The 72089-nt window shown below is 39.1% G+C and overlaps 3 protein-coding genes across 4 annotated transcripts in view; 2 read left to right on the top strand and 1 right to left on the bottom strand.

Moving 5' to 3' along the window:
* Positions 1-12960, top strand: part of LOC135205306 (uncharacterized) — a 16377-nt gene extending 3417 nt beyond the window's left edge. For both annotated transcript variants that reach the window (XM_064235728.1, XM_064235727.1), the window contains exon 2: positions 1107-12960. In XM_064235728.1, coding sequence (XP_064091798.1) covers positions 1812-8570 — 6759 coding nt within the window. In that variant the 5' untranslated portion in view covers positions 1107-1811 and the 3' untranslated portion in view covers positions 8571-12960. The remainder of the gene's footprint in view (positions 1-1106) is intronic.
* Positions 12961-21947: 8987 nt separating this feature from the next.
* Positions 21948-60574, bottom strand: LOC135205305 (uncharacterized). The gene is made up of 10 exons (XM_064235726.1): positions 60026-60574; positions 46514-46546; positions 45462-45527; positions 36167-36477; positions 34862-35022; positions 33924-34036; positions 32453-32699; positions 31575-31736; positions 26818-26921; positions 21948-22954 (listed from the first exon to the last, which is right to left on the bottom strand). Exons 1-10 carry the CDS (start codon positions 60077-60079, stop codon positions 22190-22192), a joined length of 2016 nt encoding a protein of 671 aa, XP_064091796.1. The 5' UTR covers positions 60080-60574; the 3' UTR covers positions 21948-22189.
* Positions 60575-69127: 8553 nt separating this feature from the next.
* Positions 69128-72089, top strand: part of LOC135205304 (nuclear pore complex protein Nup50-like) — an 8161-nt gene continuing 5199 nt past the window's right edge. The window contains 2 exon segments of the mRNA XM_064235725.1: positions 69128-69263; positions 71303-71454. The gene's annotated coding sequence lies outside the window, so the exon portion shown is untranslated.

Here is a 72089-nt window from a genome sequence, read left to right as displayed (position 1 = left end):
GAACAAGCTGGTTTTAGAAAAGGTGGGATTTACACAGATCAAATATTCCTGTTCTGTTAAGATATATTGTGCTGCCGAAATGAATGGCATTTAAAAATAATGAAGCATATGAAAAGTTTACATTAATTTTGTCATGTGATTTTTAGTAAATAGTAGGGTGCTACAGAGGATTGCTATTTCATCTTAGCTCTTTCCCCTTTGCATGGACTTAATAATGAAAAAAAAAAATGGTTGGAGATGGAAGAGGTTTAGACTGTTGAGTAGTGCTTGTGCAATAGAACGCATCATATATTTAGAGAAATGGGGCTTATGCTAAATATAAGGAAAAAAAATAATGCAGACAGAGGAAATAGCTTTAACTTGAGAAAGGAATAACAAACTTAGGTCTTTCAATTATGCAGTATCAGGGACATCTAATGATGGTTCTCTGGAGTTGCCAAAATTTAGTGGAAATATAAAATAGTTAAATGAAACAATAGTATTTGGCAATCAACTAGACTGATGGTGGTTACTGAAATATAATAAATCAGTCTAAGGGAAAAGTAGCCTATTACAGAGAAGGAAATTGAGAAGCTAAGAATATATTAGGAAAGCAATAGAAAAGAAACAGAAGGAAAAGAAAATATGTATGTGAATCATTATATAATGATGAAGCCATATCTAAAAGTTCTTGTCAGCTTGAGAATAAAACTCGTAACTTGATGCTTACATCCAGTTTCAATTCTCTCCACTTCCATTGTATATTAACAACTATTGACTTGTTTTACATATAATATTTTAGATATAGCTCTCAAGAGCTTGATCAAAGCACTCGTGCCCTCTTGGCCTTGTTGTATCAATCAGGTCTCAAAATTCCTTGCATTAAATGTGTATAGTATTGTATCTCATGAATCATCAAGCCTACCTCACTGTAAGCACAATCTATCATTTAGAGAAACCAGATGGTATGGGATCTGTTACCGCAAGATTTTCCTGTACTGAGTTATGATACTGGTTACTCAGAAGTTTCATTACATTAATTTCTGCTGGGTTTTTTATAATATATAATAATAATTGAATTATAATTGTTATATTACCTTTTTAAGTGATTTTATTTGTTTTCACAGGCATTCTGGGTTGCTAGAGTTGGAGACTACAAAGTGTGTAATTGTGGACAGTGGACCTGATACATTTCTTCAGATGCCAGCACATTATAAAGGATTGCTGTCTTTGTGTAATGCTTAATGTTACCAACTGTCAAGGTTATAATACCAAGAAATGTATTGTTTTGAAAGGTAGCAGTAGATGACTTGGTTGATGGAATTTTGGTTTGGAAAATTATGGAGCGAGAAAGAGAGGTAGTATTTAAATATTGTAATGAGGATGCATTCGGAAAGTATTTCTTGATCTGCTTAACACCAGGAAAACTATCAAAATATCAGGTAACTGCTGCTTCAGTTATACCTTCAGCTCCAATGACGCACAGCATATCAACAATATTTCGGCAAATACTTCCATACATGAATTCAATTTTAGTTTAAGTTATGCATTTTATTACACTGTCAATGAATTAATAGAATGAATTATGCAAAGACGACAATATTTCCTTTCACAGTAAAAAAGAGCATAAGGAGAAACATTATTTTCAGGAAATCCTGTTGCGAATCAATGTCTGATACATGTATGCAGTATTACAAGTAATAAATTACCCACGAGACTTGAGCTGTTGAGAGGAAGCCTGTGTCATGTGTAGAAAGTTTGAAGTTCTGTTATATTTTGAAGAAAGCACAAATCATCCAGCATAATACTTATAAGAACACAGATAATCAAAGATGTGTGAGAACTTTTTCGATATTGAGAAGCAAAGCCAAAAGATGTCGCCTACCATAGCAGAGAACCAGGTGAAGCCTCCCAGAAAATATTTTATGTGCAAAATTCCACTATATCCAAACATTACAGAGAGACTCTTTGGCCCTTTAATGAATAAATCAGTAAACATTAAAACAGACATGTGTGAGATTATACTGAATCCAGAGTGTCAAGATGATACTAATTTGCAAGCAGGCCAGGTGAAAGCATCAAGAAAAGAAGAACCTGTGACCTGCTTAGATTGTGGGTCCCATTTTTTGAAGCAAAAGTATCTCAATCAACACGTCAAACTAAACAGATGTAAGAAAATTAAAATGATTGAAAAAGTTGAAACTGAATATAGATTCAAAGGACCAAGTAGAAAGAGTGTATTTTGTGTTGATTGTGGAGCAGCTTTTCTTAAGAAAAAATACCTTGTCCAGCACCAGAAGAAGAACAGGTGCAACTCAAGGGGAGACCATAAGATGAAAAAGCAAAAGAAACAGAACAGGTATAAAACAGTGGTAAAGAATGAGACAAAAACAAAATCTCCTCCAAGAGAGAAAAAAAGGTATCATTGCTCAGTTTGTGGAAAAGGCTTCACTTATCAGAAAATTTTTGAGAGACACCAAAGTGTGCCTGGTAGTATCTGCTACAAGACTTCCATAGTTCTGGAAACCTCAGAAATAGTTAGTAAAGTGTCTAAAAACAAGGTATCGAGTGCAGATTGTGAACGTGTGTCTCCTCACCGTGGAATAGAAGAAAGAGATGTTGGGGATTCAGCAGAGAACCAGGTATTAAATATAGATTGTGAAAGTGCTTTACTTTGTAGAAGTGCAGAAAGGGAAAATGATTCTGAAACCAAAAAGAGGAGCTATCGTTGCTCTGTATGTGAAAGAGACTTCTCTTATTGTAAAAATCTCGAGAGGCACCAGAGTGTGCAGGGTAGTGCTTGTTATAAACCTTCCAAAGATGAGGAGCCCCCAGAAAAAGAGAGTAAATTTGTTATGAACAAGAACGTAAATGTAGAGAAAATTGGTGGTAAAAAAACATTACATTGTGAACTTAATTCAACTGATCTCAAGTCTCAGCTTAGCTTGATCAGACATGTAGATCTCCAGCTGTTCAAAAGTAGGTTACGTCAAGAATCCCCACTGGAAGGAAAACCTTACAGATGCCTAATATGTAAGACAGGATATATATACAAAAAGAATCTTGTGAGACACATAAGGCGAAGCAAATGTTACAGCGTCTATTGGAATAACATTGCACAAGATATGTCAGATGACGTGTTGAGAAATAAATCACCTGAAAGGAGAAGAAGTTATCTTCTGCATCAGTGTTTGTTCGAGAGTAAGTCAAGGAAAACTCCAGATCAGCTTGGGGTCAGGAAACTTCATAAATGTCACTTTTGCAATAGAGGGTTTTCTTCAATATCAAATCTTAATAAGCACTGTAGGTTAAAAAGGTGTAAGTTCGAACTGAATTGGGAAGCTCTTGATCAGCCTCAAAAAGTAAGAGTTAGCTGCATGGACTGTGGAGCTCTGTTCCGTAAGCGAAAGTACCTTCTACGACACAAAAGCTTGAAAAGATGTAAAAAGGCAAAACTTCTTGCACGAAATACACTGCATGTTCAGGGGGTCAGTCAAAAGGTTCAAGAAGAATCTGTCTCACTGAACAAGGTAAAAGAGGAAACTAATGATGCAAGTGAATTTTGCATCTTTGAGCCAAATGTTGAGTTAGAATATGAGACACCAAATCAGTTGGAAGATGTAATAAAGAAAGAGACTGAAGAACTGCTGATGTCCACGTCACACGAACAATTGGAATTCATAGTAAAAGAAGAAGTTGATGAATTCCAAGAGCCCAATTTGGAGATTCAGGAGGAAGAACGCTGTAAGATCCTGTCTGATGAACCATATATCCAAGGAGATATGATCAAAGAAGAAACTGACAAGGTGCTTGCATCTCCTTCGCTAGATCAAGCCTACGAAACGAATTCGGGATCTCTTGGTAGGACAGTGGAAAAAGAATATGATGTTACATGTAAGTGTGACCCATCAAATCAAACTCAGAATGTACAAGATGAAGTCTCCAGGGTGCACAAGCGTAAAAGGAGAAAGGTTAATAAAACTTCATGCTGTACTACATTCCTGCAAACTTGTAAAGGGGTTACAGCAAATGAGAGGAATTCTGCAGCAGATAGAGTACAAGAATGTAATTTGTCAGTTGAGGGATTGCAAGCTGATAATTCAGGGGTGCCCCAGTTGGTAATGAGTGGTAGGCTGAGAGGAATAAATAACACAAAGCTTAGTTTGAAGAAGCCAGGGAGAAAAGTGAAGAAACGAAAACCACGATCATGTCATCAGTGTGGACAGAGCTTTGTGTCTACATCCAATCTAAATAAACATTTCAGGCTGAATAGATGCAAACCTAAAATTGTTGGATCTGAGCATCATTTAGTGAAAGGCACAATGCAGGACGAACGGGTTGTTTGTGGTGATTGTGGGGCGCAGTATCTAAAACTGAAATATTTCGTTCAGCACAAGAAACTAAATAGATGTAATGTATTACGTCGACAGAACTGTTTCACTTCAGAAGGAGCAGAGTTGAAAGATTCCTTAAGTGATTCTGTTGATTGCCTTTCATCAGAAGTAGCTCCTGAGAGAGAAAGTCGTCAATTTTCTTGTAAAAGTAGCAGCAGCAGCACTGGTGATCAACTTGAGTCTGATTCATTAAATACAGACCTGGAGGGTAAATGTGGTATGCTGAATACACCAGTAGTTATTGAAAAGCAAGAAACCACTAAAGTCATTAACATTTTACCAGATGAGGTTTTGGATGAAAGTTGTGCTAAGTGTGATGATGTTGCTAAAGATAAAGCAGTTGAAGTGAATGCCAGTAATCCATCAAATATGAGCAACAAACTGGATCACTCACTAGTAGGCAGAGAAGCTGAAATCATCCACAAAGGAAATAATCCTTCTCGTCCCTCCCAATCAAAAACTTTGAAGATTACAAAGAAAGGAGTTATGAGTCGAGCATATAAGCCAAAAGGTTGCATGAGCCAAGCATTAGAACTCGGAAGCGGTGTGGATCAGAATCAAGAGCCAAAAGATGACAGAAACCAAGCACGTGAACCAAATGTTAATATGAGTTGGACAAAGGTTGATACCAGTCAAGGACATGAGCCCAAAGGTTATAGGAGTCAAACACTCATGGCAGAAAGTGATCCATGTCAGTCGTATGAGCCAAAAGGTGTTATAAAACAAGAGTGTGAGCTCAAAGATGGCACAAATCAATTGTGTGGGAGTAAGGTTAACAAGAATCAAACACATGAATCTGGTCAGGGTGATCAGGTTATGGCTGACTGCACAGGAGCAGACACTTCCAAAGAGTCCAAAAAAACTGGGAATATTGGTAAATTAAATGCATATGATCTCGGTAAACACAAAAATATTCATTCTAAAAAATCCTCCAATGAAAAGATAGGCAGCAGAGCATCACGAAACTGTGAACTTTGTGGGAACGACTTCTATTGTAAATCAGAACTCACCAGACACTACAAACTTAATAGGTGTAAGATATTGAAAAACAATGTATGTAAAGAAGGTTGTGCTTCATTTGAGATTCGAGAAAATGGTGAAAAGTATCAGCATGGCTCATCAGGTCAAACTCAGAATGTACAAGATGGTGTCTCCAGGAGGGATGGAAGTGAAACGATAAAGGTTGATAAACAGGCTGAAGATAGATTACAAGAATGTTTGGAATCAAATCTAAAAGTGCTGACTGACAATTCAGGGAAGCCCCAGTCAGCAGTAAGTGTAATAAATAGTGCAGAGCTTACGTTGGCCAAGTTAGGGAAAAAAGTGAAAAAACAAATACCACAATCTTGTCGTCACTGTGGAAAGAGCTTTGTGTCTACATCCAATTTAAATAAACATTACAGGCTGAATAGGTGTAAACCAAATGTTATTAGAGCTAAACAGTTATTTGGAGGTATAATACAGGAAAAACCTATTGTCTGTGGTGATTGTGGTGGGCAGTACCTGAAAAAAAAGTATTACTTGCAGCACAAGAAACTAAAGAGATGTAACGTGACTCATCAGCTGAAGAGTTTGGCCCTGCCAGGAGAAGCAGTAGAGTTGCAAGATGCCTTGGGTAGGACACGTGATTCTGTTTCGTTAGGAGAAAGTCATGAGACAAAAAGTAATGTGCTATTTTGCAAAAGTAGGAGCAGAACTGATGAACAGCATGAATCTGATTCAGTATATAAACATCTTCAAAATAGAAATGGTTTACTGAAGAGACCATTTGATACTGAAGAGCGAGAAAGCACTGAAGTCAATAACACTTTATTAGATGAGGTTATGGATAGAAGTCATGAGAAGTGTGATGATGTGAATAAAAATAAAGCAGTTGAAATGAATGCCGTCAATCCATTGGATGAAAGCAACAAGTTGAAGCACTCACTAGTGGAGAGAGGTGCTGAACTCCTTCACAAAGAAGATACAAATTCCACTCATCCCTCTTGTCCCTCCCATGAAGTGACCTACAGTTTATCAGCAACTTGTAAGATTACAAGGAAAGGATTTGTGAGTCAATCATGTGAAATGGAAGGTCAAATGAATAAAGAAAATAACCTAGAAGGCATTAGCAGTCAAACATATGAGCCGGAATGTGATATAGGTCAAGCATATGAGTCTGACATTAAAATGAGCTTGGCAAAAGGTGGTAAGAATCATGCACATAAGCCAAAATGTGATGATAGTCAGGTAAAAAAGCCAAAATGTTTTAGGAATCAAACATGCATCCTAGAGGCAAAAGGTAATGAGGGTCAAGTCTGTGAGTTTAAAGATTCTACAAGTTGTGACTGCAAGCCAAAAACTTGTATGTGTCTTACACATGAACCTGTTCATTTTGATCAAGTTGAGGTAAACCATGCTAGAGCACAGACATTTAGAGATTCTGTAATGCAAGAAACCCAGAATGCTTGCGATGCCTCTGCAACTGATGTAGGTAAATTAAAACAACTTCGCTTGAAAAAAACTGTTGATGAAAATGAAGAGAGTGAAGCATCACTACATTGTGAACTCTGTGGGAAACGCTTCTTTTGTAAATCAAATCTCAGCAAACACTACAAGCTCAATAGGTGTAAGATGACGTTATTACGCCCTCAGTTACTACGCCACGTACGTAAAAAAGGTTGGACATCGTTTGAGAGTCTAGAAAACACGCATCCAGATGAAAGTGTGATTTGTGCAGACTGTGGGGTTCGCTTTCTTAGGAAGAAATATCTAATTCAACACAAGAAACTAAATAGATGTAAAATGTTTTATAATCCTGAATCTATGAAGGAGAATTCATTTACAACCAGCCATAATTCTAGTACTAAGAAAAACAAGGAAGCTTCAGATAAGGAGAACAAAAGTAGCAGTGACTGTAATACATGTTTGCATGAAGAAAGATATCTTGTGGGATGCAGCAGTCACAATGAATATTGTTCTGTACTGAAGAACCTAGACCACCAAGGAGATCATGTTCTCCTGAAGAATGACCACAGGGGAATTCACTGCAAGGCAGAGGACAACAGTATAAGTCCAAAACACCAGGAATGTGAAATGAATTCTGGTGACAAATGTAGTCTACAAAACCAACAAAAAGGCCCGGATTCTTCATACCTGTTTAAAAAAAGACACCTCAATGAAAATGTGACATGTGCAGATTGTGGCACACGCTTCCTGAAAAAGAAGTATCTTATTCAACACAAAAAGTTAAATAGATGTAAATTTTTACTAAGCCATATAGATGAGCAGAATTCATTGTCAGTTGAGCTAGATTGCATGATGAAAAATGCCTCTAATTCAGGCAATGTTGATAAATCATTCCAAACCTTTCTTGAAAAAGAAAAAAACTGCATAGAAGACACATCTTTCTCCATTTGGACACATGAAAATAAGTTAGGAATCTTTGGGGAAAAACCTTATAAATGTCAGTCGTGTGGGAGAGGTTTCTTTTATAAGAAAAATCTGTATCGACACTTAAGGCTTAGAAGATGTAAATTAGCTTGTAAATGTCCATTTTGTGGTGTGCATTTCTTCCACAAAAAGGTGATGCCCGATCACTTGAATTATGAGCTAACTCAAAATGTCCAAAGCTCACAGTATTCTCAAAATGACAGCAGAAGTGAGACATTAGAAGACTTATGTTGTCATAAGTGCAGACAGACTTCTTGTAATAAGGAAGAAGATTCCTTGCCTCTAAATCTAATCACTGATTATAAAAAGGAAATGACCATTGTTGACATCGAGACACAAAACAAAAACACATGTGTAGATGAACTGAGAATATCAGTTGAAAATGAGAATCCTACACTTCTTCCCGAATGTAAGAAGAATTTTCCATCCATATCTGAGCAAAATCTTCAAGTGAAAGAACATTCAACTAAGAGAATATTGAAGTGTTCAGTGTGTGATGTGGAGTTTTCCAGTACTTTTGTACATGACTGCCACATGAAGATCTGCCATTCTGATAGAGACTGCTCTTGCATTACTTGTAATAAGGATTTGAAAGGTTACGACGACTTCGATTTATTCTTGCCCGAGCATAAAAATGGTAAATCATATGAATGCCCTTTGTGTGACAAGAAATTCCTCAGATACCGTAATATGCTAAGGCACGTAAAAGTACACCTGCAGAGATGCACCAAGAATGATTTTCATGACAAGGGGTCAGAAATCTAATGCTAACCACATCAGAGGCAGAGATCCTTCTTTGTCCTCATGCTCTGTAGGTGGCAAGAATCTTATAGTATGTCAAGTGAAAAGTGAGTACTACGTATCATAGAGTTAGTAGGTCACTTTCAGTTGTAAGCAGCGGAAGCAAAAATGGTTGTTCATGTTGAAGAGCATGGCAAGCAGTTTCATTAGATTGTCTTCTGTATATGTGCCTGCAAGAATAAGCATAAAAAACAGACAGTGAAATTGTCAGTTTCTACTGATGCAAGCGTTTCAGAATTGAAAGCCTTTTTTTGGTGATTCATCTTCTTTCAGTTTAATCATTGAACAAGATAAACTTTTTAGAGCTTTCCTAATACTGGATTATATGAAAAGGATCTTCCTTACACTTGAGTTAAGCCGTACAGCAGTAATATGCAGAGAACCAAAATAGCCTTGGTAATTCAACAGAATTGATTTAAATACTGTGGGAAATCACCAACCATCATCCAGTTAGTGCTCACAGTGCTCAAGAAAAAAGAAAAAAATATTTCACTGATGCAAAAGGAAGATATTGTACAATAATTTTACCAAGAAGTAATGTGGAAAAGATAGAATCTACTTGAAAGTACATACAAGATGACTTCCATTTTGCTTTTGCAACTCAGCCAAAGATGGAAATTACACGCTAAGGTATTGACAATTAGCATAATATTGTAGGATAACTTTGTATTCCCTTGATTTTTATATGAAAAGAAGTTTTACAGCTAAGTGGGAAGAAACCACAGGGATGCTATAAAGAACTCATTATTGGTAATAGTATACCACTGCGTAAGTCACCCCATAAATGGTAACCCTTGTAGAAAGAGTACTTGTGGTACTCCCTTTCATCAAAGTCTGGTACACACAACTTTTTTTCATATAAAAATCATTCTAGTCAGTCATATGAAAGCCTAGAATGTGATGCAGTTCTGTTAAAAACCTCTTTGTAATAAAATCAGAACTATGTAATGCATTCTTGTGTTATCTTTGTTTAAGTGAATTTTCACTCAGTCTTTCATTTAATTCACTCTGTAAGTTTGTTATGTAGTTTTTAATTTTAAAATTGCATTATTATAACTTGATCATGTGATATTTTTGTTGTGTTAGCCTTGTGTTGGGTTAACAGTTATAAATGCTGTGATTTTATTTGATTTATTGAACTATTTGCTATTATTTATAAACAAATTTCACCAGCAAATGATCTTCCATCATTGGTCCATTGTATTAATGGTGTAGTACAAACTCGGTAGTATTTTGTCATCCTGTATATTTTTGCACTGCTTTTGACTTGGAATGTGGGAAAAAGTTGTCATGAACTTTTGGTAAGATTTTTGATGACAACTTATCACATCATTACTTAAGTATTTATTTTGGTTTGTATGTGGATTAAAATTGTCATATGGAATTGTGAACAGTATGAGTGGTGTGGGATTTAGGAAGTGTATTCCAAAGAGTAGAAAGCACTAAAGAATCAGCTAAGGTTCAAGTTGTAGTCAGTTGTCCATCAACCAGTTCATCTTTGTTAATGCCACAGTCTTGTTATAACACCTGACAGTGAGACCATTGTCACCACCAATCTAAAATACTTTATAATAACGGTTATCACAGATGCATTAGACTTATTGGTAATTGGTGCGCCTCGATAGCATGTGAACTGCAAGGCGCTCTAGCTCGAATTTCATCAATTACTTATCATATGAAAACTAAGATGAGTTACCTAGTAGCAAGGCCAGGTAGGGGTGTATAACCAAGTAAGTTAACCTAGGGCTTTGCTGTGGTGCCCAATGATCAAGAAATGAGGGAAATTAGTAGCGGTATCTACAGATTTTCCCTTCATCAGCAGATGATAACTTGCTAAGAATATTGTAATTGTGCAAGCATTTGATCCAGTGAATGACAGTTTATCGTAGTTTAACCACAGACAAGGGTGTAATGTAGGTTAGCCAAAGGCAAAGGATGGAGCCAATCAGTTTTAGAAGGGTCTAGCGGCAACTCATCTGGTATTAGATTACAACACTGAAATAAGATGCCTATGTGCCAAGCAACAGCAGAATCTTCAAGCAGCACAGCTAATGTCAGACAATAGTCAGCTAAGGATAATGAACCTTCGTAATAGGCTACAACACCATGCTTTTTCAGCTGCACATCCTGGTTTTGTCATTAAGACAAAACAGCATCAGCATTCTATTCCTGTGACAACAGACATTGGTCACAACAGAAGAAACATCAGTAAACCAAAGGAAGGCATTAGCCACTTGGCATCTTTTTGAGATTACCAATATCTTTTTGACCAGTTTCGTACTAAGTACACCAGCTGACCAAGTTCAGTTCAGCCTGCCATGGTTGCTTTTAAATGGCAAGTGATCAAGAGTCAAGACACATCATTACCAAGACAAAAGAAGCAAAATTGCATTAGTAACACATTTGATTTTGTCACTTGCCATGTAAAGGAAGTGATCTCATGATGTTTGGGAATACCACTGTGTTGAAATTTGATCCAAATCAGCAATAAAGGAAACTTCATATATCTACAAAGCCTTGAATAATGCCTTTCCTCATGGACTGGAGTTAACAGTCATACCTTTTATATAAATATTTTGTCAGTGTATTGAGCTATTGTTTTGCATTCCTGCCATCTAATCTTTTTACACTTCCCCTGCTTCAGTTCATGTCCCTTATTTATTTAAGAATAAATCCTATGGGCTAACATGCCTATAGCAATAACACAACCAGAGACCCAAAGTTTCCCTACGAAATTGCCTAGGATATGCTGCCATATTTTGGTATGAAATTAAAGAAAATGCTACAGGTGCACCAGTTAGTATTCATCCTAAACAATTCTCATGCTGTGAGACAAATACAAATATCCAAGACAATTTCCTTCTAAAGTAACCAAGACAGTCGCACTGTACACACTCTTATTACGTACTTTTCTTGTGCTGTGGCCAAAAATTGGCAATTCAGTTTGTAATGACCTGAAAAACTAGTGAATTTTTTTGTCAGTATGAACAACACCAAAGAAAGGATGGATTAACACTCACTGGTGTTAGTCGTGGAGAAGTTGTTATACGTAGTATTCTTCTTGTAGTTTTCAGGGCCAAATCCTTTTCAGTGCTTGTTTCTGCAATTAGCTGGGCCATAAGATGTTCCAGACCAATAAGGTTCAGTATGTATTGCCACATGAACTTACTTTGTAACTCCACCTCCACCACCTTATCAGGGTGACACTCTTGGAGTACACTGAAATGTTTTGCCCCACCAGGCCAGCATGATAAATTCAACCAACAGCCAAGGAATCAGCAGTTCTATTTCTTGAGTGTCCTGTTTCTCAGTCAACAGTTGCCTTGTACAGCAACGATTTGTTGAGAAGTTTGGATTTGAATTTCAAAAATATTGCTGCATGTACTTTACAAAAATTTCCTCTTCCTCCATAACTTGAAGCAAGCTTTATGTACCTCAGAACTGTGCCAAGGAATATATTTTGATGGATAATACTTGTTGTATACTACTACATATAGTAATTTAGTTTTGAATTATGATACTGTATCTACTTTTTGAGAAACAAAACATTGCCTAGTACGTATAGTATGTATTTTGAAAAGTTTGCAAGTACAGTACGTACTTAACTTGAGAGGTAGGTTTCATGCATTAGCTACAAACCAATAACTAGAACATTGTTATAAATGAAAATTGAAATTTAGTATAGTGAAAAGTTTCCATAAATCTGTAATTTTTTTTGGAACCACATTTACCTGTGTATAATCCATCAAATGAATTTACAAGGGTTGAGGGGACCCTTTAGTATTGCTATTACCAGTAGTTCATTACCCCTCTGAGTAGGTATGTGTGATAATTACTTGAATGAATGCAGTTGAACACTTGAGTGAACTAGTGTATGTACATACTGTACTGATTATTATCCGCACAATATTGTCTAGTTTTGTATTCCATAAATGTAAATTTTATCCCATTAGCAACAAGTACTACACGTGGTTCTCTCATTGCAATGAATTGTGGAGATTTTTTTATACATTTGTAAGATGCATAAAATTGTGTCATTCTTGGAGTGTATTTTGTATTTTCACCCATAAATGTATCATTTTCCTTTGTGTTTTTGTCATAAAGCAAATGTAAACTTTGTCCCATTAGAAACATGTACATGTGGTTCTCTCATTGCAATGAATTGTGGAGATTTTTTTTATACATTTGTAAGAAGCATAAAATTGTCATTCTTGGAGTGTATTTTGTATTTTCACCCATAAATGTATCATTTCCCTTTGTGTTTTTGTCATAAAGCAGAGTTGTGCAATTTTTTTTTTTTACATTGATATGCAAGGGTCTTTTTACACTCCGATTAAATTATTTTCAAAGCTCATTGTTGGTTTTATATCCTTTCATGTAACCCAGTCATTTACATATGTATTGCTCTCTTTCAAATTTCAGTGATCAAGTAAGAAATAGGTGATGTTATTTATGTATACCAAGTAACAACATTCAACACTGATTTTGGAAGTTTCTGAATTTAATTCACTCTACCAGCCATTTTCTACAATTTTCATTCTGAATATTGAAAAGCTGCCTAGTTTTGAGAACCTCCCACAAAGTTATTTTAATGAAATCTAGTGTTTGTACTAAAGTCCAGTGAGAGTTTGGGTCAAGTTTGATCGAGTTTGTGGCAACATTTTTCAGTTGTGTTGAAATTCAGCAAGAATTTCTACCAAGGTCCAGTAAGACCTCATGCTATGGTATACAAAGTTATTTCTCTAAATATGCAGAGGATTATTATTATAACTACTGTATTACTATCATCATTCAGTAGTGTAACCAGACCACCAAGGAACCTTAGTATTTATGTGAGAAACTCTTGGGTAAATTGCAGTACACGTACCTATTGGGGATACATAAAGGGTTAAAAAATAAGTGACATTTTGTTATAGTTACTACAGGTGTTACCTGAGCATAGGAAGGAAGGTTAGCTTAACTTGGCTTTGACAGTGAAAATGAAGATATGCTAGGCCAAACTCTCCTGTTCAAGTTGAACTTTTGAGCAAATACAATGTCAACACAAAATATTGATCAGGAATCATGTAAATGTATAAAAATTAAGAGAAGGGTTGGCTACCACTCAGTAGCCTGGAATTCTCAAATATTTCCAGAGAAGAAAAATGTGGAACTCTAACTTTTAAGTCTACAGCTAAAAAAATTAATAGGTGTCATTCTTGACAATGTATAATGTGTTTTGAACTTAAAAGGGTCTGGAGTAAAATAATGGTGAATGAAAGAAAAACAAAAGAATAGAGGAAATAAATATATGGAATTTCATATGGAATTCCAAATGGGCAGGAAAAAAAATTTGCTAATGTTTCACAGATTTTGTTTTCTGTAAAAGAAAACAATCGAGATGGCCATTTGTCTGTCTGTCCGCCCTCAGATCTTAAAAACTACTAAGACTAGAAAATGGCAAATTGATATGTTAATCATCAAACATAACAGATAGTAGTCCTCTTGTCTCAGTATTTATATTTAAAGGTTAAAATTAACTATGATTGTGCATCTGGCACCCAACAACACAGGCCACCACGGGACTGTGGCTGAAAGTTTCATGGGCCATGGCTGAGAGCTTCATATAGCATTATGTGGTGTACAGAAAACTCAACTGCGCCGAAGAAACTTCAGATCATTTTTTACGTGTTAGTGTTTGTCCAAACCTATCTCCAAATCAATAATGTTACCATCCATTTATTCAAAGACCCAGAAGTCTAGCAGTTGAACATCACCGAACATGTTAACTTAACAGGACCAGGAAAAAGGAAAAAGGCCACAGGTGAGGGAAATTACCAGTCAGTTCAATGATTTCCTCAGAATCCTCCCACCAAGGAGTAATTCTCCCATATGTAAAGACCGAGGGCTTGTATACATGTAGGAGCGATTGACAAATTTTTCAAGTAATTTGTATTTTTCCTAACATACAAACCTAAGAAATTTACACAAATGGCCCACCTCTAACCACCCCTCATTCTGCTTCTTGGGCCAAAAGGTAAAGTGAGTGCATACCAACTGTTGGAGGGGATTCCTCCCTATTGGTCAGTAGCCAACTACAAATTTCCACCCGAGCTAAACAGCCGGCTCCAGCGTGCACTGAAAGTACATCCCCACTGTAAAGACCTCAGGTTCGTATGTTAGGAAAAATACACATTAGTAGGGTACTTAAAAAGTTTATCATATTTCTCATAATACTCTCCCAAGGATAGGCATCTGCTTTGCAAGGCAGGGAGGGGAAGTTTCAAAAACTTGTCATACACCTTGTAAGATTTACTTAAACAATGGAGTTACCTCAGTCTTCATGAGCGTCAAAGTTAAAAGTTTATTTATCACAGCTGATTAGAATGAAGCTATCCATTTGTGAATCATAGGCCAATTTACAGCACTTTTTCAAATACATTCATCAAAAATTCGGTTGCAGGTTACGGCAGATGTTCCAAAGTTACAGAGCCGTAATTAGGATTATGAACAGTGTAGCTGTAGGCACTATAATGAGATGAGAAATGGAATTTTTATTCTAAAATTAATATTAATAATACTTACCTGTATAATTTATCTAGCCCTAAATCCCCAAAAACCGCACCAAAATTTACCACATTGGCAACCCTGTTACCTCCTATTCTGTCCGCCAGTTGGCAACACTGTCGTTGACAGATACGAAAAACCTTCCCTCAAATCAGTTGTGATAGGCAGATCGTATTATTAATATTAATTTTAGAATAAAAATTCCTATTATAATACATTACCTTAATATAATTTATCTAGCCCGATTAGCCACATTGAAAAGGAGGAGGGAATCTGAATACAATTTCCCCTTCGGACAGAATAGGAGAAAACAAACAAAGAAATATATATCATAGGCAGTCAAAACTCAACCCAAGGTCAAAGATACTAACAACTCAAAGTCTCCTACCATAATGCCACCAACTGCGGTAGCACAGGACAAGGAGTAAGTGCATAGTCAGTCCGTCTGTACTAAAGTCAGGTGCCCGACCAGGTGACCAGTCAGACGAATTGCGGACAGCAAGGCTGCACCCTGAAGACTATCAAGCACTATTCTTTCCCTAAAGGATGAGTGTCTGGACTGTCTGGGCGATTCAAAGCTAAGCAAACCTTGGGGTGTATCAACGCAACCCGAAGTCGCCAGCAACGAATCGGCTCATGAGCAACTCCTAACTCGAGCTTTCTGGTGCCAAGAGAAAGGAGCGCGGAGCAAAAAAGCGATTCAGTCCCGAAGGACGAATGCCTGACAGTCCAACCTGGTCTCGTGTTACACGATCATCGGGGGTGTATCAACGCAACCGACTTCGTCAACAAGAAACTCAGGGCTACTAAATGTCGCCTGATCTCACACGAGTGTCTGACTCCGAGAAGACAGGTGAGACAAAAAGTAGATGGTGAGCGAGTCACCAGATGACAGCAGACGATCCATCAACTAATTCCCTGTCCAGGACAGTGGAAGAAGCAGGAGTCGTCAGGACAAGCGAACCAGTGGCTAGTCCTAGGTCAGCATCGACTCTGGGAGAAGCGTAGTCGCCAGTGCCGACAACCCAGTGGCTGGAACCATTTCACACTGAAAATGGAAGCAGCATGAGTTGCCAAGCAGTCAGTCCTTGTCATCAAAAACACCTAAATACCAAACTGCCTAATTCCCATTATAACTACGTCAAAAACTGCCATGGGTTATAATACAAAAACAAAAAATATATACAACAAAACAAAAATTAATGAATAATATACAGGTAGCAACCAAACGTAAAACAGGAAGACTACCTAATTCTCCTGTCTGACGACCTGTCCTGCCATCACCAACGGGCCCAAAGAACGAAGGTCGCCTAGAACTAGAGAAATATCCCTCAAGTAAAAAGAGGCAAAAACAGAATTAGAACGCCAAGTCGCCGCCTCAAGCACCTTGGCGACTGAGACGTTCTTCATAAAAGCTACTGATGTAGCAACTGCTCTAATACTGTGTGCTCTCGGCGTCTGGTCTTCCCCTTCCCCAGCAGCCGAAACCACCAGTTTTAACGATCAGATCTCTGAGAAAAAAGGATACACCATTCTTTGAAATAGGTCTCTTGACATTTCGGGGTGAAACAAACAGATGACGGGGACGACCCTGAATGTCCTTCGTGCGGCGTAAATAACATGAGAGCGCCCTAACAGGGCAAAGAACTAATTCCTCATTTAAATTACCAACAAAGTCGACCAGCGACTTCAGTACGAAAGACCTGGGAATGGAATTATCAGACGATTCAGTCTTTGCGACAAATTCAGGAAGGTATGACAAAATCATGTCTTGTCCAGATCTGGCAACCAGAAAAGAGAGTGCTTGCAGTTCACCCACCCTCTTGGCTGTAGCCAGTGAGACAAGGAAGAGTGTCTTAGAAGAGAGGTCCCTAAATTTGGCAGAATTCAGAGGCTCAAACGGAGGGAACCTTAAGGCTTGAAGGACTTTGTTAACGTCCCATGTCGGAGGCGAACACTGCGGCCTGGGTCGAGATAGGGAAAAAGATCGAAGTAAATCTCTAATGACATAAGATGAAGAGATCTCAGGAAGCCTTGCCTTAAAAACATAGGAAAGCATAGACCTATAACCCTTAATGCACGAAGGTGACAGGGCCCTGTCATGATGTAAATGAACTAAAAACTCCGCTACTTTCGGTAAGGAAGGTCTAGAAATTGAATGTCCTTGAGACTTACACCAACGTCTGTAAACCGACCATTTAGCCTGATAATTTACTCTGGTTGATTGCCGCCTGGCAAGAGCCAACTGTCGCGCCACTCTGGAGGAGAACCCTTCGTGCTTGGAGAACCTCCTGACAGTCTCCAGGCATGAAGATGAAGCATGTGGAGCCTCTGATGGAACCGATGAAAATGGGGTTGTTTGAGAAGATCTGGTCTCTCTGGCAGGCGAATGGGGGGTTCCACCAGTGCTTCCAGAAGGTCGGGAAACCACTCCTTCTGTGGCCAGAAGGGGGCGATCAAGGTGAGATCCAGACGCTTGGTTGCCCTCACTTTGTTGAGGACTGACCTCACCAGAGAGAACGGAGGAAAAGCATAGGCTTGAAGTCCCTCCCAGTCCTGCAAAAGAGAGTCTGTCCCGGCACTCTGAGGAGTCTGGTAAGGGGCGAAGAATATCTGGCACCGAAAATTCAGTGGGGTGGCAAACAGATCGACTGTGACAGGCCATTTCTTCCTGAGGCTGTCGAAGACTTCCTGGCAAAGTGTCCACTCCGACCCTTGAACTTCGTTCGGTCTCGACAAGGCGTCTGCTAAGACGTTGTGATGGCCCAGGATAAACTGAGGGACCAACGTAATCCCCCTGTCTTCTGCCCAACACAGGATTGATCGGGCTTCTTGAGTGAGAAGATCCGACTGTGTGCCGCCTTGGTTTCTCAAGTACGAGACTGCTGTGGTGTTGTCGACAAAGATCGCGACAACCGACTCCAACAGTTGTTCCTGAAATGAAAGAAGGCCTAGGTACACTGCCCTCAGTTCCCTCCAATTTATTGACATGCTCCTCTCCTCCTCTAACCAAAGGCCCGAAGCGGCTTCGGAGCCCAGGTGTGCGCCCCAACCTTGATCCGAGGCGTCTGACCAAAACATTAGGTCCGGAGGAACCGAAAGAAGAGATGTCCCTGACTTGAGGCGGTGAACTTGCATCCACCAACGGAGATCCTTCTGACATTGTGGAGAAGAGGCGACTATCGTGTCCTCGGACACGAAATCCCATGACTGGCGAAGTGTCGACTGAAGGGACCTCCTTCTCAGACGACCTCCGGGAACCAGTTGGATGAGGGATGACAAATGGCCCAGGAGAGACCTCCAAAGAGAAACTGGCTGCGTTACGGAGGACAAAAATTCTTCGATCAGACTCAGAAGCTTGTCTATCCGTTTCTGAGCGGGAGAAGCCCTCAAAATCTGGGAATTCAAAACAATCCCCAGATAAGTCATGATCTGGCAAGGGATTAGATTGGACTTGTCGAAGTTGACACGAATGCCCAACTCGACACAAAGAGACAGAACTATCTCCCTCGACCGGAGACATTTCTCTAGAGATTCGGCCTGGACTAGCCAATCGTCCAGATACCGAAGCATCCTTACGTTTAACTGATGCAGAATAGCTGAAACAGGAGCCATCACCCGAGAAAAGACCTGTGGAGCAGTGGTGAGGCCGAAACAAAGGGTCTTGAACTGGAAAACTCCCGAGTCCATGAAAAACCGAAGGTAAGGTCTGCTTCTTGGATGGATGGGGATTTGCAGATAAGCATCCTGCAGATCGATGGAAATCATCCAGTCCCCCCTCCTGACGGATGAAAGAACAGTCTGGACCGTCTCCATCCTGAACTTGGACTTTAGAATGAACTTGTTCAAAACCGAAAGATCTATGATGGGGCGCCAGCACCCGAGGCCTTTAGAACTACAAACATCCGAGAGTAAAACCCGGGAGAAGGAGGAGCTCGCTCTATGGCATCCTTCTCCAAGAGGGAAAGCGAAAGCTCCTTCTCCAAGGCTTGACCCCTGATTGAGTGAGGGGAATAACTGCTGAACTCGAGAGGACGATTGGAAAGTGGAGGTCTGGAAACAAAAGGGATCTCGTAACCTTCCTTCAGAACCTCCACCACCCAAGCATCCACCGCTCTCTGCCCCTGCCAAGCTGACCAATGGCGGGAGAGACAAGCTCCTACTGCGGTCTCCAGGCGAGGTGATGACTCCTACTTCCGAAAATTCTTACGCAGAGACAAGGAAGAAGAAGAAGAAGAAGAAGAAGGTCCTCCTGGAGGTTGAGCTCTTTCTCTGCCCTTAGAGCCACGCCAAGAACCTCTCCCGCGTTTCAAAGGGTGAGCACCAGAGGATGAAGAAGAGGCACCAGCAACCTGAGATGTACTCTGGAAAAAAGAGCCAGAAGGAGGTTGTTGGGCTGGAGCAGAAGGTACAGATCTGGTCCTAAACTTACGCTTACTCCTTGAAGGAACGGGAGGAAGACCAGAGGAAAAAGCTCTTGATAAGGCCCAGTGAGCTTGGGAAGAGGCATCACCTTGATGTTCCTTCAAAACCTCAGAAAGCACAGAAATATCGAAAAGAAAATCGCCAAAAGGAGAAGAGGACAACAGACGGGTTCTCTGAATCTCCGATACAGAGGAGGGTAACTGCGACAAATACAGGTTACGCCTTAGAGAAACAAGAAAGGACTGCATTGAAGCAGCAAGCTCGTTCTGATGTACAGAAGCGATTGAAATGGATGAGCAGAATTTCTCAAAAAGAGGAGCATCAGGAGGAACAAACCCGGAGTCCTTGATATACATTAAAAGCCCTCTGAGGACCCACATATTGAAGGATTGAGCTTCTTGTAAGGAGCTCATAACAGCCTCCATAGCAATAAAATCTTCAATTGAGACAGAGACCGAAGCCTTAGAAGGCAAGGGTTGACTTGAAAGTCGGACAAAATCAGGATTTGGCTTGGGGGGTCGAGAGAATGAAGAATCATCCGCCACCTGGTAAACTCCTCACCGGTGTCGTAGAAGAGAAGAGAGCTTCCTCTTCCCTTCCCCGATCACCCCTTCGAAAGTTTAGCGGCAACGTCCGCCCTCACTCTCGCGAACCTCTGGGCAAAGGGAAAACGTAAAAATTCCCGTGACCGGGAAGGACCGTCAAGAAAAATCCCTTCTGTAATACAACGAGGCGGAGGCTGCTTCTGCTCTTTAGGCCTCGCCTGAGGAAGAAAACTCAAAATTAAATAAAAAAGTTTCTTGAATTCTACATCATGACATCCATTCGAGGAAACATCAATATCACACGAATCCGCGTCATCATCATCATCATCGTCAGATCCTAACTTAGAAACTTCCTCTGAAGTAAAATCCTGACGACTAGCTATCTTAGGTCTGACACTAATATCCCTCCCCCCTTCTCCTAAATAAGCGCCCTTTGGCACTGTTACGGGACTAACAGGGGACACGTTGGGTAAAGATTCGTTAGGCACCTGCCCGGACCGGATCCCCCTAGGCCTTCGCCACGACGGGGTTCACAAGCCGGGGTATCTGTCGCACCGTTACCCATGGTGCTGTCGACAGGTACCTGACGAGGAGCTGAAAATGAATCTAAAAGTGTGTAAGACATTCTAGTAAAGGCTTCTTGAAAATTCTCTGACAGATTGTTAAACTTCGCAGAAATATCTCTATCTAGACTAAGCTGTAATTTCTTAAAATTCTGTTTCCAGGTAGTTTCCATTGCCAAAATCTTCGAATCTACATCAGAAATAACTTCACTAATTACCGGTTGTACAGGGGGCAAAGCATCAATTAATTCGGAGTCGGAGTCGTACGATACCGAAACCGAAGAGCCAGAATCATGAGCGCCCAAGTCAAAGAATTCGTTAGATACAGTTCTAGCAATCGATTTCTTTTTCTCCTTAACCGATCTTTTACGCTGCAAGATTGTTTGGCGTTTCATATAAGCAGTCATATCCTCGTCAAACCAGGGCTTACATACGTCACAACGAGAAGTCAAGTCACAAACCTGTCCACGACAAGAGCTACAAATGTCATGTGGTTCATACTCCCTGCTACTCATCCTTGTCCCACAAACCGGGCAGTTCCTGATGTTGCTGGCAGAAGGAAGCATCGTAATTTCTTGGTAATCCATTGTAGAATTGGACAGGTCAGTAGTTCCGAGGGTCGCGCAAAAGTTCGTAATTTAAGATAAGAACCACTACAGAAATCAAAGTTAATTCACTATTTCGTGATGTAATGCGTGAGTGGTAATTCATATAAAGTCTCATTTAACAAATAATGAAAGCTTTAAAGGCACAAAAATGTTTAAGGAAATTTATAAAGAGCGGCCGTGATGTAAACAACACGGGCGCTCGTTAACAACTGATTTGAGGGAAGGTTTTTCGTATCTGTCAACGACAGTGTTGCCAACTGGCGGACAGAATAGGAGGTAACAGGGTTGCCAATGTGGTAAATTTTGGTGCGGTTTTTGGGGATTTAGGGCTAGATAAATTATATTAAGGTAATGTTTATTAATAACCGGTTAGGGAGTTGTAGCCACCGGGGAGGGTTCACTATGAGGTCTCTCCTATAAGGAGTGGAGATAACTAGTTTATTACCATGGCAAAGCTTAAAAACCTGTTTCTTTCCCCAGGCTTACATAAACCTCCCTCCCTCTCTCTCTCATTTTTATCAATTTTTACTACGATGTTCTGCATTGCTGGAACGGAACCCCGCTATAACCATGGGACTGAAGATCTGAATTCAGCAAACAACTGACTCCACTGTGATGAATTTTACAAGAGGTTATCTAGGATATAAAAGGGTCTTTAGATTTATGAGCCTTTACCAGAAAAGATAAAATCACATTACATTGCACATGAAACTACTTATAATGGCAGGCATATAAAAGGTTTATAACAACATATTCTATAAAATATCTTAACAGGATAATGGGAGTTTCTATATAAGAATTATTTATATTTCAATACAAAAACAATATAAAGTACCATTCTGTACACTCATAAATGAAAATGAAAGACAAAAATTCATGATAACACTGAGAAGTTATCAAATGGAAGCGGTCACTGATTTATTCTCACCTCTTCTCATTCTTGGCAATCCATTCTGTCTCGAGTGAGCTGAAGTTGATAGATCTGTTGGCTCTGGGTTAATGGCTCCCATTTGATGAGACAGAGAACTCTTGACTTTTGGATTGACTGACCCACACTTGCTCATTGTCAACCGTCGTGGATGCTGCGTGGGTCCTCTGTCGCGATCTGTGGACTTCTCGGAGCAATGTAGAGAGGGAAACTTATGTGTTTGATGTGGTTCGGGTGAGATGGATTTTGGAGACATGCTTTCTGGAGAGCCAGGCTGATCAGAGGTCGAGTCTGGTAGTTGGTCGGGTGACGCTGAGTGACGTGGAACTATTTTAGGCACACGAGTCTGAGATCTATGACTTGGAGAGGAGTCTGGTGAACAGGATGTATGTGCAGAAACATGAGGTAATTCAGTTGAGTCAATGATTGGCGTACAGCTATACAAAAGCTTTGAAGTTGCATTCTTCAATGGAGGTTGGTCTTCTGATGATACCGGAGAGTTCTGGTCGGAAGGTGAATATGGAGGTAAGGCAGTGTCTGAGGTATTACTATGTCTGAGTGAGGTGGCAGAGATATCTGCACTGCAAAGGTTTTCTGGTTCCTCTGTTGATGGTTTGGGCGTCTTGGGAGATTCTGGTCGCTGGAACGTGTAAATGAAATTGTGCAATTGCTGAATTGCTCTGCGAACTTCATCCTCTTTTTGTTGTAGAGATTTTCTTTCCATCTGCTGTGCCTAAAATGATACATTAAGAAATGAAATTCATAACTAGCTAAGTAGACAAAATTTCATTTCACACTACAAAACAACTTGAATAATGACTACTGATCATTTTACTTTTTGTAAATTTGTAAAACTGCATACTAGTCCTTTGAGTTATCCATATGGAGAGCTCTTGTATTTTATATAAGAGCTCTCCATATGGATAACTCAAAGGACTCTTATATAAAATACACAATTATCATAAATATTCATCTTAATTATAAAAAAATATATGCAAATCACACAACTGAATATTATTCCTGAATTTTTGCAAGGTCAGCCCATGGAACTGGCTCTTGAATGAGTGTAAAATTTGGAGCAAGATGTAGAAAAAGAAGTTGAACAGCTATATGGAGCTGGACTGATGGGATACTGCAAAGAACCTTTAGTACCAGTTGCAGTGGGCCACACAGGAAGCATCATAGGCAAAGAACCCTAAGAGGATGGAAAACAAGATACTACTCAAACATGGTGGAGAGTAAAACAGATCAAAGCACATAATGGGGAAGTGGAACAAAAACTAATATGCTTTGGGAGTAAACTATAAAAGTAACATTCTGATGTCGAATCAAATTTGTTTGTTCATGTTCCTCTAAGCTACTTGATGAGGACTGCCCGAGTCAAGAAAAAAAGAGCACAGGAGAATTAACGTAAAGAACGGATATTCACCAAAGAAGTTATGTGAATCCTTTTCAACACTTTCGCTTTGTTGAAAATGTATAAAATTTGAGCCCAGTTTTTTGTTATCTTATTCTAGTGTAAAATTTGTAAAAACAAGATAGCAATAGCATTGAATTTCAATAATGCACTATTTGCTGCTTCAGATGAATAATATTTGCTAATGCAGTTACGAGTCCAGTCAAATGTTTGCATATGTAAAACTCAACAGTGTCATCCACATACAATTGAACACAATTTGTTAAATAATCACTATTAATTTTATTCACATAGTTGAATCAAGAATTCATGTATGAAGTCAAAGGAGCAATCTGCCAGAGCCAATGACTGCACCTGCTGGTGATACAGAGGATTTAATTTAGCATTAACGTGTCAGGATTTAAAACTTCCAAGTCAAGCACAGTTTCAACATTAATAGAGGAGTCAAACATGAATATTTCCTGGCATCCTGCACCCAAATGCTATACCAAATGGTCAAAATCTAGAAGAAAATTCAAGCCATAGGTTTGTCAAGGTGGTGTCACACGAAGTCAACTTCAGTTCTACCCTAAATATTGGTTGTTCTGTGTGGTTTGATAAATAAAAAAATAACTCGTGTGACACTGCCGCAAGATTCACCACTTGCCTATCAAAAAATCAGAAAAAAGTTAAGCCTTGATAAAAATACATGAATACTGCAGCTAGCATACAAGATATGAAGACTTACAGAATTTGAAGTCCTCAGAAGAAAGAATCATCGACTTAAGAAGAAAACTAAAAAATATAACAAGTTAGGGTACTGAAAGATTCTCTCACTCCTTTACACCTAAGCTACATTCTTTTTATGTTTTCTATTACTGTGTTCACCAGTTCCAGCTGCTTAAATCTGGTCTTGCACCAATTTTGAACCTTATTTAATAAACCTTGTTCCTCGTTGGATGAGTGGGTTGCGTATCCGCCTACCGATTTGGTAGTCGGGAGTTCGATTCCCTACTCTCCCATTGTGAAATCACAGGAATTTATTTCTGGTGATTAGATATTCATTTCGCGATATATAATATGGTTCATATCCCACAATAAGCTGTGGGTCCCTATGCTAGATAACTAATTGGTTCCTAGCCACGTGAAAATTTCTAATCCTTCAGGCCAGCCCTAGGAGAGCTGTTAACCAGCTCAGTGGTCTGGTCAAACTGAGATAAAGTACTTAACTTTAATAACCCTTAAAGTAGCAAACACCATCAAACTAGTTTTACGATAAAATTGTTATAAATACAATAAGTATATAGAGACCTTACTCTAAATCATCAGTATAAATAGAAGAGACTTTGTTGAAAGGTTAACACGATAAGCAACATTTACACGTGATAAAAGTAGATTTCTTAATCACTAAAGAAATGACGGCACAGGGCGACCATCACTAATCCGACATCATTGGTACCTGCAGGGTAATAGATTAGCAATTTCAACAGATTACAGACTGGTTAGGTTAGAATACACTTAACTCAACAGTTAACCACTTTATTCTACCTTTATAATACCCAGTAAATCAATTCTGGTGAAATTTTAATGAAGCACAAGCAAACTAAAAGGTACAGGTAATTCTGTTGAATTACACAAGAAAAAGACATGGACTTTGCAACTAAGCACATATACATGTTAGATGAAGGGCTGTCAGGATTCTCATTTTCTTCATCTTAAATTTTTATATATTTTATGCTATACTCATCTATTTTGACGAATTTTTCAATTTCATTTTTACAACCCAAAGGATGACTGCAATCGTATGCGTAGGGTACATATGAATGCACAAATTCATTTGTTTTCTCGTATATGACAAAACACTATTATGAAAGAAAACTAAGTTTCGGCTAATTAATTTGGAAATGAAATTGGAATATTTGTGGCTATTTTCTTCTCATTCTTATTTTTCTTTTTCCTGCTACTGGTTCTTCTCTGACTTCAGCCAATTATCCTATAGCTTATGTTACGTGCTGTTATGCTGATATTCTTATTTATATTTTATGCTATCCTCATTTATAATTTTACTCATTTTCTACTTTCTTTTTTCTACAATGTAAAAGATAAATGCAATCATGTGCCTAGAGTAGTTTCATATAAACACAAGTAGAGCCAACAATAGAAGCAGCAGGTTGTTGAAGTGAATCAGGAAACTTAAAATTGCTCTAGCCAAAATTAGAGGCGGATCAGTGATGGAAAAGGATCAACGATTGCCGGATTAGTGATGGTCAACCTGTATTCATTAACAATGGTGAACCTGGATGACACTTGCAACAAAGAAAAGCCTCAGAATAATAATTTCACTAGTTTAAATTAAAATTAATGTCACCTGGTAAGAGAAGGAATGCTTCTTTATGGCCGCAAGTTGTATGTTTAAGTCCACAATGAAGGTGAATATCAGTGGGTTAATAATGCTTAAGTTGTATATACTGTACATATATAAATTCAGGCCATTTAATCACAATATATCATTTGGAAACATACCACAAATCTGCACTCTCCTATAATGTACATTAGTTTACACAATGGAATTCAGAATCGGCATACCCTGCTACAGTGAAAGCACCTTCTAAACTATGCCAGACCACTTTATGGCCAATACCTACGAGCATAAATTTCTATCTACCCAATCCAGTGGTTGCCAAGATTAAAATGAAATCTTACAGGATGAGAGAAGACAACTTCTGTAAGATTTTGTTGTGGTGCTCAGACTGAATTCTGTTTCGAAATCTGTAGTGTGAGCCCATATGATTCCAATATCTTAAGATTACGTAGAACAACTGAAATATTCTGGGCTCACATTAGGTTATAAAGCCATTCAATTCTTGTTACACAGATCACCAATAAAAAAATACCAGTTACTGAAATTCATCAATAATTTGCCAAGATATTTCATAGACAGGGCAACATATGCACAGACTGATATATAGACAGCCACACAGGTGTGTACTGACTTCATTAGTGAAAGGAAAACTACTGTACTAAAAACAAAGCCAAAGAGAACAAGCACTGCCAACGTGATAATAACCGTAACCATTTTGACTTTTGTATAATAAAAGTTCAATTTACGTATTATCCTTGTCCAGTGTTCTAAGTGCTGTACAAAATAAAATAAAATTCAGAGCAATAAAAACAAACAATATACAGTACATGAAACTCACCTCAAAGGCTACAGCTAACTGTTGTTTTCTCTCCTCCAGCTGCAATTTAGCAACCGTTAGTTCCGCTCTCTGGCGTAGCAGATGCTCCCGCAACTCCAACGCCTCTGTGGAAACGTTTAGTCATGAAACGCATGATCAGTTTCTCCATTTTTTGTAGGCATGCTATTGCAACTGAGACAAAAGGTGGTGTCCTCTCTAAACGAAGCACTGAATTCAATCACATCCAAGCACAGAAAGAGTAACATGAAGCTTCTACGCCAACTAACAAAACAGCTACCTTACCTCATCCTAGCACCCATTTGAAAGCTGAACACTGATAACACTGAATTTGAATTACGTACACAGATATTAAAAACAATCAAATAGGAACATGCCTCGAATAAAAATGTATGTAAAATAGTTTATTTGTTGGCTCTACCTTCTTAGCTGTCCAATTTCCTTTAATCTTCATTGCTTCACTCACCTCTAACTTATGAAAAAGTCCTCCAGATCTGTCATGTGGAAGTCTACAAATGGGACTCTGGTTTGGTTAAGTTACTTCATGATGATGATGCAGCAGCAGTAACAATGACCTATAATCTCCCTACTTTTGACCGCAATAAATAACTGTTATATGAGTCTGGACTTTATAGAGTAACTCACCACTGTACATCTTCTACCAAGCACCTCTCCTTCCAAGAGCTAAAAATACGAATGAATATAATCATAATAAAAGATGTACACACTGCCCATAAAGAGACTGTACCATAACTTACAACCATCGTAAAATGTCTGGTATTTAGGGAAATACGTAGCAGCTATCTCCAAGATGCAACACTAGTATTACAGTAAACACCCCCAGATTTGGGGCTCGCAATTTGCGGATTCACTGATTCGCAGAAAATTCACCTATTTGCGGAATTTTTCACTAAGAAATATTCACAAATTACTGTATATTTTCATATCACTTTTATACCTAAATGGTACACTTTTTGTGATAAAGCTATTAAAATATTCAGGGGGGATACACATCCCCTGCAAATCCGGGGGGTTTACTGTGCAATAAAGTACCATTAGTTGAGTGAGATCACTGCATCTCTCAAAAATAAAAACAGTATAGTATGCCACGCTATGCTCATGCATACAATACAATGTACCATTCAAAGTATATAAAGATCTTTCATATCCTGTGCAGTATACAGTGGACCCCCGTATTCGCGTTCTCACACATTTGCAGATTTCTCTCAAGAACGATTCCCTGCATTATTAGCGGAAAATTCGCACATTCGCGGTATTTTTCTATGAGAAATATCCACAAATTCCTGGGTTTTTTTTTTTTCAATTTCATCATAAAATGCATTTTTTGTGATAAAACTATTAAAAAACCACATTTTTAGTGGGTTTTTCTTGAGTTTTAACTAGCAAAATAGGCTGTTTTTAGCGTTTTCATAGGGGTTCCAAACATTCGCGGGTTCTAACTATTCACGGGGGTGTCTGGTATGCATCCCCTGCGAATACGGGGGGACCGCTGTACATTTTAATCAATGCCCTTTCAGCTGACAGAGACAACAGTCAATCACACAGAAAAGCTTCCCAGATCATTTATTTTACTGTTACAGGTAGTTAACTGTCCTGTATGGGTAGTATTCTCATTTCAAAACAAATCCTGGAAAGGTCACTAACTGGTCTAGTTAACCAACTTCACTCCCAGCCTTTCATTCAGCATCATAAATCCATTCATACAAAAGTCAAAGTTAGTCATTTAACCTCATTCCTGACTCTGGAATCATAAACCTCTAAAGAATTCTGATTCACAAGGAGGTGGTAAAGTCAGCACCAAAGTGGGATACATCCCCTATAGGACCACTACAAAAAAAAGTCAGCTTACAAATATTTTAGCGTAAACGTTGTACAAAGGCACAAAACTGTGCTAACCTTTAATAATTCTTGATACACAAATGATAGGTACCATAATCATCAGCAAATGAAAAAGTCTTACACTACCTCTCAGAAAAACAAAAAAGGTACTTGACTAATACTTAACACTATCCATTTATCTATAAATACAATAAAAAAAAGCACACTTATTCATAGCTCATTTTTATGACATCAAGTCTACCACAATAAAGAAAAATTACAGTAAAGAAGCAAGCTCTTTCAAACCCTAACACCTTAAACAGTGTATGATGGAAGACTCATGAGGTTGTGCTGTTGGAGCATCACATTTCTCTTGAAAGAATCAAGACGAATGACAAACTGTCACAATTACCTTATATTTAAAGAAGCTTATCAGTCTCCCTTAGTAGGACACCACCTATAGTATATTCTTTCATGCATTATACGCCTAAAGATATTGCACAACTTAAAAGTAAAGACGGCTTCTTCAGAAAGGACCAACTATGGGAAAAATGCTTTAAAATTATATACGTATATATATGTACAGTATAGCAATACTACTGGCTTTTATGATGAAATTATATGTATACAGCAATGCAATATAAATGTTCAAGATCAGAAAAACAACATTGCAGTAAGTATGTATACTGTACATAGGTTCATAATTTATGACATTACCAGCAAGAATACAAAAAATAAAACTCAAGATCTAAATATCTTCAAAAATTATTTTAGATATCTGAAAAGTCTATTTTAGGTATTACCTAAGTAGATAATCTGCTGGAAGAAAAATCTAAGCTATCTATTTTCCATGACAAAACGTCCGATTAGTTACCATTCACCTTTGTTTAGAAATGCTGATCAAGTACAAGAACTTTAAATGAAATTCTAAATTCTAGTATAATAATAAGGAGCACTTCACAAATGCCTTTTCTTGTCCAAATGATTATACACCTGTAGTAAAACTGAACATACAAATGATTTAACAAAAGTACACCTGATTTTAACATCTGTTATGCCAAAAATTCTACAAAAATTTGATCTCTACGCATATTACATTTACTCTATTCTAAGATATTTTCCAAAATTTCAGTGTCCCATCTTTTAAAGATTTGTTCAACATTACTAATTAAATTAAATTCAAAAACAAAATAACCACCATTATTATTATAGTTTACTTTAAGGTTTCCCTGTACAAGATTAAGTTCCAACCTCTCTTGTTTCCATGCATTTTCTGCCCGAATTCGTATCCTCATTTTAAAAAGCAAAATCACTAAAACTAGCTCCCTGTTACCCATATTTGTCCCAAGCCCAGAGAAAACAAGAAATTCATCGATATCAATATCCCTGTAGGGGGGTAGTACCATCAGTACACCTCTTGTGGTTAAATGTAGGCATAGATGCAATGCCTTTCACTTCTTTAACTGTACCTCCACTCATATTCTCTTTCTTCTATCTTACTATCCACTCTCTCCTAACAATTGATTCAAAGTGCAACTGTGTGGTTTTCCTCATGTTACAGCTTTTCAAACATTCTTACTGTCAATTTCCCTTTCAGCACTGGATGACCTCATAGGTCTCAGCACTTGGCCTTTGGCCTAAAGTTGATACTATTCTATTCTATTTCATTATCATCATAAATGTTTTAATGTTGATTTTCCTGAGTTGGGTTACATGTGAAAAGACTTCTCTCCACTCTCCTCTGCCCTGTGCACTTTCTGCCTATATACTTCCAACTGGTCCAAGTCTTCACCTAATCTCCTTTTTCTGGATTTCTTGGAACTTCCTTCAAGGAACGGGTAAAAAAAAAAAAGGAAGAAAGATGTGTCTTGACTACAGAAGAAGTGAGACCTGCCTCTTAAAATGAAGGAAGGTTGTATACACTGGGATCAACACACGTAGGAAGAAAATTTTAAAAGCTGGTGGTAAAAGGGGGAAATAAAAAGTTATTAAACCATGTAATCCAGGGAATATTGATTTCCACAGGTTCCAAATATGCTCTTTTTCCACGTCTATCCGGCCTTCCAAATTCATTGTTTTAAATAAATTCTATCACTAGCTGTTTGAGCCCAATACTTTGGTTTAATACAAAGAAAATATTACAAATAGCACATTAATACTCAAGAGATCTAGTACAGTGTAACTATCATACTTTTTCCATTATCTTTCAAAGGGTATCTGTGAAAGTCCATCACTCATCTTTCCCAACCTTCATATTCCACAAATCTCCATCTTCCCTTCTCTTAATTCTCATCCAAGTAGGTCTGAGTCTTCCTATTCTTCTGATGCTATTCTTTATGGAGTGGTGAAAATGACATGCCCTTTTATCACAATCTCATCTTCTTACATAACCATTTGCAATTTCCCTTATTGTAATAATTCTCATTTTATCCGCCTGTCTGAATCCTAACTGTCTTTTGAAATCTTTGTTCCCAAACCAACAAAATCTACCAGATATAGTTTCACTGTCATATTCATGATGTATACCAATACAGATCATACTAAACTAAAAGTAGAATCTTATTTTTGTATGCTATTTCAGTCTACTGGATGCATAAAACTTATTCCACCTGCCTATTATTTGATTTTCCTTTTTATTGTTTCACTAGATTCCAACTCCAAACCTATAATCAACATCAATCTTTTTAAATATTCAAAATATAAAAAAAAATTGAAATATTCAATATCGTTAATCCTACCAATTTCAATATCAAGATCAGATCCTACTAATTTCAATATCAAGATCGTCTTTGCTGCCTGTACACAGCAAAAACTACACCTATCAAAATAATATCAGGGTCAGACCCTTCTAAAGAAGCCACATGCAAGTTCCAACCATTCCGAACACAGGACAAAGAGGACTCGTCATTACCTTGACTTACCTCTACGCCTGCTATCATGCTGAGGGTCGATACTTGTAGAGGCTCGAATTCCCAGTTGCTCACACGTGAGACACAGCCACGAGGGAGGAGGGTCTGCGTCTTCCAGGTCTACGCAGTGACTATGATACATGACTCCACATCCATCGCACTGGATGTCTGCACCTACATTGAAGATGTGATATATAGTGTATTGCTTAGAATGCTAAAATTTATGATACAATTAAGAGAATTTCAAAACAATTTTATTTAGGGCATCAAAGTAGCTCTAAATTATTCTCCATGATGGAAAACAAAAATTATGCCAGTTACATTATTACAATACAGTATATATAATAGAGTACTAAAACCTTCATCTATGTTGGGTGGTAGAGAACTGAAGACATTTCAGGTTCCACACTGCACTGCCAAAAACCCACATATCTTCCTTTCCTTAACTACAACTGTGGACAGCCTTTCTGACAGTGTTACGTGTGTTGATGTTTATAACTTATCAAAGGCAATAATGTTACTTCCAAGTAGTACAGTGCACCATTGCCTTGACACTACACTGATCTGCAAACTTTTTATACCAGTGCTTTTGCTTGTAGACTTTTTCTATACTACATTAATTCTTGATTGCTCCATAATTTTTTACATCTTATTCAGAAGCATTTTATTGTTTGGGAGCTTGCTACACAATTATGAGCAGTTTACTTACTCCTGAAGGATGTTTGTATACATTATAAAAAATAAAAAATGACTTATAGCTATCTCACATGCAACTGCATTACATTTCTTGCAGGAGGATGTATTGGACCTTGAATCTATATGTGAATACTATACATATATTGAAGTACTTTTAGCTTATTAATCGCAAAAACCCTTCACATTCAACTTACCTTTCACATTACACATGGGGCAAATTTCTTCAGAAGACTGTGAACTCAAGGGGAAATCTTCTTCAAGTGACTGAGGAGATGTAGGCTGCGAGGGAAGGTAAGTGGTAGGTGGTGAGCATGAAGACTGGGCAGGTGATACTGGACGGGACTCGGGGCGAGATGGTGGCTGGGACAGAGGTCGGACCTTGCGTCGTAAATTTGGAGGGGATCCAGCTCCACTTGTTAACCAAGCTCTGCGCTTCCGACGCTGAAATGGAAGGCTCACTTTCAATCTCTAACACACCACCACTAAAAGAAACAACTGACATAATGAAAGACTGGTACTACAGTTTGGCTTAAAAGTTCAATAAAAAAACATTCAACATACAGTATAATATGGTCAGTAAGCTGTTTTTGGCTTGAAGGGTTTAGTCACATAAAGGCAGTCCCCGGCTTATGACGGGTTCGGCTTACAACATTCCAAGGTTAAGACGCTTTTCAATTATATTCATCAGAAATTATTTACAGGGTTACGCCGCTTACAACACTGATCTGGCGGCAGAAATATGACTCCAAACATACAAAATAATAAATATTTGAAGGTTATTTTTATGAAAAATGCAATAAAAAGGCAGTTTACATAGTTTTTAATACACCCAAAGCATTAAAACTAAGGTTTTCTTGCAATTTTTGATCATTTTCCGGCTTAGGGCGATTTTTGGCTTATAACGCGTCAAGAACGGAACCCCTGTCGTAAGCCGGGGACTGCCTGTATATAAAATTACACACTGATAAACTACATGTGCTGATCCAATTATCAAATAAACTGGAAATGTTTATTCTGATAACATCTTTACAGGATTAGTTTCTGAGCCTTGATGACCATGTTGGTTGAAATTAAGACATTGCTATCACAATGCTAGTGATGGTGTAAAGCTGAATGCACTGCATACTAAGGAATTTACTTGCTATCACTGCAATACAACCTTAATAAAATGATAACTAATGGGATATGGTTATCTAATCTAGCTACTTCATTTGCTCATAACTAAAAAGTTATGGGTCTTTGAATGCTGCTACCAGGTATATTGACAAAAGCTGTTAAAAATAAATACTGTACCAGCATTGTTGCATAAGTGGGAAAATTAATTACTTTCCAATTATATATGCATTTACTGGCAGACATTACGAGTGATATGCCTTGGTATACTTGTCCAAAAGTTTCATAACCTAAACCAAACCTAATATGTACAGTACCTATACATGCTGGAAAATAAATCACATTACAGCAAATGGCCAAATTGCGCATTGAATTTACTCTCATTTCTCTGTGCTATTAAGGAAGCGGGAAAAAACACCTAATTGGTGTAATATACAATGAAGCACTTATGGGTCTATTAGCAAGGAGCTAAAGATCCTCTTAAACGATCGTATCTATAATATATTATAAACAAAGGAACAGTATATGTATTATTGGGCAATGTTTACCTACCGTTTCTGGTTTTTCCCATATTGTGCTTGAAAAGACGTGAGAATATGCACTATGTTTCCGTCTCTCGTACCTTTTCGCAAGAACTTCTTGGCACTCACTAACAGTAAGGAGCCCTGTTTGGGAAAAAAAAAATACATTATTACATAGCAATTTGTACCCTTCTTTTATTGAATGCAAAATAACATCTTAATACTTGCAAACAAAAAGGAAATAAAAACCTTTCTTTATATTTCTCGGTTACAAAAATCCAGAACAATATTCAGTGTACCTACACTTAACAGGCAGTCCCCAGTTTATGAGACTGGGAGGGGGAAACATTAAGATAAAAAAATTTATTGCAGATTCAAAATTCAAAAAAGGTCGGAGAAGAAGAGAAAAGGTGAGAGAGGTTTTTGAGAGAGAGAGAGAGAGAGAGAGCGAGAGAGGAGGAAGAGAGAGAAGGAAGAGAGAGAAAGAGAGAGAGGGAGAGAGAGAGAGAGAGAGAGAGAGAGAGAGAGAACATCATAATAATGGAATAAATATATAGGGCTAAAGGTGGCAAAACTGTAAAACCAACCAGGTTACGGCACCGAAAAAACAGGTATGGCACTGTAAAACTGGATACGGTGCTGTAAAACCACTTATGGCACCATAAAATCAGGTTAACAGTGCCGTGAGCCAAGCGCCATAAAGTCGGAACGCCGTAACCCAGGGACTGCCTTACAGTGCAACCACTTATATACGTATTCGTGCTGCTCGTCAATGAAGTTATGGACATTCAACAAACTATCTCAGCAGTTACCCTTATAAAGTATAACTTTTCTATGGATATATATACTGTACTGGTATATAACCAATTAACCCAACCAAGGAACTTGTAACACACCTAAACAATTTTAGTTTAAGCAGCAGTTGGTCGTACTAAGAACCCAGAATGTCTACAGATAAGTTCCACTTACCTAGAGCATGCATGAATTCATCTTCACTGACAAGATCATGAACATCTTCGACAGAATAATCTGCTGTCGGTGGCTGGAAGTTATGCAAGCGCTTTTCGGGGGAACACCACCAACTCTGTGGACTACTGGGATCACTGGCAGGAAACCCTTCTCCTGTAACACTAACAAAATATCTTGTGGTTAGAATTAACAAGGACCTATTCCAGTTAAGAAATGATAATATTAGTATATCCTGTCCTCATTTTGTTAACAACTTTACATGGAATATAAAAATCTCCATACACGAACAAAGCATTATTAATAAAGTAAAGGTCTTAAAAAAAAAAGAAGTTATATTAATATGATCTTCAAATAAAAGAACATCATCTAACAAAAACAAGGCCAGATGATATAAAAAAGAAAAACAAAATTCAGAGCACCAAATATTTCCTAGATTCTTCATTTTGCATTCATATACAAAGTCATTCAGACTTAGCTGCATTACTTCCTACTTTTGTAATTATTTTTTTCCCCCTATGGTCTCTTCCCATTTAGCAATAAATCCTTCAAGCCAAACCTAAAGATCAGAAAAGTGAATTACTGATAATTTTAAACTGCTTTACAACAGCAAAGAATCAGGGCCATTGTGACGGAGTTGATCACCTTACCAGTGGACCTTACTGCAAGACTTAACCTGACTCACACACAAAATGCGTGATCAAAGTGAACCTGTTTTCGCTTGAACCTCACTATCCAAGATATACCCACTCACAACATATAATTTCTGTAATTTGTAGTTGCTCAGATGGATAGTTGAGCAAAGAAATGAATTAAATAAGTTTATAGAATAGATAGTACAGTAGTCATGTACATTATTCATTTATTCAACCTCATGAAATGCAAGGCATCAGTTGGTACCTATACAACAAAAGTTTTATACCGATGATGATTCGTTATTTAAACTATGTTCTCACCCAAGTTTCCTGATTTATAAAATTTATTTGATCTTCTCCTGCCCTTAGAAAAATGATTAGTTGAGCCCTTGCCCCAATTACCAAGGGGAAATTAGCAATCCAAGACTGCTGTTTCTTCCCATCTACTCTGACTATGGATACCCTGCTTCTACTGTCCCTGAATGTCTTAACTAAAGTTAAACATCATTCTTTTATGTTCTCTTTACTTTCGACTTGGCCAAAATACGGCCATTTGGATGACCCTGCAGTGGCCTTTAGATCTAAAAAAAAAAAAAATGAATGAGAATAAAACCCACTTACATTTAAGCCTACCTTCTGTGAAGATAACATCACAATAGGTCAGCCATCTTACCTACAGTCTAGAGGCTGTTCTGGACTGGCACGAAGATTATTGTTTGGTCGTTCCGCTGGGTATTCGGGGTATGATATTGGTAAGGTCTTCACTCCTTGACCGGCATTGCAGATACTCTGATCAGCCCTTTCTGGGCTTTTGGCACCTGGAAGACTTGGAGACAATAAGGATTTCCTGCCGTCCTGATGCTGGATATCACTGCCATCTAGTTCATTAGAAGTGGAGTGTACTACCTCATTTTGATCCTTATCATCAAAGCACTGAGGACGCTTCCTGCTGCGTTCTTCTCTTAGTTTGGCAACGACCAGTTTCTGAATGAGAATAATTATTTCAGTTGAGAGGCTTGAGCGTGATATCTAGGTCTCGAGTTATCCAAAGTATTCAAAAAGACTCTGTACTCACAGCCTGCAATTCTCTACAATAGGAATCATTACATTATACTATTTACCTATACCTGTACCCTTAATGTATGTTCCTGATAATTATGATAGAATTGCTGTCAATTAACCCTCTTGCGCAAAGGCCGAAAATATGAAATTTTCATTATTAAAATGAAGTTTTATTGTATACTTACCGAACAATTATAGAGCCGTGATTTCCACGAGCGGCAGGATACTAAATTCAAATTTAGCGCGTCGGCGTCGCCAACACTGGTGGTGATGACGTCATCTCCCTCCACTCGCGGGAGAACCAGGTACAACTGCCCAGGTGAATCCAATTCTTTCTGCCCGTCCGTCCACCTAAGGGAGGAGGGTGGGTATAATCATAATTGTTCGGTAAGTATACAATAAAACTTCATTTTAATAATGAAAATTTCATTTTTATTGTAGTGTCTTACCGAACAATTATAGAGCTGATTACACATTTATGGGGAAGGTGGGATTCAGTGGACCACTAGTATTTTTAAATGGTTACATTTATTGCAATACCAGTAAACACTCAAGGTGTCTGTTGTACCTTACCTTGTAAGAGAGCTACAGCAGACTGTTACTGCCTCTGGTCGGTGCTCTTCTTACTAATGTAGAGGAATTGGAATTTGACCAAAGTTAGCCTCTACAGGAGTGGAATCCTTCCGTAGTTCAAGCGAGTCAAGGCTGACTGACGGAGGATAGTAACAACAAAGATTGCCCTTGCCCTGGGCTAAGACCAGAAATTCAATCATACAAAACATTTGTCACCAACACCAGATTTAAAAACACATATACCCAACCATTGTAAAATCTGACCTAACAGACTGGTGAGTATCCCAGGTACTCAGTACCCCCAGCTTCCCTTGAACTCGACAACCTATTCAAGGTGAAAAGTTAGCATAGAGGTGACGACCCCTGTGCCGTTTCTCCCAACACCATGCCAGAAACCGCCACCGGACCTAACGTTTTACAATTCTCGAAAACCGTTTCTATCTCTTTGAGATAATGACTCGCAAAAAACCAAATTCGATCTCCAGAACGTGCTCTGAAGAATCGAAGCTAAAGATAAATTCTTTCTGAATGCTAAAGAAGTTGCCACTGCTCTAACCTCGTGAGCTTTAACTCTCAGAACGGAAAGATTGTCGTTCTCGGACTGCGAGTGAGCTTCCCTGATAAGCTCTCTAATAAAGAACGATATAGCATTCTTAGAAAGAGGACGAGAGGGATTTTGAACCGAGGTCCAGAGCTTAGAAGATTGTCCTCTAATACCCTTAGTGGCAAACAGATACTGCTTAATAGCCCTGACTGGACATAAGAGCCTTTCCTCCTCCTCATGTCCAACCAAATCAGATAAGTTCCTTACCACAAAACTCCTCGGCCAAGGATTAGAAGGATTCTCATTTTTGGCTAGAAAGGTCAAAGATACCGAAAATACAGCATTGCCTTGAGAGAAACCGACTCTTTTGTCTATAGCGTGCAATTCGCTGACACGCTTAGCAGAAGCTAGTGCAATAAGAAAGAGTGCCTTCTTAGTCAAGTTCCTGAGTGAAGCCGACTTCAAAGGCTCAAACGGTGGCCCCATGAGGAACTTAAGCACCACATCTAAGTTCCAAGCCACTGTATCTTGCGGGAGCTTAGTGGTTTCGAAAGACCTAATGAGGTCCGACAGATCTGAATTGGAGGAAATATCCAAACCTCGATGTCGAAAAACCGAAGAGAGCATGGCTCTATATCCTCTGATCGTCGAAGGAGCCAGTTTCTTAGAGTTCCTAAGAAATAGAAGAAAATCTGCTATTTCTGTTAAAGAGGTCGCAGAAGTAGAGACTTTAGCACTTCTACACCACTCTCTGAAGATTCTCCACTTCCCTTGATAGAGTTTGTTAGAAGACTCTCTCCTACAACGAGCGATAGCTTCTGCAGCTCTTCTTGAAAATCCTTTCGCTCTGACAAGATTCCGGACAGTCTGAACCCTGTCAGAGCTAGAGCGGACAAGTTTTGGTGGAACCTCTTGAAGTGAGGTTGTTTGAGAAGCCACTTCTCTGGAGGAAGAAGTCTGGGGAAGTCTACTAACAACTGGAGAAGGTCCGGGAACCACTCTTTCCTGGGCCAAAAGGGAGCGATTAACGTTAGCGTTACATTGCTGTGCGACATGAACTTGTTCAGCACCTCTCTTATTAGACCGAACGGAGGGAATGCATAAGCTTCCAGACCCGACCAATCCAACAGCATTGCGTCCACCGACCAAGCTAGAGGATCTGGGACTGGCGAACAAAAGAGAGGAAGACGGTTGTTCCTTGATGTCGCGAACAGGTCTATTGACGGTCGTCCCAAAGGCGCCAAAGTTTCTGACAAATCTTGTTGTCCAAAGTCCACTCCAGAGGTAACACTTGCTGTTGACGACTTAACTCGTCCGCCAGGACGTTCATCTTTCCCGGAACAAATCTCGGGACTAGCTGAACCTTCGCTTCGTTTGACCACAGGAGGAGATCCTTGGCTACTTCGTACAGAGAGAAAGACTGAGTCCCCCCCTGTTTCCGCACGTACGAGAGAGCCGTGGAGTTGTCGGAATGCACTGCCACTACTCGACCTTCTACTAAGCTCCGAAACTGTCTGGGCCCCAAGAAAATTGCTAACAGTTCCTTTACATTTATGTGGAACTTCTTCTCCTTCTCCGACCAAGCTCCTGAAGTCCGTTGATTTCCCAGTAGGGCTCCCCAACCTGTGTTCGATGCGTCGGAAAAGAACTGTAGGTTCGGGAGGATGGGTCGTAAATCTAACCCTTCTTCCAACCTTGCTCGAGAGAGCCACCACCTTAGGTCCTCTTTTATTTGATCTGTGACAGGAAAGGTAATCGAGTCTGGTTGTGTCTTCCCTGCACCAAGAGGCTCTCAGGAAAAACTGCAGAGGTCTCATGTGCAGTCTTCCCAACGTCACAAATTTCTCCACTGACGTCATTTGCCCAGGAGCCTCATCACTGATTGGCAGAACTTACCTTTTTGTCCAAGAACTCCTGAACTGTCTCCAGACAGCCTTGAACCTCTTCGGGGACAGAAAAGCCCGAAAAACTTGAGCATTCAGAATCATCCCCAAATAAAGGATGCTCTGAGATGGAACCAACTGGGACTTCTGTTTGTTGACCAGAATTCCTAACTTTCTGGCAAGATCCAGAGTTGTTCCAAGGTCCTTCATGCACCGACTCTCTGATTCCGACCGGAGAAGCCAATCGTCCAGATAGAGGGAGATTCTTACTCCTAATATGTGCAGCCAGCTTCCTATCGGGGATAGAACCCTGGTGAAAACTTGAGGAGCGGTTGCTAGTCCGAAGCAAAGCGCCCGAAACTGAAACACCTTGCCTTCGAACATGAACCTCAGGTACTTCCGAGATTCGCGATGTATCGGAATGTGAAAATAAGCGTCTTGCATGTCCAGAGAGACCATCCAATCCCCGTCTGATGGACTCCAGAACCGACCGAGTGGTCTCCATATGAAATTTTGTTTTCTGGACATGCAAGTTCAGGGCGCTCACATCCAAAACCGGCCTCCAGCCCCCTGATGACTTGGGAACTACAAAAAGGCGATTGTAAAAGCCTGGAGGAAAATCCCCTTCTATCTGTTCTATCGCTTCTTTGAGAACAAGCGCTTCCACTTCTGCGGCTAGCGCCAGAAATTTGTCTGAGCCCGGAGAGTATGCCTGGAATGGAATGGCACAGGTGAGAGCGAGGGAGGTGAAACGAGAGGAATACGATAGCCGAACTTGAGTACTTGCACTACCCAGGCTTCTGCTCCTCTGTTTTCCCATTCCTCCCAAAACAGCGCCAGCCTGGCTCCCACTGGTGCATGAAGAACCGAGCTTTCATTTGGAAGGTTTGTTAACCTTGGCCGAGGCCTTAGACTGAGGTCGCAAATTCGACTTCGGCCGAAAGAAGCGCTTGGGTTTTCTCCCTCGAAAAGGCGCTTGGGTCAGAGGAGAAACCGAAGGAACAGTCTCCACAGGAGCTTTAGGTCTCTTAGTAGACTGTGCCAGTAAATCCGAAAGTAGAATTTCTTATCTAGCGCAGACGAAATTGACAACACTACATCGTCTGGAAAGAGGTTATCTTTCACAAAAGGAGCAAACAAGAGAGCAGACTTCTGTTGGGACGTAACCCTTTTAGAAGCAAAGGAGGCACCAAAGTTGCCTTTTCTTAAGGGTACCAAAGGCGATGAGCGAAGCTAACTCATCACATCCATCCCTAATGGATTTGTCCGCACAGGACAGAACACCAATCCAATCCTCCGCTAACTCCTGAGAAAGAGAAGGACAGTCTTCGATCTTGGCCGCTAAAGCGCCAATAGTCCAATCAAGGAAGCTAAAGACTTCCAAAAGTTTAAATTGATTCTTTACAACGTGGTCCAACTCAGGCGCTGTAAAGAAAACTTTCGCTGCGGCGAAAGCAGATCTTCTAAGAGGAGTCGATTAAACTGGAGAAGTCTCCCTGGGAGGAGGCAGAAAACTCCCAGAGAAGGAGCTTCCCCAGTTACATAAAACCTATACCTCTTACGAAGCAACTTAGAGGGAGGGTAAGCAAAAGAGCCTTCCCTAAGTCTCTTTTCATAGACATCCATTTCTCCGTCTCTTTCAACGAATGTCTAACCGCTTTAGATAGAACAAGTTTTGGGAGGAGAGGGTCTGAAGTTTTCCTCCTCATCAAAAAGTCGAAGTTGGGGAGCGCGGGGCCGGCTTTCTCAAAATAATCTGGATAAGATACCAGAAGAAATCTAAGGAGACGTGAATAACACGAGAGGTGATGTGAATCCTCCTCCTCTACTTCTTCTTCATTCTCCGATACCGCGAAGAAGTAGACGGAACTACAACCGGATCTGAAGGTTTCGAACCACCCTTGGACTCATTCATCCAGTTGGTTAACATCTCTAACTGCTTGCGCAAAGGCGCCAGAGACGAATCAAAAACAGTTAACGTAGGCTTGGAAGAGCCTAAATGTTCAGCAGGAGGCGGAAAAAACTACTTGCGCCTCGCTCGGAGCCGCCGAAATTCGAGGCGAAACAGGCGCATCAGGCGTAACAGACGAAAAAGCGCCTAAAGAAACACCCTTAGAACTGCTAGCTACAGCGCTAAAACCACAATCTCTACTAGTAGATGGAGCCGAAAAAGGCACAGATTGAGGCGACGAACGAGCCGCTAATGGTCGCGGCGCAACCCTACTCTCAGGCTCCTTATACCGCTTGACTGGAGGAGGCGAAGAATCGGCGCCTGAACGCCTCTTTAAGGGACGCGAACGGGCGAATCTCGCCAAGAGCGCCGCGCGACCGGAGACGAATCGCTTGAATCATTCGAAAGGCGTCTGACCGCAACACCTTTCCAACGCTTAACCGAGCCCTGTTGAGGCGCAACAGGCTCAACAAGAGAGGCGCCTGTCTGTGGGCAAATCCCGATCGACTCCCTTGGACTTCCGGTATGTCTTCTCTCCCCGGTGCGGGGGAGCTGGACAGTGACCTTTGTCTAGGAGACGTGTCAGGACAGACAGACGCACCCTCAACTACACTCTTACCTGAAGCCGCTTTCTCCAAAAACGTCTTAACTGAATTACCAAGTTGCAAAACCGTATTCGCTAGTACCGAAAATTTCTGATCTAGCCTCGATTCCAGACTGGCAATGGTGTCGGAAGAAACTACACGGGAAGCCGGAGAAGCGGGATTAGTAGGAGGAATAGGAGGTGTAGTTAAAGGAGACATAACAATTTGAGGAGAAACAGGAAGGAACAGAAGCATCGCAAGACGAAGCGGAGCTAAGTCTACTTTCCCTAAGCGCTGCTTTTCTAATTCTGTCTTTAGCTAATTTCTCCGAGTATGAACTAAAAACTTCCATTGAGAATCAGTCCAATCACTACACTCGTTACATGTTCGATCTGCTGAACAAACCTGTCCCCTACACTTAACACATTTAGTGTGAGAATCATATTCTAACTTGGATAATCTAGTTTTACATCCTGAGATGCAAAACCTAACTCCCGACGGACTAGAATCCGACATGGCAACGCCTAAATAAAAAGCAAAATAACAACAACGCCAAAAAAGAGTACTTCACCAATTCCGAAGATCAATTCCACAAGAAAAAAGCGAAGCAAAGTCATCCAACCGCACCGACCACCGATGTTCACCGGACGCCGGCAGGAAAAGAATTGGATTCACCTGGGCAGTTGTACCTGGTTCTCCGCGAGTGGAGGGAGATGACGTCATCACCACCAGTGTTGGCGACGCCGACGCGCTAAATTTGAATTTAGTATCCTGCCGCTCGTGGAAATCACGGCTCTATAATTGTTCGGTAAGACACTACAATAAAAATAAAGGTTAAGGTACACGACTTTTCCCCCCCGGGGCCGAAAAGAACACGCGCATGGAAAAGTTTTTTGGCAAAGCTCAGTATGTCCAAACTATAACTGATATACGCCTCTGGTTAGTGTTATTATGTCAGCAAATGATTGAATATTTCCTAAAGCAATCAGAACATCTTTATGAGGCTTAGAAATAATAAAAACAATGTGAACGTGAAATTTTTAGGAATAATTGTAGATATTTTTTGGAAATAATCATGAAAAATATAATAATTAAGTTTGGGGAGTTTGTTTTACCGTATAACTAAATTGTGTAGAAATGTTTGATCTTTCATGTGGAAGCAATAATTTTGCAATAAATGTGTTTGCTAATGAGCTGTAATTGATTAAAAAATGTTAATTTTTTCCGGAGTGCAATTTTCAGATTTTCCAACCTACTTATGTTGACATTTTGTATCGTAGTTAAGTAAGCTAGCGGTGTCGGGTTTGCGTTTCCTTTGAGATTCATCATCTGTCAACCCAATGGCGTCAACTACATTTTCTATGACTGACTCATTTTTTTCCCGAAAATAACTTACAGATGACGCACCTGGCGCGTTGCCATCTGTGCACTTACGGCAAAAAATTTATTGAAGCGCTACGCGTCATCAGATCATGAGAGGGTTAAGATATAGTAGTTCAGTAGAAAACAGTATGCAATATAGAAGATATAATCAATTCATGGAAATTAATCTTTAACATAATATCAGAATGATGTACAGCACTGGATACAAATGAAATCTATACACCCAGCAATCTAAGTACGGGCAGTCCCCGGGTTACGTTCTTGAGACGCGTTGTAAGCCGAAAATTGTCATAAGCCGGAACATCGTCAAAAATCGTAAGAAAACCTTACTTTTAATGCTTGGGGTGTATTGAAAACTATGTAAACTACATTCTTATTGCATTTTTCATAAAAATAAAAAAAAACCTTCAAATATTGATTACTTTGGAATTTAGGTGTCATATTTCTTCTGCCAGATCAGCGTTGTAGGCGTTGTAACCCGGGAAATAATTTCTGATGAATATAATTGAAAAGGGCCTTAACCTCGGAACGTCGTAAGCCGAACCCGTCGTAACCCGGGGACATCCTGTACCTCTGGATGCCTACAAGCAAACCTTTGGGATAAGTACCTAAATGAATTTGAGAATTTCATAAACTATCTCAAAGTCATACTAAATTCTACTCTAATTTATTTTCATATTATTGGCCAGTTTTGGAAATTTGTATATGAAAGTGTATAAAAGACTATCAGTGCAAAATCAGAGGAACATTTTTCCATTTTTAAACACTGGCATGCATTGGAATTGAACTGAAATGAATACAGGCAGTCTCCGGGTTATGACGGTCTCGGATTACGACGTTCCGAGGTTACGACGCTTTTCAATTATATTCATCAGACATTATTTTCAGGGATGACGCCTACAACGCTCATCTGGCAGATGAAATATGACACCAAAAATGCAAGATAATCAATATTTGAAGGTTTTTTTTGATGAAAAATGCCATAAGAATGCAGTTTACATAGTTTTCAATGCACCCAAAGCATTAAAAGTAAGGTCTTCTTAGGATTTTTTATGTTCCGGCTTACGACGATTTTCGGCTTACGATGCGTCTCAAGAACGGAACCCGCGTCGTAACCCGGGGACTGCCTGTATAGTGTTTAGGTGTAACAGGAGAAAAACCTCAAAGCAGTTGCACCATGAATCTATTGTTAGTAGAGGGTGGAAAGTAAGATGGAGCAAAGAGAATATGAACGGAGGACCAGTAAAAATGAATAAAAGAGGTTGTACCCAGGGGTTGAAGGGACGCCGCAAAGAACCTTGAGTAATGCCCACGGTGCAATGCATAAGGTGCACTGGTGGCAATATCCCACCCTATGGGACTGGCATACATTGGGAAATTCTGATGTTAAATGAGGAAGTGGCTGGGTAGGTTACTTAAAGGTTGGGATAATACATTAGTCTGAAAGATTTAGCAGGTCTGGATATATGAGAAATAGAAAGAGAATAGTACTAAATTTTGGTCAAGGCGAAGCGCTGGGACCTATGAGGTCATTCAGTACTGAACAAGAAGAGAGTAGGAAAGATTTGAAAGGTGTAAGAGGAGGACAACCTTGCAATTCCAACATGAAACAAGTGAATTTGGAGTGGGTGGATAGAAAGATGGAAGAAAGAATGTGAATGAAGAAGGTACAGTATTAGGAATGAAAGGGTCGCAGCTAGGAGCCAAAGGTACACTGCAAAGAACCTCAATTAATATCTACAGTGCACCATATGGGGTGCACTGACAGTACTACCCCTCTACAGGGGGAGGTATGTGAGAGATGGGGAGAATAGTAGGTAGTCAGTGGAGAGACAGCGATGGAGGTCTCAAATGTCATTTAATGAGAGGTCACATGCCATAAAGCAGAGGAGCATGATTAAAAGTCTACATATTCCTACAAAGGGGAAATCTGACACAAATGTTAATACGTATACTGTAATGACAATAATAACCAAAAAAGATTTTACCTGATTCTCATTGATGGATACCAGCTGGCAGAGAACATCCAATATCTCTTTTTGCACAGATAAATTCTGGAAAACAGAAGAATATTTTCAGCTCATAAGTCTAGGGATTTTAAAATGTAAAGAAGTTGAATGAAAAGGAACTTACTACGAGTAATGTATACACAAGTGAATTTCCAAATGGCTAATAATGAGTAATACAGTATACATCTGTTTTCAAAACAGCAGAGCAAAAACAATCAAAACGTGGAGGGTAAGGTTTTGCAAAATAGGTACTACAAAACTCCAAATATATGTACGTACTACATAGTACGTACTGCACTCTAACCATATTCTTGAACTAACACACTTTTTAATTCAGTGTGGTAACTCTTACATTAACAGGATATTGATATTCCCTGGAGAAAAAAAGAAGAAAATAAGTGGAAAACAGTATCTATAAAACATCTGACCATCATGCCATATTAACTATCAGCAAGGCAATTACACGACCTATCAGGAATTTTAGTCTTTACCAATGGTTTGAAATTACTTATAAAATACATTAGATCTTACAGTCAAACAACATTTACTACCTTAAATGAAAATATACCTTAATATGTACATCAATGATCAACATGAACCAACCTAACCCAAGCAAGGGTTATGAGAACATAACCAGGAACTTCTCTTCCAGAAGTCCTCAGCAGTACTTGGTGTCAGTGACTTGAAATAGCTACAAAGATCGCCTACAGCTTTATCAAACATACCAATCATATCATCCATACAGTTACATATCTTGACAGCAAAATTACTGTTTAGTTTCGTATACAACATATACAAAACTTATTCTCATTTGATTGTCATTCCTGCTCCTTAATTTAATGGCTGAAGTTATTGGAAATATTTATTCTTAATCTTCAAGTTATAAATTATAACCCTTTAAAGCATATTTTTATAATTCTCTCAATATATAAGAACTTGAAGTAAAATTTGACAGAGAGAGAGAGAGAGAGAGAGAGAGAGAGAGAGAGAGAGAGAGAGAGAGAGAGAGAGAGAGAGAGAGAGATACTTACATTAGGATCTTCCTGACGTCGGCCAATCAAAATCTGTTAAAAGAAAAATATTCAGGTTAACTATAAAACATTTACTTTGCTAGGGTCTGATACTGTGAAAATAAATCAACATAAAAATAGTAGCAATAAACCACTTAATAATTATTGCCAAAAAACAATATACAAATAAACAAGAAATTTCAATGCCAACAAGTACCAAATTATACAAACACAGAAAGTGTAATTTCATAATATTATTTAGAAAACATTAACAAGAAGAGTATTCACAAACCACAAATCTCTGACAGAGGTAAAGAGCAATCCATCCCCAAAAAGGTCTATTCTCCCAAAGTTATGTTTCTGTCTCTCACAAAATAACTTCTCTTTCCAAGAAGTTGCATTCCTATCTCAACCAAAATTTAGTCACTTTTTGCCTGTCTTGAGAACTAGTACTACCTTTGGTCAAATATTTTTAAAAATCCATACACATCTTGGGCGAAGTCAGGGATCATCAACGCGAGATCCCCAACTTTGCCCAAGACTGGCTCGACAAATCAGAAATCGGGTCTAAGATTCGAGCCGCTATAAATACCGGCATGTAGACACCATCTTTTCACTTCTACTGCTGGCCAGCCAAGAAGACAACCTACAAGAAGGTCAAAATGTCGCGATAAGCCAGCTACATCAGCAATAATACCAGCTGAACACCAGAGATGACCCTGACCTGACATTGACCTTGCTTATGGAATAATACCAACACTGACGACAAACACTGCTTGATCTGGACCGGAGCTCTGCCATTCCTGTATACCATTATACTGATAAAATATGCACCAGTATTGACAGCAAAATCCTGTTCTAAATAAACTATCACATTCAGCATTTTGGTGGACGTTCTCAGCATTCGTGGACTCTCACATTTGCGGATTCCTCTATGGACCATATCTACCCATTATTCATGGGAAATTCACGTATTCGCGCTACTTTTCTATGAGAAATATCCACAAATTCCTGTTTTTTTTTGTTTTTTTTATCAATTTCATCATAAAATGCACTTTCTGTGATAAAACTATTAAAATAGCCAGGTAGTTTCAACTAACAAAATAGGCAGTCTTAAGCATTTTTATAAGATTTTTTCTATTTGGGGGGGGGGTGGTTTTTGGTTTTGGTACGGATCCACCGTGCATACCGGGGGGGGGGGGGACATTGTATTTAAATTTTTCCCAATATGAATAGTATTGGCTAATTATTAAGAAGTAGCACTGAGCCAGAGAAGTGAGCAATAAGAAAAATAGAAAAGATCATAAGTAAGATTAATTAATTCGCTGAATTCTGCCATTTTATTCAACAGAATAACAATAATAATTAATATAATTATTATTGATAATAAAATCCGAGTGGATCTTTCTCATTTGTCCTTGTTTGTCCGTCCAGGTGGGGGCAGGGTAGGTAAGGGATAAGGAGGATAGGGGAGACGTGACACATCCACCCTCCTCCTGGAAACCTGTTTGGCTGCCCTAGGCTGGGTAGGGTAGGTAGGGGTTCGGGAGGGTACGGGAGACTAGACAGGAAGCGCTGGCTTCCAGTGCAGCGTATAGCGCGTGTCATCAAGCACGTAATATTAATATTTAGCCACAGTAATAGCAGACAAAAGCTGTCGTAGTTGATCAATTCTGTTATCCTGTTAATATTACAGTAATCACTGACACAATACGAACCTTCAAAAGTTCAAGCAAAAATACAATGCATTACTACTCTAACAATTTCCCTCATACTCCTAAACAGTGAGCGCCATATTCTTTGGAAGCTTGAAGTTCAAGTCATCGGTTGCTTTGGTGGGCATATTGCACATGAATAGGGTTCATCTTCTGAATAATAATAATAATAATAATAATAATAATAATAATAATAATAATAATAATAATAATAATAATAATAATAATAATAATAATAATATGAATTTTCCGGCTGTAGACTATACATACATATTTACATACATATATACATTATATATATGTACTAAACTATATGTGTATGTATATATATATATATATGAACCCCGACCTGGGTCGCGTGGGATTCTTAAGTTTACTGTGGGGGTCATGAGAAATCAAACGCTCAGTAGTGAAGTTAACACCGGTCTTATATTCTAATGAACTTACACAAGGGCCCGAGTGAAATGAACTTAATATCTATAGTACCGGCGGGATTGAGACCGAGCGGAAACCGGCAGAGGGCACGAGGGGAATGTGCGTCTTTCCCTTCTCTTGACCGACGCTTGACTGCCTGACCCTCAAGGAGACGGCTTGGTTTCCTCTCTCCTCAATACCCCCAGAAACCCCCGATATATTGCTTCTAGGCCATGATTGGGTCTGGCACCTGTCCTTAGGTCTATTGACAATGGGTGCCAATATAGGTGACGCCAAAGAACCAACGAACTTTTGGGGGGGATGATGTTTGGGGGAGGTGACGCTTTCTTCATCTGAGAGAGAATGACCGTTAACGACCTCATGGCGTCTTGTAAGATGTTCCGATATTCTAGGGAAGTTGTTTATAAGCCCTCTAGAATGGCTTATCACTCCCTCCCCAAACTCCTTTGCGTCCTCGCAAAGCTATAGTCTCTGCCTTGTCCCATCTCGAGTCTCTTTTCTCAAGGTACTGATTTATCTAAAATTCAAATTAACTATCTTAAAAGGGGGCCATTTGACGTGTGTACAAACCAAAGGTTACAAGTAAATTGAACACGTCTTACAACATCATAAGATCTTTTAAAAAAAAATTAACTAATAACAATCACTCTTGCCTGGAACAGATCAAAACCAAAAAAAAAGAAATCATTCAATAAGTTCAGGTTCATAATCAAACAAAATGGTGAAAACAAAAAGACAGAAAATTTTAACACATTCAGCCACTGCCCTTGGCAATCACGACACATGGCATCCATTTTTAATGACATTGTATCACGTTAATCTATTAAATTTCTTCAAAATAACAAAAACATAATTTAAACATACACAGAACAAAAAATAATGCAATGGAATTTTAACGAAAATAAAAAAAAATCTTCCTGGAACATCAATGTGGCATTTACTAACTATCACATAAAAAAAAATAAAAAAATAACTAAAGAACCATAGAAATAAATTTGGAAATCCAGGCACAAACAAACAAAAATTTCATCATCTGTGAAAATAAAAAAAACTTTACAAGCATTAGTGTAATTTATGAAAGATAAAATAGGATGGAACCGGTGTTGCGACAAATTTAACACATAAAAAAACAATAAATCAAAATAATAAAAAACCGTACATAAGCAACACAAGCACAACAAAACAAAATTACACACAAGAATATGATCCACAGGTAATAACATTTATTATGAAAATAATTTGACAAGTTATATCAAACAACATAAATTCGTTACATTACAATCTGATCGAGATATCAAGAAATAAGATTTAAAAAAAAAATAACACTGGTATGATTCTGGATCCTAGGCAAAGACGTGGGTTGGCATTTACAAACTCTGTTCACTGACCCCTTTCATTTACTTTGAAATAGCATTTACTTATGACATAGGCTCGGGAGCTCGGTCTTGTGCTCTCGGCCGGGCGCCCACTTGCGCCCTGGTGTTTTTCCACTGGCTCGACTCCCAGGTACGGCCACCTTGGGTACGGGATACTGGTTGGTTGGTGTGGTACACCAAACGACCTTGACGTATACTGTGTGCGACAGGTGTTTCTCGCTTTGTGCTTCTGGTACAATTTAAGTGGAATAAGCCAGTATTTCGATTAATTTCTTTCACATGTGGTGATCCTAACAGGCATGGTTTTATCCACCATCCTATCCATGGGTGGGAGCGTGTATACGCACCCACGAAACACAATAATACTTGTATTACCTGGCGCCGCAGGGAGTGGTCTCACACATTTAATGCTCACGATAGAATTTAACAAGTACCACTTCGAGTGCCCTAATAAGGGACTTTTCTATGCCAGTATGCCTGGCGTAAGGATTTACATAATAAAAGGATGGCTCTAAAAAAATACTTAACAGGTTGCTTTTCCATCGTATTAAACACGATAGTTACTTACAAATCTAGTTATGTCTCAAAGCAAGCCATCCCCAAAAGAAATGTTCACGGGCTCTTCTAAAAGATCTTTCTATGCCTACATGTCCAGCTTAATGCTAACATGATCTATGTGTATATCTGTCTCTACCAAGGCCTCGAGGAAGAACGACTTGGGCTCGGATATTAGCGGCCCTTTTCCTATTTACTTAACATGACGTCTTTCACAATGAAAACACGTTTTTTGATAAATGCACAAAATTCGGGAACTCGTTACTCTCACCATCCACACAAGCCTTAATCTGACTAATCCAAGCTTTAGACACCTGACTTTCAACCAATTCTCGCACACTCCAACCACAAAAATCAACCACACTTTCATTCTCCGGGCATTTATTCTGGAATCCCCCGGACGGAGTTCCACCTGCATTTAACCATCTACCGCCTCGGGCACTCCCATTCACCTGAGAGTGCTTGCGAGATTCCCGTTTTCTGCGCGTCCTCGCGCTTACGTTTTGATTGACTGTCATTGTTCGGTACCGTCGCGACGTTGCCGGCACTATGCCTGCAGTGCCTGTGCCACCAACGTCACGAGGTTTCTTTTGTCGCTCCTCCCCGCGCCCTGTAGCACGAGTTGTTACTCTTATGATTTTCCTGGAGAGAGCATCCGCCATCCTATTACCTTACCTGGGACATATTCAATCTTTATGATGTCAAACTCTAAAATTCGCTCGATCTAACGAGTTTGGCGATTTGTAATCTCGCTCTTCTTCAGCTGGTACATTAATGGTTGATGATCTGTGAAAATCTATTTTATGTCCCAGCAAAAAAAATAAATAATTGTGTCTCTCCAGCAACCATAAAGACCGCCAAAGCCTCTCGATCGAAGGTACTATAATTATTCTCTGCCCCTTTTAATCCTCGTGATGCAAAACAAACTGGTCTTTCATTACCTTCATCGTCAATCTGGGAGATTACTCCTATCGCAATATCACTTGCGAATGTGGTCACTGAAAAAGGACGATCGAACCTCGGATAATCCAAGAGTTCGTCGCTCATTAGGGCATCTTTTCATTTCTGAAAAGCTTCCTCCTCCTTCTCACCCCATTGGAAATCAGGTTGCTTCCTTAATGCATCTAACGGTCTTGCTATCTGTCCAAAATTTCTAATGAACTTCCGACAGTAACCCGCGAGTCCGAGGAAGCTGGCTACATCTTTCGCATGTTTTGGTCGTGGGAATTCTTTCATTGCTACAACTTTATCGGCACAAGGCTTAAGGCCTTCCGAAGTTACTAGGTGCCCCAAAAATTCTACTTCGACCTGGAAAAACTTAAATTTTTCTAAATTTATTTTCATCCCATGACGCCAACTACAATGATATCATCTAAATGTACAAAAACTCACAATGCTAATTATAGAGGCTAAAACGCGTATCATTACTCGTGAAAATGAGCTGTAAGATATTCAACCTGAAGGGAAGGAAATTATATTCAGATAGCCGATTGCTATAAAGGCCGTTTTCTCTTTACTTTCATCATCAGGGCAAGCCTTGAGATCCATGTGGCGAAAAAACTTATATCTCCTTTACTTTAAGTAAAAGCACTTCGATCGAGGGCAATGGATAGGCATTATCCTTGGTAATGGCATTAGCTCCGGTATTATTACTTAACTAAAATTATTATTATTTTATTTCATTTTATTTATTTTTTATTTGTTTACTCATTTATTCATTTATTTTTCCATTTTTTTTTATTATTTTTTTTTTTTGTTTCTCTTTACCCAACCCGGGGCATTGACCAGTGATCTTAAATGGACTCGTATCATTAGTACTTGAAAAGAATAACAATCTGGTTTAACTACGAGAATCTCAAAGAGGTCAACACCCAGGTAACTACTACTAATAACAATAAATTTAACATTAAACACTATTGGTGGTGTTCTCAGACAACCACTTTGGCTATTGAGGAGAGGCTCTAGGGGGGGCGGGTTTGGTCTCCTACCCTCAAGGTGGAGGACTTGAAAACCGACAATAAAAATGAACAAAATAAAAGAAAATCCATCTACAGTTTCCACAAAACATTAAGCATGCAATATCAGTGAATTGGTTAATATTCATTGACTCTAATAAGAACAATTCGTAATTAAATTACTCAAACTGCAATCACAGATAAATCACAAAAGGGTTGTTACCACAAATCTGAATAAGAAAAAAAAGAAATCGACATATCACTAGTTGATTGTTTACGTTATACCTGATAAAACAAAATTTCTCAGCACAAATTACTTTGAATAACTTAAAAATTCGAATCAAAAGGACATATTCTAATAACACAGAACAGACAATAAACTAATCACAAAGCCTTTTGATAATATACTTAAAAAAAAAAAAACTTTAAACTACTGTGAATAAAACAAAACCAAAGAAACTTGTTTCATTGCGGGTTGCCCACATTTTCATACCCATACTGTTTTAAATTCTTCACAAAGACCCTCACTGACAATTATTCACGCTGGTCAGTAATTACTCTCCTCGTGTCCCTTGTGCCAAGGAAGGATCCCAGCTGACCCTCCTCCTCTCTCCCAGTCGCCGTCCCCTTCCTCTTGAGGGGAGGGGAGGAGTGTCTTGCTACACTCCCTTGCTGTCGTCTGCCGCCTTCCGACGGCTGTCAGCTTTTCTTACTTCTAACAGGCTGGGTCGATACCAGACGAAGCTTACAGCTCACACTCCCCCATTCATCCTGAAGGTGAATACCGTCTCCTCAACGGCTAGAGCCTAGAGGGGCTAGGGGAAGGAGGAAAGTGCCCATCTCCTTCCGACCCATTCCCGCTCTTGAGGGGGGGTGTGCTGTCCTGTAGGGGGAGTCCCCCCTACTCCGACAGTCTCACTCTGCTACTCTTAGGGGGGGAGGAGAACTGGTATCCCTCCCGCTGCCCAACAGGGTTGTTTCCCCTGTTCTCTTGGGCGCACACAGCTGACTCCAGGCACTCTTCTTTCCCTTTGGCGGAAAGACTTTTGGCGGGCGCTCATTGCTGTCCGCCATCTTTGCTCCGTTCTTTGTCATCGCCGATGGTCTGCGAAGGCACTGCTGATCACTGTGCTGACGATCACCTCCTTCCACTTGCTATAGTAACCAGCGTCTGGCTGTTTTTTTATTTGGGAGTGCAAATCTTCACTCCAATCATACGACACTCGTCCTTTCTGTCTTTCCCTCGCTTATACACTGCATACAGTTTTTCTAGTCTGTTGACCGTTTTATGCACAGCTCGTGTGTGCGTGTATTTGCCCGTTTCACGATTTCTCGCGCTCGGTATTGCAATATCGCACGCCGACTTTCTTCGCTATCTACCGCTCGTTACTTTGACATTTAGTTACGTGAAGGCAAGCTCGAATTTGCTTAACGTATCACTTCAACGTCGGCCCTTTTGTGTTGTTGTTTCATGTGACCGCTCCGTCGTGTATTTTCCGATCATAAAGACACTGAACAATTTGTCACCGAATCCGCGCCTCGAAAGACCCACAATCGCTATATTTAACGTTAATTAGCGCTTCGCAGCGGACCCCACACACCTGACACCAAAATTATGACCCCGACCTGGGTCGCGTGGGATTCTTAAGTTACTGTGGGTCATGCAGAAATCAAACGCTCAGTGATTAAGTTAACACCGGTCTTATATTCTAAGAACTTACACAGGGCCCGAGTGAAATGAACTTAATATCTATAGTACCGGCGGGATTGAGACCGAGCGGAAACCGGCAGAGGGCACGAGGGGAATGTGCGTCTTTCCCTTCTCTTGACCGACGCTTGACTGCCTGACCCTCAAGGAGACGGCTTGGTTTCCTCTCTCCTCAATACCCCCCAGAAACCCCCGATATATTGCTTCTAGGCCATGATTGGGTCTGGCACCTGTCCTTAGGTCTATTGACCAATGGGTGCCAATATAGGTGACGCCAAAGAACCAACGAACTTTTGGGGGGATGTTTGGGGGAGGTGACGCTTTCTTCATCTGAGAGAGAATGACCGTTAACGACCTCATGGCGTCTTGTAAGATGTTCCGATATTCTAGGGAAGTTGTTTATAAGCCCTCTAGAATGGCTTTATATAATATATATATATATATATATATATATATATATATATAGTGTGTGTGTGTGTGTGTGCGTGCCATTTTTCTTCGGCGTAGGTACAGTATTACACAAATAGTGCCTGGGTGATAACTATAACATCTAAAGGTCGATAACCCCTCACGGACGCTTAGAATGCTTAACCGACTTGGAGAATCTTGAATCCGCAATCCTGTGAAGATTTCTAATCATCATTTCAAAGCCTGACAAACTAAAATAAAAATACTCATGAACAAGAATGCGGTATTTTCAGTCCATCACAAAAACAACGCAAGCATTTACGGCCAAAATATGTAAAAATAAATTCTCTCTCTCAAACAAGAATTCGCAGACACCTGACGCAAACAAATGTATGAATAAATGTATTGTCTCTCTCTCAGGACCACGACCAATCCCGCCTCATTGAAAAGCCTTAAAGACGAAACATTACGGCTTCGAAAGGTCAGAATACTTTCGGCCCAAAACCTTTTTCGTCCATAAGTTGTATTTCCTTTTTTACACGAATAACTCTCTCTCTCTCTCTCTTTGTGTGTGTGTGTGTGTTTATACGGTTTTATTCGGTAAGGACTGCCAGCACTTTGTCAAATTTGCAACTTTTATATGTCAGCTTAGCAAGTTTATCTCGGCAGATCCGTAGGCTGAGTTTGTAGTTTGGGCAAGATTGTCTATTTTGCTATTTTTTTTTTTTTTTGTAATTTGTCGATTTGCATATTTCCTGGTCTTCTATTTTTTCCATTTCACAAAGATTCTTTTTATAACTTTTGCCATATGTTTCATACGTAACTTTGACAGTTTCTTGCCAAATGGATATTTTTGTCCATTTTGTAATTTTAGCTGCAAATTTAGCCATTTGTCAGTAATGGAAATGTCACTCCACAAGTCGACCAACAACCACCTACATAAATTACTATTTATGTCAGCAGAGATATACTGGATTGTAATGGCGATCGAGTATGGATCTACTCGGCGTGAGACTTGTTTAGAGAGAGAGAGAGAGAGAGAGAGAGAGAGAGAGAGAGAGAGAGAGAGAGAGAGAGAGAGAGAGAATGCTATGCTTATCGGTCTAATAGAGGCGCGGGAGAATTTCCATGTCCCAACACGGTTCCAGTTTATTTTTTTAAAGGCGAAGGAGCCATTTACTACCGAGGAGTTACAAGAAGAATATTAATCCATCCTGTGTTCCAGGAACCATCTCCTCCCCCCCCCCCCCCACCTCTCTCTCTTATATACGTACACAGTCACACATACACAGGTGGATATGACGTATAATCACAACTGACGGTTTACTTGGCAACGCACACACACTATCCCTCTCATATACATACAAGCTACATGTGACATAAGACAAGACGTTTACTTTCAACAACTGACGGTTACTTGGCAACATCTCTCTCTCTCTCTCACACAATGTTCAATGGACGCCGTTCTTATACATTGATCTGCCAAGCTAATGCGTTGAGAGAGAGAGAGAGAGAGAGAGAGAGAGAGAGAGAGAGAGAGAGAGAGAGAGAGAGAGAGAGAGGCAGGTATCACTTATGATTACAAAAATCGACATAGCCTTAATCTTTTCAATTGCCGATTGCTTTATTTAAATGACGTTACTACTTGGACGGTTATCAAGGTAGGCCTAGTGCACTGCAGTTCAATGGTTAATAGCTATCAAGCGTAGCTCTATCATCTCGAAAAAAAACTGACAGAGCTTGGCAAGACAACACGGATTTAAAATAAGACAAAAATCGCTTGGAAAACTAAACTAAAAGCCTGCAGATTTGAAGAAAATGTGAGAAACAAACAAAAAAGACAAGGAGCTTGCAGTAAAGACAAACAGAGAAAACACAAGCGAACTTATACAACTTGCAAAAAACAACTATAAAAAAATAAGGAATTCAATCATGGAAACTTGTAAAATTACATTTGAACAATTAAACAATCGTGTTAATAAATCGAAAAAATAAAATTGAGAAATATTAAACAGGATTAAAAGATAACAACTTGAGAGAGCTTTATTTTCCTTTATGCGCAGATAAGTAGGAGAGCGAAACTCCCGCCTTCTGCCAGACTGAGAAGAATAAACAAATCCACACAAATTACTCACTTGTTGCTAAAGTACTATCCCTTCAGCAACTATGGGATATCCCCTTACCCTCCCCCGATCAAGAGAAGGGGAAATTCCCCACCTCTAGTTGAAGTGGGAGGGGGGATTTGGCTTATGGGTTTCAGATGCATTGAAATATACAGCATGAAACTGTCTTCTGATTATATGTACAAATCAACGTATACACGCTACACTCATACACTCAACATTATTCTGAGAGAGAGAGAGAGAGAGAGAGAGAGAGAGAGAGAGAGAGAGAGAGTATAAGCTAAACTGCTAGAATGGTTTCGTAACAGAATCAGATACGTGTATACTGGTTAGCGATCAAGAGTTAAATACAATTTAAAGTACTGCTGTAAATATGCCGGGCAGTGAATTACATAGAGATATTTAAGTTTCAGTCCTGTGATGACACGACCAGGCAGCCTAGGACCCCCCCCCCCCCCCCCCCACCTCCTCCAAAAATAAAACTTTAAATGGTAAGTGTATATCACGCACTTACAAATGTTATCGAGTCTAATTAAATGACACAAGGCACAAAATAGTCTAATATTCGCTGTATAGGTAAAGTTATAGTACAAAACTCGTATAATTACCAAAAGCTGAAGGTATTAATGGTTGCGCCATCATCACTGACATTCTGAGTGAGAATACGCAACACACAATGGTTTACTAACAGTGCAAAAATAAACCTCAAGGTGTAGCCAATAGACCCTTGGGGAATCTGAATGGTGGAATGCGTACTCCAAGTGCCACTTGGGAAGTTGGGACATTGTTCTGCCACCCTGTTCTGTGCCCAAGAGGCGTAGGTTCGAATCCTAGCTATGGTGGATGCACCATAGATATAGAGGGGATGCACTATTTCATAAATAATATTTCCCTGTTGAGTGAGTTCCATGTAACGGGTTATTGCATTTAATAGAAATATAATCAGTGGGAATTCTATAGTGCAAGCTGACAGTAATTTGATATTTTTTTCATATATTATTAATAATAATTAATAATAATAATGATACGAAATTATCATGTAAATATGATGATAGTTTCCCGCCAAGCTCATAGGTGGTAGGAGAGGGGGGGCGTTGATAGGGGATGGATGGTGGCATCTCGGGAAGTGGTTGGGGGGGGGGGGGGGTAGCGGGATACCACGAGAGGCAGGCGGGAAACAGATGTTGAATGGCGACATTTCATTCGCTGCGAAAGCCATTCCTCACCGCCATTGCCACGACGCATTTTCACTTTTATTTTATCTCTTATTCCAAAACATTTCCATCGACGCCTTGGTCTTTTCGTCGTCTAATCGCGTCGGCGCAAACGGCCCATTCTGGAAGCTTGAGAGTTCATTCTTTCGAGTCGGATAAATCATTCTTTTATAATAGAGGAAATAAATGGCAAACAGGCCACCGTCCCAAATGGATCTCCTTCTACAACAATCAGCGTGAATAGCAAAACGCTCAACGTGCCACGGCTTATTTTAACTTTTAAACCACAGCCACAATGCAATAAGCAATAACCTCAGTGGGATTGTCTTGACGGCAAGAGAGCAATGCTAGGATGCGTAAATCGATCATTTATGCGAAGTTTACCTGGGCGGAAACGCGTAAATACTCCAATTAAAAGAAGGGCCTCCTCCCTCCGCCCTTAGAGGAATCCGTAGTCTGGTTGCGTATGGTAATTAGAAATGAGAATGATAATCTAATAACGATGGTGGTTTCGAAATAAATGGCTAACAATACTAATTCCACAAAAAATATTCGTTTTAACTCAAGTCAAGAGACTATTAAACGACGAAAAAAGATATTTATATGGAAACCATTATAACCTGTTGAGCATCATCCGTCATCCTTAACTTGCCTTAACAAAAGTCGATACTACGTAACTCCGCGCATACTCCATTGTTGGTGAATTACCTGCTTCCCTTTTTTCCTATTATGGATGCAGTTAGACGGATAAAAAATAAAAGGTGGATAGGAAACCGTGTAAATGAGCTTCCTTTATAATTATATATATATATATATATATATATATATATATATATATATATATATATAATATATATAAGCGAATCCCACAGGAAAATGATAGTCAGAAATGCAAGCGCTTTCGTCTTTATTAAGACATTGTCTTAGTAAAGACGAAAGCGCTTGGATTTCTGACTATCATTTTCCTGTTGGATGCGCTTATTTATGAAGTCACGTGCATCTACTGTGATTTTTTAAGCAATATATATATATATATATATATATATATATATATATATGTGTGTGTGTGTGTGTGTGTGTGTGTGGTGTGTGTGTGTGTGTGTGTGTGTGTCTGTTCGTAAGTATTTGCACGATATAACATCCAACCAACTTTCAAAGCAACATAAACATGGCTGAACACAGTGATAAACATTTAAGATAAACAAGTCTTAGCCAAATCAATACGCCAGCTTGAGAGAGAGAGAGAGAGAGAGAGAGAGGCGCACGCACAAATCCATCTCTTCTCCAGAGGGCACATGATTTCTTGGGGCATCTTCGGTCTTAGAATCAAATTGCTTTTAAATCCTTTTTTTAATTAAATGTGTCGTGGTAATTCATTCAAATGCGATTCGGGGTCACGAATCTCGTATTCGCGCATTCACGAAAAATATTATATGGAGCACGCCAAGTTCGAAAACCTGTCAAATTGGAGCTACCTAGTATCACGGACCGTGCCTAGTATAAAGGAGAGAGAGAGAGAGAGAGAGAGAGAGTTATTCAAATAATTCGATATTAGGCTATAACTGATAGTAACCAAGAAAATTACGAATTATCAAGAGCTATAATAAAATAATTATGAATTATTAAGAGCTATGACAGAGAGAGAGAAAGAGAGCGGCTCGAAAAGAGGAGAGAGAGAGAGAGAGAGAGAGAGAGAGAGAGAGAGAGAGATACACACAAACACACTCACACGGGCAAGGCCGTGTACCATCGCTCCCTCCCTCTCGCTCTCTCTCTCTCTCTCTCTCTCTCTCTCTCTAGCAAAACAATCATTCCCACGATAACTCAATCAATACGTTAATGCACAAGGAAGCGGTTCAAACCCGGCCGTCATAATGCTGGGCCTTCCTTCGGCCCCACAACTTCTCAAACAACTTCAAACAAAGTCTGGGCGACGAAAAAGAGTCACAGTTCAAACAATCAATATCCCACCTCGAGAGAGTAAGAAGCGAAGTTTCCGAAAGTATACTTTAATTTATGAATCGGAAAAAACGTTTGTCGTTACCTGGTACTTTTTGACGGCCAGCCACATCTGGTACTGGAGTGCCGGGAGGTCCATTGCATTATAGGTGTCCCAGTCAGGTTATTCGCCAAATTAGGTCCAAAACGACTTCAAACAATCACAAATAACAGGAGATAAACATGCACAGAGGTTCCGATACGGTGGCGGTTGTTGGAACGACCGCACACCGTCTCGCCGCTCGCCGAGTAGAGTTAACTCTGCTAAAATCGCCGTAGCACTTTTCCCTCGCCTGTAATTTTTTATCGCTTCATTTCTCCGCCCGAGCAAAATATATCTCGATCGGGGGATTTTTTTGGCGTTTCGGGATGGTGGAGACAGGGGGTTAAACGGGAGTTAATTCGAGCGGACGAAAAGGAAAGAAAAGGAGACGGGAAGATTGGGTTGATCAGATATTTCAAAGAAATTAACCTTGACTGTAATGGAATCACGAGCTGGAGCGATTTCCCTCCGTCGCAAGACACCCGGACTTTCTCACGTTGCTCAAATCGACGTAATGCGACGGATTGTGACGTCTAGTAACTGAAATACAACGTATAAACGCCAAACTATAATACTGGTTTCGACGGTGACTCAGTCACTCGGATAGCCAGGTCAGCCAGTCAGTCAGTCCAGGAAGCAACTTATTATGCATTTAATATTATGATAATGGGTTGCCTTATTTCGTCTTTGAAGTTGGGTATGGCTTGTAAACCTGCGGAGTAGATGGTTATTGTTGATAGGGGATGATTCAAAGAGCCGTTATTGATACTGAGCCGGATATGAGTGAAGAACAAAGATGATTTATACGCTCAGATTTCCTCAAATATTACCGTTCAGTTATGGCAGATATTTCCCCAGTAATGCCTGCCTATCTATCAATCTATCTATCTATCGGTCTAATATATTATATATATAATATATATATATATAATATTATATATATATATTATATATGCGTGTGTGTGTGTGTGTAGAAGTTCTCAGTAGTTGGAATATGATGAATGTGTCAAACAGGATTCGCTCTCTCTCTCTCTCTCTCTCTCTCTCTCTCTCTCTCTCTCAAATATATGTGTCACTATTCCCGCCGCGCAGTTCCACATATTGGCATCTGTTTCTCTTCTGTGCAATTCGAGTTCACATTCTCCATGATTTGTGAATTTGATCAAACGAAAGTTATCAAAGGCGAGAGAGAGAGATATATGGTTGGAGAAGCATATGGGTCTAGTACCAAGGCTAGTACTATCATCCTTAAAGACTTGCGAAAATGTAAGTTTAGAAATACTTCAACCTCTTAATACTGGATAGACCACTTGTGTACAAGACATCTAGAGCTTAGGTTTTTACATACACAGAGGGCTCGTCATCAACACCACGTTCGTAGATCCACCCAATTTTACTAGCATCTTTATTTCACCTTTGGTTCTACTTCTTTCTAGTCTCACTAAATATTACTTAGAGCAACTACAGCTCCAAGTTCCGTCTTTACATCTCTGTACTACATCTCACTAATTTTGTGCATTTCTTTATCTTAGAATTAATCAATCAATCTCCGTTTATTCAGATTCTTCATCTATAGCTTTGATCTCCTTTCTGTGATTAACATGATTTAATATCCACACTTCCATTCTATGAAGGAGAGTTAGCTCAATTTTTCCTTTATATAGTCTATACCTTGGCTTTCATAAGCACTTCGATTCTTCTCCCCATTTTCAATGCTTACCGTAGTTGCTCCCTCCTTCCTAGAATGGTCCTACTCTTAGATTCGTTCCTCATTTTTTCACCCTCATTTAATATTCATTGTTCCCTCTTCGTTGTTCCAATTTGATATGACTTTATTCCTGGTAAAATGCTTTTTCATTAGCTGCATTTTCCACTCAGTCGTTCAGTTCTGCCTGTTCTCCATCTTCCATTTTCTAACAAATCTTCTTTTTCTTACTTTCTTCTTGATTTCCTTAACTATTTTTTTTCTTTTTTGATTAATGGGGTCTCTTCTTTCTGTATTTCCATTTACCTCGTCTTAATTATTTCTTCCTTATGAACACCGTATTCTTTGGACGCTTGAATTTCAAGTCAATGGCCCCTGTGGTTGGATTGTTCCTTATGGATAGGTTTCATGTTCTGAATAATAATAATAATAATAATAATAATAATAATAATAATAAATAGTAATAATAATAATAATAATAATAATAATAATAATAATTTTATTATTACCATTATTTTTATTGTTGTTCTAAGGGGGTCTACATATAAAGCGTTTTTAAATTATACACGAACTCTTAACATTTTTCTTTTTATTATTGTGGACCCCTTAGAACATTATATATACTCTCGTGATAGAGATTTTTTCCCCACAAAAAAGTTATTGTTATTATTATTAGTACAGAAAGACAAGAACAAGGGAATTATAGCTAGTAACTACAGGCCTATCACCTGCTTACCAGCAATGTGTTGATTAATAACAGGTATCATCAGTAAAAGGCTGTACAACTACCTAGAGGATACAAACAGCATCCCACACCAACAGAAAGGATGCAGAAGGAAGTGTAGAGGCCCAAAAGACCAGCTCCTGATTGACAAAATGGTAATGAAGAACAGTAAGAGAAGGAAAACCAATCTCAGCATGGCATGGATTGACCTCAAGAAAGCCTTCGACATAATACCAGACACATGGCCCATAGAATGCCTGAAAAAAATGGAGCAGAGGAAAACACCATCAACTTCAAAAAAATTAAATGCGCAACTGGAATACAATACTTACAAGCTCTGGAATAAGACTAGCAGAGGTTAATATCAGGAGAGGGATCTTCCAGGGCGACTCACTGTCCCCACTACTCTTCGTAGTAGCCATGATTCCCATGACAAAAGTACTGCAGAAGATGGATGCTGTGTACCAACTCAAGATAGGGGGCAACAGAATTAACCATCTGATGCTCACGGACGATATCAAGCTGTTGATGGGAGCATCAAAGAAATAGATACCCTAATCCAGACTGTAAGGATTGTATCTGGGGATATCAGGATGGAGTTTGGAATAGAAAAATGTGCCTTGATCAACATGCAAAAGTGCAAAGTGACAAGTACTGAAAGGATAAAGCTCCCAGATGGGAATAACATCAAACTCATAGATGAGACAGGATACAGATACCTGGGAATAATAGAAAGAGAGGATATAAAACACCAAGAGATGAAGAAAACGTTCAGGAAAGAATCTATGCAGAGACTTAAGGCGATATTCAAGTCAAAACTCAGCGCCGGAAATACAATGAAAGCCATAAGCACACGGGCAGTACCAGTAATAGGAAAAAAGCACCAGAGTAGTGGAGTGAACGAAGGCTGAACGCCACAGCATAGACCAGAAAACTAGAAAACACATGACAATACACAAAGCACAAACCCAAGAGCAAATACAGACAGACTATACATAACACGAAAGGAAGGAGGGAGAGGACTACTAAGCATAGAGGACTGCGTCAACATCGAGAGCAGAGCTAGCACTGGGGCAACATCTATAACCAGTGAAGACGAGTGGCTCAGGAGTGCATGGGAAGAAAGACTGATAAAAATAGGCAAAGCTCCAGAAATATACAGACAGGAGAATGACAAACAGAACGGAAGTGCACAACAAACCAATGCACGGACAGTACACGAGACAGACTTTAGAACTGGCCAGCGATGAAACATGGCAATGGCTACAGAGGGAAGAACTCAAGAAGGAAACTGAAGGAATTCTAACAACGGCACAAGATCAGGCCCTGAGAACCAGATATGTTCAAAAAACGATAGATGGAAATAACATCTCGCCCATATGCAGGAAGTGCAATGTGAAAAACGAGACCATAAAGCACATAGCAAGCGAATGTCCGGCACTTGCACAGAACCAGTACAAAAAAGAGGCATGATTCAAGCAAAAGCGTTCCACTTGAGCCTGTGCAAGAAACGCCAGCTATCTTGCAGTAATAAGTGGTGCGAACACCAACCTGAGGGAGTGATAGAAAACGATCAGAAAAGTCACCAGCACAAGTAAGAGTTCTTAGACGAATTCAGTGACTTCCTAAACTTGTTAGCTGACAACAAAAATACACTGATTTGTGATGACTTCAACTATGTTAAAGAGTTACTTGAAAGCCACGACCTTGTAAATGTTGTGAAGAATAGTGATACAAAACAAAGTGACGTACAAGTTCAAGTTGAGTCTGAATGCGTGATATCTCCAATACATAAACTATAGTTTCATTTAGTATAAATATATGGAAAGGCTATGCAATGAAAAAACTACCACTTGCATAAACAAACCCAATTTTAAAGCTGATAAATTTATTGTTGAGATCATAAAGCAAATAAGAGAAACATGCCAGAAAGAGGAATACCTTGACAAGTGACGAGGCAAGCGTAAGCTGTTTTACACACTACAGAAAAATATATCAGATTCAAACTACAACGATAAATGTACAGTAGTGACAAGGCAAATAACAGTGAAAGAAAATGTTTTAACAGTGAATTAAGTGAACGTAAGAAAAATAAAAGAAAAATCGAACAACTATAGAAAAGATCAAAAGAATCAAGAAGCAATGAAAATTGGTCACTGCATAAAACAGCCGGAAATCAGTACAACGACTTGATCATGAAAACTAAGAAAATATACTACAATAAAATGTTTAGCAAAGAGAAAAATCCTAAAAGAAAATACACGATAATTTAGCTGGAATATTAGGACTCAAGAAGAGAAACAGTTCTACCTGATGTAACCAGTGATCACAAGAACCTGGCAGATAACTTTGTGAATTACTTAAACAAAAAAATTAAATACTGTCCTAGTTTGGAAATGGAGGTCCCTTCTGATCTCCCAGTGATCATAATGAGAAATAGCAAATTCAGTAAGTTTGAAGAACCGAACATGAACGACTTTGAAAAACGATAAACGCACACACACACACTGAAAAAAATGACCTGTTGCCCATAGGTGACTTAAAAGAAGCATAAAACTTTGATTAGTTGCGGGAGCTATATTTTGATATTGTCCAAATGAGTTTAGCACAGTCATCCTTCTCAAATAGTGAAAAACTTGCTTGCATAAAGCGGCTTGCAAAAGAAAAGGTGATCAAGAAAATCTTAGCTTCTGTAGGCCAATATTCGAACCTATCGTATTTATCAAAACTGATAGAATTCTCGAGCAAACGTGGAAACACTTGGAACAACTCAACATTATACCTGAAGATCAGTCAACTCACAGAAAAAGTCACCCAACAGAAGCTACATTGTGCACAATTACAAATATGATAAAAATTATGACAAGTGGAAAATGTGGCATCATGGTTATGCTCGTCGACGCAGTTGACCACTATCTGCTGCTTGAAGACCTGAGAGCAGTAGCCATCGAAGATGATGTACTCGAATGTTACAAAAGCTACTTGGAAAACATGAAAGTTATGGTGGTTATATCAAATGTGATACCAGAAAATACAGACCTAACCAGAGGAGTGTCCCAAGGTAGCGTCCTGGGTCCACTGCTATTTGGCATTTATACAACTGAATTATCAAGAATTCTAAACAAGCACAAGGTTAGTATAAACTGTATGTTGATGATACGCAATTCCAGGGAAGGACTGGGACTAAATTTCGGCCCAGGACTTTTGGTGCTGACCGGCACACTAAACAGAAGGTGGGGGGGGGGGGGGGATATCTTGAAAAGAAAGTATACATATGATGGGAAACAGGCTGCACACATACAGATATATATATATATATATATATATATATATATATATATATATATATATATATATTAATAGAGATGGGTCGGATAAACGGCTTTGGAAAAAATAAATCGCATGCTGGCATAACTAAAAGAATTACTTTTATTTCAGATTGTCAAAATTTTCTTTAATAGTTCACTCTTGGATGCAACTTTGTCAATTGTTAAATCATTATCGAGAGACATTAATATATCCCTCTCTACTGTCATTAGCATAAACTCCTGGAGGTGTTTCTGCGAGAGTCTGCTTCTTAGACGATTTCTTATGAATTTCAAGGTAGAAAAACTTCTCTCACAGGAAACTTGAGTAACTGACAAGATCAGGAGATACTTGTAAGCTAGACCAATTATATGATAAGTATCAGTTAACAAGTTGTACGTACTGATTATCTGGTATCTTCATTTAAATAAGACTCGTGTTCATCCTCATCATTCATATCTTTAACGGTGTACTCTTCCAAGGGTGCATTTTTCAATTTTTCCCAGTGTGTAGCTAGACTCCTTAATTCCAACTTCAAGTTTTCAGCTGTTGCCCGGCTGTCGAACTTAAGCAATGGTTTACTGAGTTCTTTAAATAAAGAGTCATACTCTTCAATATTGCTGTTCTTCAGCCGATCAGAATTTCTTGGGTCTAGAATCGAGAAAAATCGATCACTGAGGCTGTGTGACTTTGTCCAGTATTGGATTATATACCTCAACTTCATAAGCCCTCTCTGCGTCATCATTCAACCTTTCAACATAAGCCTAGCTTCTCGCCAGGTATCGTTTTCTTCTTTCTCTTTTCAGTAGTAAATTCTGTCTGCACCTCCAACTCCAAATCTGCGTTCTCTTCATCTTCTAGTTTTTCATTAGCCCAACAAACAAAATGATCTGCAGCTACCTTAATACCTCCAAAACCTCTGTTTATTTTATCCAGACTCTCTTTAGTAGTAGCAACCATTCTGTACGCCGAGAGCATATCCATTCTGTTTGTTTGCAAATATTTCGAAAGGGGAGTAGTCTGCTCAAATATACGAAGAAATATTTGAGCAGTCAGTATGGTTTCATATTTGAGTAGTGATTCAATGTATGCTTTGGCTTTGCTGCGAACATCTGATTTCATAGTTTCATGTTCTTTGTATGGTAGCCACAGTTAGCAGAACATCTGTGTAAAGGGCATTATCAGGCTTGCCAAAGTTTCCAAATATTTTTCTCAAAGCATTATCCTTAGCCCACCAGCGAGTTTCTCTGATAGGAGCGAGGCGTTGATGACGAGAACTTTTGTTTTCATTCACCCAAATAATCATTCACTTATTTTTATTTTTATTATTATTTTTTTATTTATTTATAATTTATTTTTTTTACCATAGACCGGCCCACAGGCCCCTTTTAACCACCGGCCCAAGGGGAAAAGTCCCCTTTCTCCAAATGACCAGTCCGTCGCTGCGCAATTCCATTTTTCTGTCGAAACCGTAGAAGACGCCATCAGTAAAATTGATGCAACAAGGAAGGATTTAAAAAAGGAATGTATATGCCATTTGGATCTCATAGTGCAATACGGAAATATGAACACTTCAAAAGAGGCTCGTCATCCATAAACATTATAGCAGCAGTAAGGAACTTAGGAGTATTTATCGATAATAAATTGTCGATTAGAAACCATATATTGCATATTGTAAAAACCTTTAACTATCATATTAGAAACTGCATTCATTACAAAATCTTTAAACGAAGATACTCTGAAAACAGCAATTTGTAACCAAATACTTTCGAGGCTCGACTACCGCAGCGTTATATACTATGGTCTCCCTAACTAATTACTAAGAAAATTGCCAGAGTACTAACTAGAGCCGCCAGATTATTAAAAGGATTACGTTCCCGTGACAAAATAACTCCAGCACTAATTGAGCTACATTTAAAGCACTAAAATATGGTGAACAACATAACCTGAAATGAACATTGTGATCAGACATGTGAGTGAGGCATATAGGCTATTTGAACTAGAACAAATTGTAAGTCATACGAGAGAGCATTTGAACATTGTGCACCTGAAGTGAAGATCACGCAAGAAGAAAGCAAACTTAAAAGAGAATTAACGGCTCTTCTATTCTGCAAGAGCTACGATACTGACGAGAAAACACTAAAAGACAATTATAAATTATAAGAAGCAACTTATTTTGAAAACATATAATAGCCCGTCAGAGAGGGAATCAACCCTGTGACGTTGATGGACAAAATCAAGAAGAAAGTATCACTCACTGGTGTCGCAATACCATGGGACACCAGAGTAGATGAGAAAGAAAGAAGAAAAATAGACAAGTTTCGAGACCTGAAAAAAGAAATAAGAAGGATATGGGATATGCCAATGGAAATTGTACCCAAAATCATAGGCACGATCTCAAGATCCCTGAAAAGGAACCTGGAAAAACTAGATGCTGAAGTAGCTCCAGAACTCATGCAGAAACAGCGCACATAGTAAAAAAAGAAAGAAAGAAAAAAAAAATGATGGACTCCTATGGAAGCAGGACGCAACCCAGAATCCCACACTATAAAAACGGCCCAGTCGGTGAATGAGGACAGCTAGTATAGGTGACGAGTGTATAGGCCAAAATAGGCCATATACAGGTGTCAGGTGATGCCAGTCCTTATGTTTTGGGGCTCGCTAGCTAACCACCTGTTTCGAGTCTGGTGAGAATATATATATATATATATATATATATATATATATATATTATTATATATATATATATATATATATATATATGTAAATAGTTCATGCAGCATCAATTAAAACAATAGGTACTTATGTACATAGATATGCATATGTACATCATGCTAAAAAAAATGTGAAAAATAGGTCTCATTATTTGATAACCGTAGGGAAATGGATATTTATAAAAGATTACCTAAATTGAAAGGTTCATTTATCCATCAGGAAAAGGTACCTGTCTTAGCTTCAGCATCTTGAGTCTAAAATATTTTTAAAAATTAACTAAAAGATCTAGAAGTTCTTTTCCAAAACACTAATGTTTGGAAATCTATGAAAATGACATTCAATATCTTCCGAGTAAAGAGTATGCCTTAATTCTTACGGATAAAGGTATATATCTTATCGCATTTTAAATTTAAAAATCTATAAAAGCAAATAAAAGACATAGAAGTACTCTTCCAAAAGAATTCGGTTGGAAATCTATGAAAAAACCTCCCGAAACTGACATTCTAAATCTTCCGAGTGAAGAATATGCATTAATTCATATGGATAAAGGGACATCCTATTGTATTGTAATTTTAAAAAATCTATAAAAAGAAATAGAATACTTATACTCTTACAAAAGAATTCGGTTGGAAATCTATGAAAAAACCTCCCGAAAACTGACATTCTAAATCTCGAGCGCCATTCGTACCATAATAAATGTGTGACTCGCGACCACTACTCTAGTCCCATCGCTGCCGCCTTTTTTATTATCGCTTTATTTTCGAAGTCTCGCCCGTCTATGGTGTAAAAGGGTACGTAACGGGTCTCTTTGAAGTCTTATGAAGCAGATCTGATCAAAATAGGTGTGAGAATTGAGTGAAAAACCGTTAAATTTGGCCTTTGAAAATTGCCGACAGCGGTTCAGAGGCCCCAAGGCCGCCAGACATATGACTGCGATGTGAACATGTGTATAGGTTTAAGTGTGAATGGAGTGACGAGAAATGCGGTTTAATCGGTTTATTACACATTTATCTATAACCTTCGCCAGATTTCACACGAGAAATTAAATTTGACATCTTATTTTAGGCCTAGGTTGCGCCGTTTCACTGGATGGCAGGAGGCCGTATAAGTCTATAGGCCTATAAGGTAACAGAGGCCCAGTTTAAATTTGTTATTATTTAATGAATAGATTGATATAGAATATATGATGGTAGATCTATATAACTATTTCGCGCCTAGCTAGACTGGCAGTTGCCGGTTTTCTATGCAGTTTACCGTGGGTCATACATAGGCCTATTACCTAGTATATGCCTAGGCCTATGCGGCCCTGCAGCAAAGCGCAGGCTAAAGTTAGGTCCACTTATAATATTTGAGTAATTTCTTTTCATCTCAAGTAGCCCTGTAGCCTACTTCAGGGTTATAAGTTGAAATGAACTTGATTTTGCATTTGCCGTACTGTAGGCCTAATCTGCCATTAATATATAGGCTAGGTAACTAATCTGACATTAATATGGGCATAACAAGATTAATCTGTGGGATAGGTTAAGGTAATGGAAGATTCATGTAAGCCGTAGTTACCTAGTAGTATTATGTTTTTCCATTGGCTACTCCTAACGTCATTATTTATTTTCGTATTCATTGGCTAAAGTACCATTAGCAGGGTCAGTCCTAAGCCTAGGTAGTATTTGACCAATTTGAATAAATTGGGCCCCGCCCCCTAACGACTCCCCGCGCCAGATTTACCGTATGAATGCTTTTCTGTATTCTTAGAGGAATAAACTGTTTTCTAAGAGGAATTAACCGCTACCGGTTTATAGTATATTAACAGAATTTTCTCTTGGAAAATAATTTTTAAATTAGACATAGGTTGCCTTCATTTCTATAGGGTAAAAAACCGCATGGTACAGGGGTGGACCATGTACGATCAATGTGTACAACCCCAAAAAAAGTACATTATAACGCGTCCTGACATCGGAGATGGGCATCAGACGCGACTTGTTGTTGGTGAGAAACGGAGTTAAAGACCTCTACTCCGGTGTCAGGACGCGTTATAATGTACTTTTCTTGGGGTTGTACACATTGATCGTACATGGTCCACTCCTGTACCATGTGGTTTTTTACCCTAATTGGTAGATCTAGGGTACTTACTTATCTGCGGTGCCCTAGACTATGGCAGCTGCGGTTTTTCTATGCAGTTTTACTTATTGAACAAGAATTTTAAGTAATATTTATTCAGACGACTGTAATTAACCCCCAGGGTCCAGTACTAAACACGGTGAAATACATTGGATGCTCCAATCCCTAGTGGATGTCGTATCCGCAGTTACGTTCCTTGCAGTATGTGCGGAGTGCTTCTGTAGAAATACCCTATGATTTTTTAATTAGGCCCCGCAGTTCCTAGCACTGGCCCTGACCATTAGCCTATACTCCTTGATTTTCGGTCAGTCGAGAAGATCAGATGACTTTATTGTTCAGAATGTGAAACTTAGTCATTTTATGGTTGTCAAAAGATTTAAACCAAGGAGAAGATTTCTGACCATGACAGATACTATTCTCCTTGTATTTTAATACATTTTTAACCATTTGTTATTTATAAATTTATTTTGTTTAATTTTTAATAAGTGGGATTTCTTCTTTTGGTTTTAGTATTTTCCCTTTACCGCTCATACTTCTTACTAATGATAATAATAATATAATAATAATGATAAGGATAATGATGGCTTTCGCCATGAACACTGTACGATTCAGAGGGTTTTGGAAAACTCGGTCGTAGATTGTTTCCGAGGCTTTCACATTCACAAATTTTTTTTGTCGCATCCATTTTCCAGTCTTGTAATTCTCTCCCATCTAGGTCCGAATCTTCCGACTCGTCTGGTGTCTCCAGGACCCCAACTGAACTCTCTACCCTTCTCCCCCCCGAGTGGTGCCAAGGACTTGTCCAAGCTATCTCCAACTCTTTAGTGTTAGCTCATCCGTGTATGAAGCTCCCATAATTTCTCTATGGTATTATTGCTCAGTTTATCCTTATATTTGACACTATTTCCTCTTCAGGCTATTCTCAAAGTGAAGAAATCTTTTAAAAGATAGTTTTGTTGTCATACCATAATCCATGACTGCATAGCTGTATTGATGTACTAGACTATAATATGTAATATGTATTACATTCATTTGCATTTCATTCTACCTGTACAGACAGTCCCCGGTTTACGGCGAGGGTAACCCTGAACATCATAATTATTATGGGAATAAATAGGTAGCTCTTACAGCTCTGTAAAACAGGTTACAACATTAAAAAAATAGGGTTCACAGCGCCATGAGCCTAGCACCGTAAAGTTGGAAATGCTGTAAACCGGTGAATGTCTCTATCTGGTTTCTTAAGCTCATTCAGTCTGCAAAATTTTTATTTTCTTTCTTTTAGTCATTCCAGGTTACAATCCAAGAGAACCTGTAATGGATATCTTTATTCCTAAATACTCGTTGTGAAAGTTGCATCTCTTTTTAATCCTTTCCTTATGTGAGTGTTCTGTCTTTGTCACTTTATTTCTGTTTTTCTGAGATTTAGTATGGTACTCATTTCTCCTGATATAATGCATTTAAATAAGGAAGCTTTGCCTATTATGTTGAGTTTTACATATTGA

Source organism: Macrobrachium nipponense, chromosome 49 (assembly GCF_015104395.2).
Source record: "Macrobrachium nipponense isolate FS-2020 chromosome 49, ASM1510439v2, whole genome shotgun sequence".
In the NCBI taxonomy this organism is placed as follows: domain Eukaryota; kingdom Metazoa; phylum Arthropoda; class Malacostraca; order Decapoda; family Palaemonidae; genus Macrobrachium; species Macrobrachium nipponense.
The sequence above is the reverse complement of the archived record's forward strand: the minus strand, read 5'-3'. Positions and strand labels throughout refer to the sequence as shown.

Coding starts and splice junctions, on each gene's coding strand:
- LOC135205305 (XM_064235726.1), bottom strand. CDS start 60,079: ATGGACCTCCCGGCACTCCAGTACCAGATGTGGCTGGCCGTCAAAAAG. Junction 35,023..36,166: donor GAACAGCCTCTAGACTGTAG/GTAAGATGGCTG, acceptor ATATTTTGTTAG/TGTTACAGGAGAAGGGTTTC. Junction 22,955..26,817: donor AGTTAGCTGTAGCCTTTGAG/GTGAGTTTCATG, acceptor GTATCATTTTAG/GCACAGCAGATGGAAAGAAA.